Genomic DNA, 72,089 nt, shown 5'->3' with positions numbered 1-72,089 from the left:
TTTGCTGAGGAAAGTGATGTGCTGTACTCTTTCCAGCATTCTCTCTCCCTCTCAATAGACTCTCGCTGTGTGTCTCTCTCTCCCCCTCTTTCATTAGTACTAACTGCCAAACAGGAAGTTTTGAGGCAAGCTATGTTCTGTTAGAAGCTGAATATTTAATGATGGAAATAATAATGAATTAAGCAAATTTCATGGCAAGAAATTCAAAGCTTGGCAGGAATCCCTTCAAGATCAGAGCCACTCCCTGCTGAGTGCTGTATAGAAATATCACAGGGTTTTAGGAATATATTCCTATCTACTGCAGAGAGGTGCAGGGGATGAAACAGTCTACCTGCACCTTCTGGTACTGCCACATCTGTGTGACCTTTCAGCATCAGCAAAAGAGCATTTCTGGAACTGAGTGGTCAGCTCCTCTGAAACAGGATTATTATCCAGTGTGATATTTATTAACGAGCTGGAAAAGGGGCTGAGCAGTGTGATGTGAACATTTGCAGATGACAACAAAGTTATTTAGGTCAGTGAAAATCAGAGCAGACTGAGGAAGTTCAGAGGAACTGAACAAAGTGGGCAGCTGGATGGCAGGCAAAAATCAGTGCTGAAAAAGGCAAAGTAAAGCACACTGCAAGGAATCACTTGACTGTTTCTGACACATTGCTGGGTTCTAACTTAACGCAATCCCTCAGATAAAAAGATCCGCGTGTGCACATTTCAATGGAGCTCTCTGCTCAAAGTGCGGCTTTGATGAAAAACAAAACAAAATGTTGGGATGTAGAAAGAATATAAAGAGTACTACTGAAAATATGATCATGCCATTCACTTCTCACTCTAACAGTGTTATTCAGGAAGTCGGGGGGGGGGGAGGGTTTCCACTTCTGGAATCCTGTGTCCAGTTCCGGTGCCCACAATTCCAGAAGGATATTGATAAAGTGCAGAGGGCTCAGAGAAGAGCCATGAGAAGGAGTAAAGGATTCAAAAACTTGCCTCATCTAGTGATGGACTCAAAGAGCTCAATCTATTTAGCTTAACACAGAGAAGGCTGAGGGGGTGACTTGATTATAGTCACAAGTGCCTGCATCAGGAACACATATTTAATAACGTAAGACAGGTCTAACATCATCCAATGGCTAGGAGCTGAAGCTAGACAAATTCAGACTGGAAATAAGGCATGCTTTTTAATAGTGAGAGCAATTAATCATCGGAACAATTTACCAAAGGCCATGGTGGGTTCTCCATCACTCACAATTTTTACATCAAGCTTGGATGTATTTTGTTTTTGTTTAAATCTGCTCTAGGAATTATTTGGGGGGGAGCTCTATGACCTGTGCTATACAGGAGGTCGGACTCAATGATTACAATGTTCTCTTTTGGCTTTCTAATCTCTTTATCTATTAATACTAAGTTCAGTTCAGTTCTTAATACTATGTTCAGTCATCCCATCTCAAAGACGCAGGGATATAAACAGAAGGGGCCTAGAGATGGGTGATGGATATGGAATGACTTCTCTAAATAAGGAGATATGAAAAAGACTGGAAAGGGGTAATTTAAAAAGATGGCATGGACATAAAAATGACAAATGGTATACAGTCGGGAAATCAGTTAAATCAATTTCATATTCTATGCCACTGAAAGACAGCAACTTAAAACTCACAGACAGAGATACTTCTCTTACATAATTAAAATTAACCTGGGGAACTCATTTCCACAAGACAGTCTCAAAGGCAAGAATTCAAAAAGGTAAACAACCTTTACATGGATAATGAGACCATCCACAGACACACATTAGAGAGGAAATTGAGGTTTCTTTAGCAGAAAAATGAAGCCACAGCATAAACCAACTACTAACTGATGGAAGAAACTTCCCGTCGGGGAAGGGTATTCCATAACTGTCCATGAAGGGGCTTCTTGCACCTTCCTCTAATCTAAAGCAGGGGTTCTCAGACTGGTTTGCTGGATCGCCCTTTGAAAATATTTCAGGCTGTGACGACTCCCCCCCCCCCCCCCAAAAAAAAATGACAACCCGCCCCCATCATACCAACCTTACTTCTGTGCCACCTTCAGAGCTGGGCACCTGGCCTGCAGCCACTGCTCTCCGGCCATCCAGCTCTGAAGGGAGCAGTGAAGAAGTAAGGGTGGCAATACCCTCACTCCCTTTTGGGTCGGGACCCCGAGGTTGGGAAATACTGATCTAAAGCATCTGGTTCTTGCCACATGAAACTAGACTAGAAGGACCTGGGGTCTGAGCCAGCCTGGTAATTCCTACAAACTGAATTACAGAAAAAACAGAACAGGATTTTTACAGGAGTTAGAGATTTGATACCAGGATTTCTTTTTAAAAAGTCCCATTTATTTATACTACGTGTGTGTGTGTGTGTGTGTGTGTGTATAATCCCGATCTGCCCTTTCATCTGAACTGTGTGTATAAGTGATTTAAAATAAGTATGAAATTGCATATCTGGGTTCACAGATGAAAGCTGAAGTCATTTTTCTTTTTTATCGCCTACACCAGTGACCATGTGAATAACTAACCTTCAAAAACAGTCATTCAGAACAGAATGTCAGCAGAGACCCTTCATTATGAGGACCTAAGAGGCATTCTCGGGCTGTACACTAACACTGAAAAGCCTAGATTGCATTTTCAATACACAGTCGGGAAGCTAGAAAAGGTGTATTCAATAGGAAGAAGCATTTTTGAATCTCATTATTGTTTAATCCCATGGAAAGCAAACAATGTTTTCTGCCATATTAGTTCAGAATGGTCTTATAAAGTGATACAAGGAAAGGATAAACATTAATATAACAGAGAGCAAGGAGCAATTCCTCATCAGACCCCCTCCCTACGCAGCCAAAACTCCCACTGGCTTTAATGAGAGATTTATTTGATTGAGCCAGGCATGAGTGAAGACTGCAGGGGCTACAAATATAAGGCAAATTATGGATGGAACAGAGAAGAGCAGAAAGAGCAATAATTATTGAAGTTCAGCTGTTCTCTCTCCCTCGTCTCCCACGCTCTGAGGCTGCAATGGGAGGACGATTTCATTAGATATAAAAGTTCAGTGTCTGCTAAAACGGTAAATCCGGATTCCCTTGAGTTTACATCTCTGTCACTCAGAGCAGAATTTGGCCCCAAATCCCTGGCAACAACAACTGTTCTTTTCCTCTGTGCTGCTCTGCACTCTGTGCTCTCCCTTTTCTACGTAGCCACATGCATTGTGCAGCCATGTGCTTTAGGCATGTTCCCTCTGTTATTTAATTATCACCCCCTATCGATAGACAGGTGAATGAAGAATGATAAAGAAGTGACAGTTCTGTAATGTGCAGGGGGGGTATTCTCTTAAGCCCGCACCTGCTGCCATCTGAGCTGTTTTAATAATGGATTTTTGGTGTTGCTGACAATTCTGGGGGGAAACAAATCAATATTTTGGTGATTTGAAAAATAACCAGAAAAACCTAAAAATGTAAAAAAGTTCAGTTTAAAGTTAAACATTTTGTTTCAATGTTGTTGTTTTTCTTAAAAGTTTTAAAAATAAAATTAAGGTTAATTTCAAACTGCAAAATTATTTTGAACAGAAAAGTCAAAACATCTCAAAACGAAACATTTTGACTTAAAAAAGATTAAGGTTCTTTTCCAACTGAAATCCTTTTTTGACAGAATCAACAGGAATACACAAAATGCTTTGGTCAACCCAAATCTGCATTTTTTAACTGGAAACAAGTTTTGGTGGAAAATGTTGCCCAGGTCCAAGGGTGATATTTCAGAGATCAGAAGGAAAAGGCTCCAAGGCCGAAGCTTAGAAAGCAAATCGTGCCGATCCTCGGCGTCTGTACTGCTGGTGTTACTGGGGAAGTGGGGGGACCAGAGAAAGCACTGCTTTGGATAGCCTCAGGTGCTCACTGCCCTGGGAGGCCATGGGCAACTTCAGCATCTTAGTGCAACCTTGGGCTGCTCTAATTTAGGGCATATACACACTACAAACTTAAGTCGACCTGTGTTAGGTTGACTTACAGCCACTCCTGCAGTGGTTCATGGCCACACTACCCTCCTCCTGTCAATGGTGAGCGTCCTCACCAAGAGAGCTTCCACTGACTAATCTGCAGCTTTTTGATACCCAGACGCTCAGCTCGGCACCAGCTCCCCTCAGGGAGCCCGGCTGCACCAAGGCTCCCAGCTCCCCACTCCATATCAGGAGCTTGGTCACCCCCCTGGGCTCTTGGCTCCCTGCTCACTCCCAGGAGCACGGCTGCCCCTCTGAGGGTCTTGGCTCCGAGCTCCCCGCCAGGAGTCCAGCTGCCCCCCCGCTCTCAGCGAGAAGCTCCGTGCCCAGAGGCTGGGCAGCAGTCTGTCTCAGAGGGGAGAACAGGGAGATCTAGCAGCAGCCCGGCATGGAAGGAGGAGCCAAGAGTCTGGGAGTAGCAGGGGGGAGCCAGGCTCTAGCTGGAGTCCCCCCGGCCCTTCCTCTATTCCCATGACAGCTGAGCTGTGAGCCCGCTTTCTTGTCAATTGCATGGCTCCAGCACCAGACTGATGGCCAACAGCTGACGTAAGTAACTCTAAACAGAAACTGCGTCACCCTAACGGCACCGACATAAGCCCCACGTCTCTCACAGAGGTGGAGTCATGATGTCAGTGTAGCAGGACACTTACATTGGCAGGAGCAAGGCTGCAGTGTGGACACTGGCATCAGGAGATGGAGGTAAGCTGCCCTACATTGACCTAACTGTAGAGCTGACCGGGCTTTACATGAGGTGCTGGGTAGGCCACGAGTCCTGGGGAGTGAAGGAGTGTCCTGAACCCCTTGGTCCCATTCTGACTGCCTCATAGCCAGAGCAGAGTGGCCAACCCCTCGCTGATAGATACAAAGGGATGATGCTGAGAAGGCTTTTTAAATACAAAATGTGATTTAGCTTAAAATTTGGACAGTCTGATCGGTAATTACAATTTGTGGTGTTGGTTTTGTGGAGGTTTTTAAACATACAGCTGTGGGAATAAAAGGAAAAGCAATTGCTACTTTGGTAAATACAAAGCACACTCGTGCACATACCTCACACACACACACACTGGTTTGTGCTCCTCTGCTGGCCTCGTGGCAGCATTCAACGAGCACACTTATTCCCAGCGCTGTTTTGACATTAATCAGTTATGAGGAGACATAAACAAATATGTTTCAGCATGACAAGGTGCTATATAAACTTAGACTGTTAAGTAAAACTGTCATACTCATTTTGGCTTTCTTTAAAACATAGGAGAATAAGATTGTCATTGTTTCAAATATAAAAGAACAAGCACAGTAGGAGAGAAATCTCTTTCAGATGTCTTGTAAACCAAGAGCTGCAATGTCTTCTCAAAAAGAAAAAGGAGGACTTGTGGCACCTTAGAGACTAACAAATTTATTTGAGCATAAGCTTTCGTGAGCTACAGCTCACTTCATCGGATGCATGAATGTAGCTCACGAAAGCTTATGCTCAAATAAATTTGTTAGTCTCTAAGGTGCCACAAGTCCTCCTCTTCTTTTTGCGAATACAGACTAACACGGCTGCTACTCTGAAAAATGTCTTCTCAATATCCTGTTCATTTTTTCTTCTTGAGAAGCCTCAATTCCCTTTTCCGTGTGGCTGGAAGACGTTTAATCTTCCTGTCTATTCTATTCTATTCATGCTGCATGCACAGAAAAAAAGCCACGTCTATCTAATTGCCAGCTCTCCAGTTTATGGTACAATAGCCAGTCAGCAGGGCCACCACCTGCAAGGGTAAGAAATGTTCGCCTGGGGCTACAAGTGTTTTTGCCAAGTGATTTTCAAAGCTATTGCTGCCAATGTGCGTCAAACAGGTTCTTACCAATAATAATGGAAAGGCTACTGGCAGTCCCCTCAGCTGGCATATATTTGTGTATCTGGAGCAATACATGGAGGAAAGCACAGAGCAAAGGTTGTCTGTTGACCCAAGCTACAGCCAGCTGCGCTTGCTTGGAATACTCTCCGACAGGAGACAGTGGATGTCCAGCCATGCCGAGCCTGCTCTGCAGTTCTGTCACCAGTTCCCAGCGGTCACCTGACTCACAACAGACCATGCCCTGTCTACTGCTTGGCATGTTGTCAGAGCAAAAGAGAGCTCCAAGAAGAGTGGATCACCCACTGTGCCTGTGACTGCAGGTTTGGGGTGACAGACCACTCGCTAACGTCCTTACTTCATATTCATTGCTGTTATCCTCAGGTCTAGATGTACTGGAGTGCACTGATGCCAATCCCTTCCTGTAATTACACTCTACTCGGTCTCTTTTTCATTGCTAATGCAGCCACCTCATCTCATTTCTTACTTAATTGTTTGCATCCTTGTCAAGGAAACCCCCTCCCCACCCCCATATTGTGGTGCTTCCTTTGTGCCTGTTGGTTTCTCCCTCCTGTTGAAAGATACATTGTAGCATCACACTGTGTAAGCTTTGCCTAACTTTTATCAATGCCATCCCTTCTTGACGTGGTTTCACTTTCTTATGCTCTTCATTAATATACAAATATCTTCATGTTCCAAGGGTAGATGTTGTCATGTCTTGTGAGCCATCACATTAATCTTATCCTGTGTGTCTCTCCATTATCATTTTGCCCCATGATTGCCTCTGTACCTTTGCTGTTCATTCTGCAATTAGGTCAGTATTCTCAGTTGCTCATAAACACACACAATGTTTCTTATGAATTCTCCAGATGGATATTCCGCTCTGTTTCTCCACAGGGCAGGGATGGTGTCCCGAGCCTTTGTTTGCTAGAAGTTGGGAATGGGCAACAGGGGATGGATCACTTGATGATTACCAGTTCTGTTCATTCCCTCTGGGGCACCTGGCTTTGGACGAAGTCGGTAGACAGGAGACTGGGATAGGTGGACCTTTGGTCTGACCCAGTCTGGCCGTTCTTATGTTCACTCTCCCTATCTCTGTGTGAGGTGCAGGAGAAGACAGTGTAATAATACTTTTACATAATTTACTGTCTCCACCCATTACATCTGGATATCCTAGTCCTGAAAGCTGGTCAACTCATTTTTGACAAAAATGAAATTGTGATGACGTGTCAGGTTGACATGAATTTAAATGTTTTGTTGTGTCAAAGGAAATAGAAATGTTTTGTCCGAGGTCAATTTGACATAATTTTGTGCCTACTTTAGCTGCTGCAGTACCTTATGGGAGTTGTGATTTGGCTGCCTGATGCCCCCATTCTCTCCTATGAGCTGGACAGCCAGCTGGATTACATCTTCCATGATGCACTGCAGTGTCCCCTCTGGCTGAACCAATGCAGTGCATAGTGTGAGTCACATGGCCACAGTCCATCATGGAGGATGGAGTCTGGCTCAAAGAGGAGAATGGAAGCTGTAGGCACTGCGCCCGCTCTGGGGGACATAGGTTGATGTCGAACCAAATCAAAACAAAAAGTTTCTCTTCAGTTTGACAAAGGGAAATGAAATGTTTTGCCATTCGGAACTGAAGTTTTTCAGCTCTTTCTGTTCCACAAAAAGTTGGCATATTTTGACAAAACAAATTTTCAAATACCATATTTTTCCGAGGGACAGGGATTTTGATTTTTACCCACTTTACTAGTCTTGTTCAGGCCTCCAGTTGCTCAGTTTCCTTTGTTGAATATTTCCTCAGTCAAAAAGACATTGAGCTTTTCATGTTACCAGGACAGGAATGAATTAAGTGAAATGATAATTATCATCCTAGTTGTCTGTTTTATCATGGCCCACAGGCTGCTGATGCTCAGCTTCTTCATGCTCTTAAATGTTGCTTCTCCTTAGTGAACATCACGAAGAACACCACACTGCCTTGCATGTTAATATTCACAAAGCGAGAACTGTAGAGATCCCTTCTTTAATGCAGCTCTCGGTTCTGCTCCTCCACGGCTTTTCCATTCACTATAAAACATGTACTTTCAGCCTGGATGATTGTTATTACACATTCAGCCAAATAACAAACAAAGGGCACATGTATGTCTCCGTGAGTGACTGAGCAGAGCTCACCCTGGGGAGAGGAGGAGAGAGAGAATGCACTGCGTGCGACAGGTGCTAGTTAAATCACTTATGCACAACTGGAAGGCACTCAAATACTAGCGTGAGGAGGGCAGCGAAAGAACCTAGATAGCACAGGACAGAATTTTACTTAGTGTGTGAAAGCCACCTTGAAATGATTTACAGCACGCCCCCTTTCTCCCAGCCTTTCCAGATGGCACTGTTTGTGTAAGGCAAGCTGGGATGGGCTCCGCAAATTCTCACTGGTATGGAAACACTAGGTTCATTCCAGTTCTAGAGATGTTACGAGCTCTAGCAATATTCCCCGTTCTACGCATAGGACATGCATGTGAAACTTTACTTTCTCTAAAACTGGAATCCAAGGGCAGGTCTATGCTACAGCCGGGATCGATCCACCGGCGGTCGATTTAGCGGGTCTAGTGGCTCTACCAAATCGATGGCAGATTGCTTGCCAGTCGATCCCTGTGCTCTACCCCCAGCGAGAAGAGTAAGGTAAGTTGACCCCGCGGTAACTCGAACTAAGGTACGTCGACTCCAGCTACATGATTCCCATAGCTGGAGTTTATTCACGTAGCTGGAGTTGCGTAGAGTAGGTTGACTTACCGCGGTAGTGTAGACGTAGCCCAAATGACTAAAACTTGATTTACAAGGTTTTCTAGCATTTGCCCCACACGACTGAGCAAAGCTAGTGCCTCTTTTCTTTATAAAAGTATTCATGAATGCTTTGAAAAAGTGTGAATAATGTAAACACATTTTGCACTTTGGCTCCTCTTTGGATTCATCATCTTAGAAATAATATCTGGACTGCCAAAGGGCATTTATGTTTCTTCGCAAAATGAAAACAGAGCTTGCCATGAGCCAGGGAAAAGCTGACATTGGGAGGAATTAGAAAACACAACCAATGAAAATGAGGCTGATGGATCTCTCTTTGTGGTGATATTCACCACTGCTCAGAGAGCCTGCACACGGCAGAGGGAACATTACTTTTACTACTTACGCCCTACAAATTGGGTCTCACACTAGGATTTTATTAGGAAAACAGTGACATAAGGATGTCACTCTCTCTCTTCTGCTTTCTGCGGGCCAGATCCTGATCTCAGTTATATTTGTATAAAAGTGGCACTACTCCATTGATGGTGGTGGTGGCATCATGGGCAGCTTACCCCAGGGTCACTGAGGTGCTGTCTGGCCCTTTTTGAAGTGAATGACTGGAGTCTATTTACACAGAAATGTTTAAAAGAATGATTGGCAAGTCAAAGAATCAATTGGATGATTTGTTTTAGATATCTACATATGCTTGCTCCCCCCGCCCCCTTAATCTACCTAGATTGCAAATAATGGGAAGCTATGGATCCAATCAGCTCAAAGACAGAACAATCCCCTCACTGTTACAATGACATCCGTGTAAGCTGAGAGGGAACAACATATAGAGGAACTGTAAGAAATTCTACTTATATTTTATCAATAGGATTTAAAGACACATGGGATTATTCAGCTCTGCATATGCAAAACCCATCTGCTAATGTCTCACCAAAACCAACCAGCCATTTCTTTGTTTTTTAATGAGGGTTTTGTTGTTGTTGTTTTTTTAAACTGTGTGTACCCACCAGGAGAAGGCAAAGAGCAGTTTCTGGCAACTTCCAGCTGCCATGAATACAAGAATCCCCCCCCACCCCACTCAGGCCTTTAAAATATGGCAATATAGCATTTTTCCCAACAAAGTACCGAATGCAAAGGTGGTACCATTCCTGCATCAAACGGACACAAAGACATGCTGCAGGGGTTAGTCCATATTATTCATTTTGAAACAGCTGAGTGTTGTTTCCCATTTCCTTTTGAATTGGTCCGAATCCCGGGTTACCCTTGCTGAGACTTGGGGCATGATGAGGTTTACTCTGAACAGATGGAGCCATAACTGATGATGTGTTCCTGCTGTATCCATCCATGCTGTTCATCAGGACTGACCTGGTAACAATAGCCACGGTGCTTTATATCCCCGTCATGATGTTTGAACATGTCACTAATGCCAAGGGTGCACATAAGTGGTATTTTAGGAACAATAATCTCTGACACATGTATATGGTGTCTGCCCAAAAAGGGTTGTGTAAGATCATGAGACGTATAAAGAGGGAAATCTCAAGTAGGAGTAGACAGGTTACTTCAACTCAATATTTGGCACTGGTGCAACCATGGCTGGAATCCTGTGACCAGTGCTGGTGCCCATAATTCAAGAGGGATGTTGACAAATTGGAGAGGATTCAGAGAAGAGCCACAACAATTCTTCATTCAATGAAGAATGATTAAAGGATTAGAAAACCTGCATTGTTGTGACAGACTGAAAGCTCAATATTTTTTAACAAAAAGGTGGTTAAGGGATGACTTGATTAGAGTCTTTAAGTACGTAGTTGCATAGGCACCGACTTCTACTGGCACCGGTGGGTGCTCAACCTCCCTCTGCCCCTGGCCCTGCCCAAACTCCATCTCTGCCCATCCCCTTCCTGTCCCCATTCCAACCTCTTCCCCAAAGTCCCTGCCCCAACTCCATCCCCTCCATGCCCCTATTCCTACTCCTTCCCCAAATTCCCACCCTGGCCCCGCCTCTTCCACACCTCCTCCCTGAGCACGCCATGATCCCGCTCCTCCCCCCAGCACTTGCTACCGCTGTTTGGCAGTGGCAAGCACTGGGGGGCAGGCGGAGGAGGAGGTGAGGTGAGGTGGGGCAGGGCAGGGCGGGGAGCTTGGCTGCCGGTGGGTGCAGAGGACCCACTGATTTTTCTCCTTGGGTGCTCCAGCCCCAGAGCACCCTCAGAGGCAGTGCCTATGCATAGCTGGGGAACAAATATTTAATAAAAGATTCTTCAGTCTAGCAGAGAAAGGTAAAACGTGATCCATTGGCTGGAAGTTGAAGCTAAGCAAATTCAGAATGGAATTAAAGCGTTAATTTTTAACAGTGAGCGTAACTAACCACTTGAACAATTTACCGGGGTCATGGCGGATTCTCCATCACTGACAATTGGAAAATCAAGATTGGATGTTTTTTTCTGAAAGATCTGCTTTCACAACTGTTCCGGGGCAGTCCTCTGGCCTGTGTTATAAAGGAGGTCAGACTAGATGATCACAATGGTCCCTTCTGGCCTTGAAATCTACAAATCTATATTACATAAAAATGTACATTTATTGCAAATTCTGTGGTCTTTTTGCATATTCTGTCAAACGATGCAGCATCTTCCTGTATATTGTAAAAATCTGGGTTGGTATAAGCATGGTGTTTCTGGAAATACAGTGTATGTTTTTATGGACCCACTCCATAATCAGATAAGGGGTTTATTAAGTAACCAGGGTCAGGTACATAATATTGGGTTCCCAGGCACACTGGCTGCTTGGTCCTGCCTATGGTGAGTTATAGCCAAGTAACCCCCATGTCCTTTGTTAAGTCAAGTAATCCAGTACCTCTCTCCTCTACTGAGCATCAAGCAATACATGAGTTTTTCACCCTCAAGGAGACTGCACAAACAATTATTTGTAGGCTGAGAAAAATGTGATGCTTTAAATTAAAGGGGACGGGATAGCCTTGGTAGGAGATTCATTTCCCAGTAGCAACAGTGGGAGGGATTTCCATACAATGAGATAGTCCATAGCATTGGCCAAAATAGGTACCAAGTTATATTTACACATATCCTTTAACTCCCTGGCAATCCATATTCCCAAGTACCTCGTTTTCTCTTTTGAAAGGGAGAATCACAAGAAGGGAGAATGCACCCAGCCCAATTAATAGGCATTCAAATCTTGAATAGTTTATACCCTGAGTCTGATCCAAAGTTATCTTTGATTGCCATGAAACCTGGGACGGAGGTTTCTGGTGGTGCAGTGAAAGCGCTATAGAATACCTGCATAGCTGAACAGGATTTAATAGATATGAATAATGAAAAGTAGTTTTAAAATATTACAATAGAAACAGTGTGCAACATTATCCTTTTATGTGCATTCACAGAAGCCTGCCAGTGGCTGGATCAGGCACAACTGAACACCAGGGGAAAACCAGTCTCCGCATTCCCAATTTGACCAAAATCAGGGTGAAAGGAACAATGGGCCACAAAGACACTTCTCATCAGAGTTTCCAGCAGGATTTTTTTTACCCAAAAGGCTCAATTTAATTTCAAATAAGCAGTGGGAGTTTGGGAATCTTCTCCAAAGTGACTGTCTTGAGGTTCTCCCATAATTAATTATGGGTAGCCTTAAAGCAAAAGAGCCCTACAAAGAACTGTATAGGACATTTCTTTCCTTCTGTATGTGAAATCTATCTACAGTCTCTTCTTAATGAAGTTATATAATCCTGATATATCCCCTTAAGACATGATCTCTTGCTAAGCCCTTCCACACAGATAAGAACAAGTGCAAGGAAAGGAACACCACAAGCATTTAAAATTGTCTGTTTTCCTTTTCTTCTGTTCTGCCCCATTCTCTCTGTTCTCACTGTGTTGTTTTTTGTTTTCTCTTCTACATGTCTCTGGTTTTGTGGATGAATAGTCATACCTCTGTGTATCCTAAAATAACCGTGTGTATAATTCTTACCCTGTGCTACTGAGTGCAGTTTATGGAATAATTGCTACAAACTGGAGTAGAAAATAACCTTAGGAATAGATTTAAAATGGAGAACATGGAATCAATTCCCATGTGTCTGAGAGAGAACTCAGCAGAGGAGAGGAGACCCATGTTGGAAGCAGGGAAGGGAAGGGAAGGGAAGAGAGCGCTGTGTGAAGGTGACTGCTAGTGTTATGTAAGGGGAAGATGTGCAACTGCAGAGACCAGAGCTCATTCTCCCTTCTAGAAGGGCATAAGAATGGCCAGACTGCATCAGACCAAAGGTCCATCCAGCCCAGTATCCTGTCTGCCGACAGTGGCCAATGCCAGGTGCCCCAGGGGGAGTGAACCTAACAGGTAATGATCAAGTGATCTCTCTCCTGCCATCCATCTCCACCCTCTGACAAACAGAGGCTAGGGACACCATTCCTTGCCCATCCTGGCTAATAGCCATTAATGGACTTAAGTCTCCACGCATTTATCCAGTTCTCTTTTAAACCCTGCGTGGCAAAATACCTTGTTCGCCACAGCAGGCTCAGTGCTTTTTAGCCTTGGAGACTCAGGTTTGGGGCAAGGCGAATCCTTATAGGAGGCACAGGGTCCTGCTACTCCTCTCCTCAGTCAGTCCCTTGTACTTGTTTTCCTTCCCTTCTGGGGAGCGAGCGCAGCCTCTCTACTGGGAAGGTCTGGTGTCCTGCTGTAAACAGCCTACCAGCAGCTTCCCTGCTCCTGCTCCTTCCACCCAGGGGAGGGTTTAAAAAGGTCCCAAGTAGTTGGAGTCAGCTAAACCTAATTGGTTCCCTAGCAACCCCTTTTCCAGCTGAACCTTATTGCCCTGTGGCTCTCTCCCCTCAGTGGATAAGGAGGGGCCTTTTAATCCCCTCGGATTAATTATTACCCCCCTTTTATAGCTGTTTGTCCTGCGTTTACCACACCTGTTATAGTCCTAGCCTTCACAACGTCCTCAGGCAAGGAGTTCCACAGGTTGACTGCGCTGTGTGAAGAAGAACTTCCTTTTATTTGTTTTAAACCTGCTGCCCATTAATTTCATTTGGTGGCCCCTAGTTCTTATATTATGGGAACAAATAAATAACTTTTCCTTATTCACTTTCTCCACACCACTTATGATTTTATAGACCTCTATCATCTCCCCCCTTAGTCTCCTCTTTTCCAAGCTGAAAAGTCCTAGCCTCTTTAATCTCTCCTCCTATGGGACCCGTTCCAAACCCCTAATCATTTTAGTTGCCCTTTTCTGAACCTTTTCTAATGCCAGTCTATCTTTTTTGAGATGAGCGGGCCACATCTGTACGCAGTACTCAAGATGTAGGCATACCATGGATTTATATAAGGGCAATAAGATATTCTCCGTTTTATTCTCTATCCCTTTTTTAATGATTCCTAACATCCCGTTTGCTTTTTGACTGCTGCTGCACACTGCGTGGACGTCTTCAGAGAACTATCCACGATGCCTCCAAGATCTTTCTCCTGATCAGTTGTAGCTAAATTAGCCCCCATCACATTGTACGTATTGCATGTTGGGGTTATTTTTTCCAATGTGCATTACTTTACATTTGTCCACATTAAATTTCATTTGCCATTTTGTGGCCCCATCCCTTAGTTTTGTGAGATCTTTTTGAAGTTCTTCACAGTCTGCTTTGGTCTTAACTATCTTGAGCAATTTAGTATCATCTGCAAACTTTGCCACCTCACTTTTTTCCCCTTTCTCCAGATCATTTATGAATAAGTTGAATAGGTCTGGTCCTAGGACTGACCTTTGGGGAACACCACTAGGTACCCCTCTCCATTCTGAAAATTTACCATTTATTCCTACTCTTTGTTCCCTGTCTTTTAACCAGTTCTCAATCCATGAAAGGATCTTCCCTCTTATCCCATGACAACTTTATTTACAGAAGAGCCTTTGGTGAGGGACCTTGTCAAAGGCTTTCTGGAAATCTAAGTACACTATGTCCACTGGATCCCCCTTGTCCACATGTTTGTTGACCCCCACAAAGAATTCTAATAGATCAGTAAGACACAATCTCCCTTTACAGAAACCATGCTGACTTTTGCGCAACAATTTATGTTCCTCTATGTGTCTGAAAATTTTATTCTTTACTATTGTTTCCAACTAATGTGCCCGGTACTGACGTTAGACTTACCAGTCTGTAATTGTTGGGATCACCTCTAGAGCCCTAGATGGGGCTCCAAGCTGCAGGGACAGACCAGGGGGCTCCAGCCGCCAGCGGGAATTTGTTACTGGGTTTGATAAAGCTTGAAGAAATGACCACTGTGATTGTGACCTACAAGCCCTTGTTGCTGTAATGCAAAGAGCAAACCAGTCTCCAGCTATTTGCCAACTATTCAGAAAGAGGCAATCCTGGCCTCCTCCCGCAGGGCTGCAGGAATGGTGCGGCTCCACTGCACAGGCAAAGGGGCCGGTTGCTGCTGCAGGCCTGTGCAGCCCAGAGCTCCCTGCGTGACCAGGTGCAGACGCGAGAGCAGGCGGAGCAGAGGGAGGCTGAGAGAGACAGTGGTGTGGGAGAGCCTGCAGGAGCTACTTCAGCCATTAGGCTGCCTTAGCTTGGGCAGAGCAGCTCCACAGATGATTTCTCAAACACACAGCAGCTGGCCCCCCTCCCTGGGCTGGCGGCTGGCCTCTGCATTTGCCCCTTTGCTCCCTGGTTTTACTGAAATGGGCTGTGAGCCCCAGGGGCTGCTTGCTGCACCTGTTGGAGTTGATCCAAATGTCCCCTTGGATTAACTGGGAGCAGGTTCCAGCCCAGGGGGCGAGTTAACAGGACTGATCCCTGATGCAGGCTGTCCGTCCAGGGATGGTTCCCAGGGGCCCAGCTGTGGTGGGTTAGGTAATTTCCAGCCACAGTAAAAGGGGTAAGCTGGGAGACTGCAGGGCTGGTTGCTATCAGGGTACATTGCTTTCTGTGAGGAAGGTGGAAATGATTAGGGAAAGGCTGTTTTTAGCTTTAGCATGAGATTCAATCCTTGATGGCCTACAGCCAGGCTTTCCTGGTGAAAAGCATTCAGCAGGCAGGCTGGCTACCTTTGTGCCCTGGTTTCCTGGTTGTGGCATCTTTCAGTATGTTTGTTCTGGGCTCTGAGGAGGGCTTTACATCAGCTGAGCTGCCAGACTTGGGAGTTCGAAAAGTTTAGGGTGCCCTATGCCTCGCTATACTGCTCTCACCTTTACAGGCCCACCAAGACTGTAAAAATGTCACTGTACCAGCAAGGGTTGGTTTAAAACATTCTGTGAACTTAAGAGAAAAAGGAGGAAAAGTTGTTTAAAACCTGAAGGATCTTAAGGGGAAAATGTCACATTGACTTTCAGCCAGATTGTCCAAGCCACCCAATCTCCTGGGTATTGAGATTCAGCCAGAGGCAGGAACTGTAATGACAGGCTTGGCACTGAGGCTTCTCAACCTGATAGCGGTTTTTGTTTTTGCAAGCACAAAGGCCAGGCAGAAGAGAGAAGCTGTGAGGATTTTCTGGAGGAAATGACTGCCTTTTATTTCTCTTGTGATAGAGGAAAGAAGCCAATTCTAGCCCCCAAACAACTGTGCAAGAGGGAAGAGCTGATGTGTTCATTTATGTGCATATCCAAGACACAGCATCACTGACCTGTGTATGTCTCTGATTTTAAACACAAGCATGCAAACATACTATGTTAATATGGTCTGTATGCCCAGCCGAGAGTAGCAGGAAGTACTCTGTGATCCTGTTCCTGGAAAGGGATCTGTCCCTGTGAACCCTAACGCCCATGGAGAGTTAGTGAAAATCCTTTGTGCATTTCCATTTACATGATCAGCACACGGTCTCGAGCTGTGTCAAGCAATGGATGCTCTGCTGTCATTCATGTGCAAAGGGGGATAGTTAGGAGAGTCCAGTATCTGCAGAAGTGTGCCTGCCCATTGAGAGGAAAAGTGGGACTGAGCTCACAGAAAAGCCTGTTTCATTTTTTAACAGAAAAAAATCACAATTCTGCACTTCAGCAATATTCTGACTAGAAGTGAATTGCTTGAATCAGAATATGCCATTTTCACAAGAAAATAAAAGTTTTACTCTCGAAAATGTTTCCACCTGAAAATAAACTGGTCGAAACCATGTGAGTTGTAATCTTCACAGCAATGCAGAGGCTGTCGCCACACTTCTTCCATCAATAGGAGCTAAATATCCTACAATGCTTCAACACAATTCTCAAGATGTATTACACAGCACATTCACCAAAGTTATTTCTTCTTCCTTGTTTTGCTAGGCATGAATGTTCTGCTTCTTTTCACACCACCGATGAGTTCTTTTGAATTCATCTGTTGTTCAAGGGTTGACTTGCATAACTTGTTCACGTCATTCAAAATGTAGCCCAGAACCTATTGAGGTGCTCCAAGGGGAAGGGAATGGCTTTCCTGTCCAGGCGGGAAATTTTGAGACATAAAAATCTTTCCCCATCATGAATCAGGAAGAGAAACCAATTTTTTTTCCCCCAAATCAAAAATAAAGTAAAAATGGTTCAGGTCAATTGAAACATTTTGTTGTCATAATTTAAAAACATTTCATTTCAATTTTAACCCATTTTTGTTTTGTTTTCACTATATTTAGCTTAATTTTTTATTATATATCTTGCCATACTGCTTAGGAACCCCAGTCATAGACGGGGCCCCATTGTGCTAGGCACTGTACAAACAGACCAGCAAGGCAGCCTCTGCCCCAAAGAGCTTCCCATCTCAGCAGACAAGAAGGCAACAGAGGAATGTAAACACAGGACAGCACATGAAAAGAATAAGCCAATATTGGTCAGCAAGATCAGCAGTGGTGTCCGTACACCAGCAGCCTAACTGGGAAATCAGAAAAAAAAATCAAAAAAGTTGGTTTCAGGAATTCATTGAAAACAACCTTTTCCTGCGGAAAGTTTGGGTTTCAACAAATTGGCTTTTTTTTTTTTTTTCTGCAATGCTAAGTCTCTGACCTGGTCTCAGTAGCTTCCCATTTGAAGGCTCCAGCAAGTGTTTGCCAACATGCCCATGCAGCTGGTACTGGGGTGGGATACTTCCAAGTGGTCTGTTGATTTTTGTAGAGTTTTTGCAGAAGTAGTTTTGAAATCCATCAGCTGCGGTTCTGTGCTCAGGGTCCTCTCTGATCTGAACATCGTTGCTGGCAGTAGCAGTGTTTGTTTATACTCATTTGCAGCCCTGTTTCAATATTTAATTATCTACAAGCATCAAAAAAGATTGCTTTAATACTGAGCATATCCCAGTTCCATTGTGTTTTACCACATGACATGACTTAACTAAATCCTGGAAGTGCTAACTATAGCTGAAGCCATGTTTTTTTCAAGTGATGCTGTTGTTGATGAATGCTGAACAGTAAATCTGCACAGGAAAGAAAAGCAGAAAAATGAAGGTGCACTTGATGAAGCTTGACTTGAAGACTATTGCAAAGAATTTTACATCTCAGATTGTTTCCTTGATTCATATTTACGGCTACCCAGGATCTGTTTGTTTGTTTGTTTCATTATAAAAGTTCTGACTCTATGCCCTGTCACTGCTATGAAATAGCAAGCAAGTATGCAGCACAATATCATGCGTAGGAAACAATAAAGATAGCCAGGATCAAAGAATATGTCAAATTCTTAACAGCAGATTGGACTGAATCTGTGTGATAAGGTATGCTTCAGACAAGGAAGAATTGATTTGGATGTTATCTACCAATATATCATCATTTGAAGGCACAGTTCTATATTTTGTCTGACACAAAAGAATATGAATTTCAGTATCAGCTTGTGATGATTTTCATATCTATTAGCTGCAAAACCCAGGAAAAGGGGCTATTGTGAACTTGTCCTTTTCAACTTTTGTCAGATCTGGGCTGCTGGAGGGAAGGACGGGGACAGTGTCCAATATTCATTCTTAAACAGATTAGTTTTAAAGATTCTTTTTCAAAACGTTCTCTGGCTTTATCCTCCCCTTAGGAGCACTGGGGGCGCTAGACACCGGAATAAGTATGTAGTAGAAGGGATGCCGGCCCGAAACTGCTTATGGGCCTATCTTCTGCCCTTCTTCCAGAGGGCCATGTCAACATATCTGCCAGGACTACTAATTTCTGATGGCAGATCTCCAGTTGGTGTGGACTGACCAAAAGGAAGCAGACTTAGCCAAATGCATAAAATGTCCATATGCTGCTAGACAGCTCTTGGGCTGCCATAACAGTGTAAGTTACAGACGGGCAGATGGAGAACTGTTTAGACATGTGAGCCAAGCTTTCCCTACTTGGCTGGATACAATTGTCCAGCAAATTTGGCCCTTCAGATACTGAGGGGACTGGGTTAAAAAAACAAGCTCAGGTCCTTGGCTTCCTGCATATTCTCCAGGCCATTTATGTGGGGTGTTGCAGCCTCTAAAAGGGCAACAAAAATTATTAGGGGTATGGAACATCTTCCATGTGAGGAGAGATTAATAAGACTGGGACTTTTCACCTTGGAAAAGAGACGACTATGGGGGGATATGATAGAAGTCTATTAAATCATGACTGGTGTGGAGAAAGTAAATAAGGAAGTGTTATTTACTCCTTCTCATAACACAAGACCTAGGGGTCACCAAATGAAATTAACAGGCAGCAGGTTAAAAACAAACAAAAGGAACCATTTCTTCACACAACTCACCGTCAACCTGTGCAACTCTTTGCCAGAGGATGTTGTGAAGGCCAAGACTATAAGAGGGTTCAAAAAAAGAATTAGATAAATTCATGGAGGATAGGTCCATTAATTAGCCAGGATGGGCAGGGATGGTGTCCCTACCCTGCTTGCCAGAAGCTGGGAATGGGCGACAGGAGATGGATCACTCTGTGATTGCCCGTTCGGCTCATTCCTGCTGGTGCACCTGGCACTGGGCACTGGGGGCAGACAGGAGACTGGGCTGGTTGGACCTTTGGCCTGACCCAGTCTGGCCGTTCTTATTCTTTGACATTCTCCTCCATTAGCACAACCCTATCACAGATTTCTGTCCCAGCCAGGGTGGGGCTGGCAACATCATCTGCTGAAGGGTGGAGCTCCTGCAAGTCCAACAAGCCTGCAGTCCCCCCATGCAGCTTCTACATGGGGGTAGTCTTACGATAGGCCCTGAAACAACTGGTGAACTTTGGCCATAGCGAATGAGAGAACTTGTTCCACATACGGTACTCAGGGGCATTGCTATAGTGGTTTATCTCCCCTTCAAGTATCAGAACAAACATGGAAAAGCTTCAGCTAATGCAATTCCCAGTTGCTATATCAGTCTGTATCTGCTTCCTGGAACTTCAAAATAATACACGTTCAATGTGTGTACCGCACTTGCCAGACCTGCACACAATCATTCCTGAAAAATATAGGGTGAAATCTGGAATAAATCCCGCTGCTCTTGTGTATATCTGACTGCTGTTTTGAAATTACATGCTCTGATATTCCCAGGGACATAGAGATGAGCTCCTAATCCTGTTTTCCACACAGTCAGAAAACACTTCACTAATCTCTGAGAGGGGAGAACTACCTGTGATGCATATATATTTATCCTATATCATTCCCAAAGTAAAGCTGAATTCACATGGGTACAATATGGTTTTTACTTCAGCTAAGGATAAAATTGTCCCAGGCATCTCTGTTGTTTAGGAGTTACAGGGAATCACAGTGGCTACTGTCCTTTATTTTAATTTAATGAGATCACCCTGACAATCTCATTTTCTTGGTGGCCACCAAATTTGAAATCTGAGCTGCCCGTGCATTTAGGTACCAAAACTCCGCTCTTCCTCTTTGCCCTTTTCACCCCAGTCTGAGTCAGAATGGGGTAAGTGAGAGGAGAATCAGGTCCCAGAGAGTTGAATTTGAAAATTGCTCTGAAGTTGAAATACATCAATGGGGAATGAACAGAGTGTATGCAATGCATAATCACATGTTCTAATGACTGAAACCATGCAGGAAAACGGGATCCAGTGGTGCTCATGAGTACCCGTGGAAGAAGAAAAGATGCCAGCTACAAAGTGGACTAGAAGCCTAGGTCTCAGACGTGGGGCCCCAATCTCAGTGCCCAAACTCCTGGGGCTCAGGAGCACAGGGTGAGCTGAAGATAACGGTGCAATGATATCGACACAGTTTCCTCTTGGTAAAATATGAGTCGTGTAACAAAAGTTGCCCGTTTTTGCTCTGTAAAGACCCAGCGACACATCTGTCAAGGGACTGTGGTTCTTTTTTTACATACTCCAGTTTTACACCAATGTAACTCCACTGACTTCTGTGGAGTTACTCCTGATTTACACCAATATACGAGAGAGGAGAATCACGCCATATACCTTGGGCTTGTCAGTCTAAGGATTAATCTTACGGACGTTCTTGCTCCATGTGTGCTATGTCCCAACTCCCCTAGCCAGGCTCAGCTCTGTCAATTTGGTCAGTTATAATGCAGAGGAACTAACTATTGTTATATTTTTCTTTCTCTTTTGTTGTCAAACATCTGTCACATCGTTACATCTGTTACGTTGTTCCTCTCTCATGCATGCTGATTGATGAAGGCCCATAAATGAGTTTTCACGTCTGTTAACAGACAAAACCCTCCCACCAATCAACCTCATATAAAGAAGCAGAGTCCAAAGACAAGCTCCTGCAGCTTACATCCTGTTTGTATCGATTACAAATACGATTGCTAGAATTAAAAATTTTCTTCAACGCTCCTACAGGGCAATAGGTAATTCTTCTCGACTGGTTGCAAAAATCCTCAGCAAAAGACAGATAAAACCACAATAGATTTAATTTTGAGGAAAATAACAGTATTAAATATCCCTGAGTCATAGGTGCCTGACTATATCTCTAATCGAGTGGAAGAAACAGATTTCCCATCCACCTCTTATGCGAAGGAAGGTTCAGTCATTTGACCTTATACTTGGACTAAACACTGATCTACTGGATGGGGAAGCCATGGGTTGTTTAGTCAAATATTGAAAAAAACCCAAAGTCCTATTTTCTAACTCTGTAACCCTTTGACCACCAGGTTCAGTGCACACTCGGAACGCCACCTTGCTTCTCAGAGCATCCACTGCATTGTGCAGCATTTCGTTTCAGGGAATGGTAAACATGACCAGAGCAGCGCTGTGGGAAGCCCTTCAGTTTAGCCACTTCATTGCTTCACAAAGCAATGACTCGACACCACGTTCGGTGTGCAGTGGCTTCTTTATGGCCCGGTGGACATGCAGCTGGAGCCCAGAGGTTACACTGGCTGCTCCATTGTATTAGACCAGCGGTTCTCAGCCTACGGCCCACGGGCCGCATGCGGCCCGATTAGCACAGAGCTGCGGCCCGGCTGTGTGCTAAAAATGGTATTCGGCATTTACTGCGCTGGTCTGGCAGGGCAGGGCTGGCTGCGGGGGAGAGAGAGCGAATCAGGCAGCCTGCAGGAGCGCTGCTGCCGGCGGGGGGCTGGTGAGTGGCGCAGGGGGTGGGAGAGGGTGCGTCTGTGGGTAGGTTTGGGGGGCGTGGCTCTGGGCAGGGAGGGGGTGCTGCAGCACCCCCAGGTTTTAGGTGGGGCTCAGCTCCAGGGGTCGGATCCAGCTGCGGGGGGGGGAGGGTGCTCCAGGTCCAGCTGCGGGCAGCCTGGCCTTGCATGGGGGGTCCTGGGGCCTGGCCGTCCAGCCCCTGGCAGCGGTGGGGTCCAACTGCCTGGGCCCATGCAGGGATCGGGTCTCGGCTGCCCGGCCCAGCGCCCAGGGCTCTGCTCCTGGCCTGCCTCTGGGCGGGGGTGCTGGACATAAGGGATTGTGAAGGGGCTTAAGGGGCGGCGCAGTGGTTCTCAGCCTGCGGGCCACAGTGGTAAACAGGTTGAGACCCACCCTAGTAGGCTGTACGACGCATCCCTAAGGCACAGTATGTGCTCTTGGCCAGGTAAATCTACTGTCCTGCTGGGCAGGAGCAAAGCAGAACATGTACTTGACTAAAGCCCGTCTTCCAGAAAGGCATCCAGTCTGGGTCTGAGACAACAAGAGATGCAGAATCCACCACTTCCGTTGGGAGTGGTCAGTCACCCTCACTGTTAAACATGTCGCCTTATTTCTTCTTGGAGTTCATCTGGCTTCAGCTTCCAGACACCAGTTCTTTTTCTGCCGTTTTTTGCTCGATTGAAGAGCCCTTTAGTACCTCATATTTTCTCCCTGTGAACGTCCTTACACCTCTCACACTTCCTTTTCATAAAATAGATTAAATTCTGTATGCCTCTCATTGCAAAAGCATCGTTCCCACCCCTCAAATCATTGTCTGGTTCTTTTCTGTACCCTCTCCAATTTCGCAACTCTGTTGTTAAAATGTGGTGCCAGAACTATACACGGTAGTTGTCTCGTTAATGCCATGTCCAGACATAAAATCACCTCCCTGTTCTTACTCATGACACCCCTGTTTATACATCCCCGGATCACTTAGCCATCGTTACTACAGCATCACACCGAGAGCTCGTGTTTAATTGTTTGTCCTCTATGAGTCAAAAATCCTTTCCAGAATCTCTGCTTTCCAGGATGCAATTTGGGAGGTTTGGCCTGCATTATGCTTTCCAGAACTTTGCATGTGTCTGTATTAAAATGCATTTTGCTTGAATGGGCCCAGCAATCCATATCACTCCATACAACTTTCGTGGCCTCCTCATTAGTTACCACTCTGCCAACCTTTGTGTCATATTTCATCAGCAGTGCTGATATATTTATTTTCAGATGGTTGATAAAATGGTGAATGACATCAGTCATGGAACTGATCCCTGTGAACCTCACTAGAAACCCTCCCCCCATTCAATGATGATTCCCCACTGACAAGTGTTTTCTGAGGTCCGCCAGCTAGATCTTAATCCATTTCACATGTCCAACGCCTGACAAAATTTGAATCATATTACACCTACCCAGTTACAGTCATCAACCAAATGTGTCACTTCATGAACAAGTGAAATCAGGTGGTTTGACAAGACCTATTTCCCATAAAACCAGGTTGACTGGCATTAATTATATGCCTATCCTTTAATTTGTTGTCAGTTGTATCTGTATCAGCTTTTCCTTTATTTTTCCAGTTATCCACTTGCCCTTTCTGAATATTGGCACAATATTAGCCCTCTTCCAGTCTTCTGGATTTTCCCCAGTATTCCAGGACTTATTAAAAATGAACATCAGCAGGTCGAAGAGCACCTCAGCCCATTCTAGGAATCTTGAGCCTGGTTATCCTTCATAGATATTCTACTTAGTTTTCTCCTTGGTCACAAAAGGGCTTGAAAATACTTCATCCCCCTCATGTGATAGGTGTATATCACCCTGTTTTGTCCCAAATATGGAACAGAAATATTTAGTGAACATTTTTGCCTTTTCTGCATCATTATTAACAATGTTACCTTCTCCATCCAGTCATGGGCCTGTGCTCATTGCTAGGATTTCTTGTGTTCCTAATAAACTTAAAATACGTCTTTTTGTCACATAGACCGTCGTCACAGGTGGTCACGCAGAATACCCCAGCTCAGACTCTTCTACCTTCGTCATCAGTTAAGACTTAAATATATTGTCTTAGACCAGACTGGGGAAAGCACCAGGTGAACAGCAGTGTGGATTAAGACCTCCTTCGACAGCAGGCTCCCGTCTTGTAACATACTCCCCTTGGTAATGCTGGTTCAAGACTGGGACTCACTGTCCGTGTGAGTCTGATCTTTTAGTGTGTTGTTTTTCTGTTCGTGACCAAGACCTTGCATCACAGCAACTACTGCCTCTACATAATTCTTGCCCTGTGAGCATAGTATTCATAGGCCTATAAATCATCCAAGAATTGAAGTAAGGGGCGTCAAGTAAGACAGGAAAATGAAAGCAAAAAATAAATGTAGTAAGATTTCTGGCTTAGAATACTGGTGAAGTTTTATGGAATATGTTTTGTGGCGGTAATAATCCATTCCCAAGGGCCACGGATTGTTAGCTTTGAAGGCTGGAAAAGAGAATAAGTTTAAGGCCCACTGAGCATACAGGGCTAGGGATAATGTAGCAGCAGCCAGTTTGAAAAGCAGATCACGTGCTGTTTAAGGAGCTTTCGAAACCTTTGGTCAAGCTAGAGTAAGACTTTCCATAGCTTGCATTCAGTGCAGAGCATTTGATACAACGATGTACGTTCATACAACATATCTGTTTCTCATGTAACATGGAGATTAAACATATCTGCTCATTTTGAAAAATTGGTCAGTGCCGGAGGGGATGCTCTTTTCTTAGTCTGAGGAATGGATGGAACAAAAGACTATAAAAACCTGTAAAAAACAAAAGAAATTTTATTTCTTGATTCACCTTATACAAGTACTGTAGTGAAATCTCTTTATCATGAAAGTTGAACTTACAAATGTAGAATTATGTACAAAAAAACTGCATTCAAAAATAAAACAATGTAAAACTTTAGAGCCTACAAGTCCACTCAGTCCTACTTCTTGTTCAGCCAATTGCTCAGACAAACAGGTGTGTTTACCTTTGCAGGAGATAATGCTTCCTGCTTCTTGTTCACAATGTCACCTGAAAGGGAGAATAGGTGGTCGCATGGCACTGTTGTAGCCGGGGTCACAAGATATCTACGTGCCAGATGCACTAAAGATTCATATGTCCCTTCATGCTTCAACCACCATTCCAGGGGACATGTGTCCATGCTGATGATGGATTCTGCTCAATAATGATCCAAAGCAGTGCAAATCGATGTATGTTCACTTTCATCATCTGAGTCTGATGCCACCAGCAGAAGGTTGATTTCTTTTTTGGTGGTTTGAGTTCTGTAGATTCCACATCAGAGTGTTGCTCTTTTAAGACTTCTGAAAGCATGCTCCACACCTCATCCCTCTCAGATTTTGGAAGGAACTTCAGATCCTTACACCTTGGGTCGAGTGGTGTAGCTATCTTTAGAAATCTCACATTGGTACCTTCTTTGTGTTTTGTCAACTCTGCAGTGAAAGTGTTCTTAAAACAAACAACATGTGCTGGGTATCATCCAAGACTGCTAGAACATGAAATATAGGCAGAATGTTGGTAAAACAGAGCAGGGGACATACAATTCTCCCCCAAGGAGTTTAGTCACAAATTTAATTAACATATTATTTTTTTTATGAGCATCATCAGCGTCGAATCATGTCCTCTGGAATGGTGACTGAAGCATGAAACATACCTGGCACGTAACTATCTTCCAATGCCAGCTACAAACGGGTCACGTGAATGTCTGTGTTCACATGTAGGTGCCCTTGTAAATAAGAAGCAGGCAGCATTTTCTCCCATAAATGTAAACAAACGAGTGGCTGAACAAGAAGTAGGACTGAGTGGACTTGGAGGCTCTAAAGTTTTACATTGTTTTATTTTTGATTGAAGTTATGTAATGAAAAAATCTACCTTTGTCAGTTGCACTTTCATGGTAAAGGGATTGCACGACAGTACTTGTATGCGGTGATATCGCTTTTGTTGACCATTTTACAGTGCAAATATTTGTAATAAAAATAATATCAAGCGAGCACTGTGCACTTTGTGTTCCGTGTTGTAATTGAAATCGATATATTTGAAAATGTAGAAAAACATCCAAAAATATTTCATTCATTTCCATTGGAATTCAATTGTTCAACACTGCGATTAAAACTGCCATGAATCACAATTTATTTTTTAATCACGAACAATTTTTTTGAGATATTCCTGTGATTTAACTGCGGTTAATCAACAGCCCTACAATAAATTGTAATGCGCACATTTAAGATTCATCATTTTCATCCAGTCTGAATATGAAAGTTAACAGTAACAAAGAATGCAAATAAAAAAGTGTCTTTTCAGCACTTCTGAAATGTGAACTGTGAGCCAAGTAAAAAGCATGGACCCTTTGTGCCTGGCTGGAGCTGAAGGGCACAGCCAGAGCTTCGGGACATCATTGTATGTGAGAACAAAGGACTCGTCCCTGTTGCTTTCATTTTGCAATAGATATTGAGTTACAAATGAGGAACTCTCCCATCTCATTTCTGGGAGATATGACAGATTGAATCTCCAGCACGCATATTTTTTACTCAGGTAAAGATCTGTTTATCTTCTGATTAATTGCAGAGTTGTAAAACAAAGCAAAACAAACTACACTTCTGTTTTGCAACAAATAAAAAAAATTTCCTCTTCCCTTGAGCTCTGAAAGCTAATTATGTCGCATGGCACACTTAAATAGTTAGCTGCACTCCAGGTGCTACTCCAGTGACAACTCAAAGCAGAGTCCAGGTCAACTCCAGTGACTCTGTAAAGTGTCTATATCAGCTATGATTCCCTATCGGAAGCCTGCATCCCAAGAAAGGGGGGGAAATTCATAGGCAGGAGTTGTAGACCAAGCTGGATGAGCAAGCATCTCAGAGAGGTGATTAAGAAAAAGCAGAAAGCATACAGGGAGTGGAAGATGGGAGGGATCAGCAAGGAAAGCTACCTTATTGAGGTCAGAACATGTAGGAATAAACTGAGAAAGGCTAAAAGTCAAGTAGAGTTGGACCTTGCAAAGGGAATTAAAACAAATAGTAAAAGATTCTATATCTATATAAATAAGAAGAAAACAAAGAAAGAAGAAGTGGGACTGCTAAACACTGAGGATGGAGTGGAGGTTAAGGATAATCAAGGCATGGCCCAGTATCTAAACAAATACTTTGCCTCAGTCTTTAATGAGGCTAATGAGGATCTTGGGGATAATGGTAGTATGACAAATGGGAATGAGAATATGGCGGTAGATATTACCATATCTGAGGTAGAAGCGAAACTCAAACAGCTTAATGGGACTAAATCGGGGGGCCCAGATAATCTTCATCCAAGAATATTAAAGGAATTGGCACATGAAATTGCAAGCCTATTAGCAAGAATTTTTAATGAATCTGTAAACTCAGGGGTTGTACCGTATGACTGGAGAATTGCTAACATAGTTCCTATTTTTAAGAAAGGGGGAAAAAAAGTGATCCGGCTAACTACAGGCCTGTTAGTTTGACATCTGTAGTATGCAAGGTCTTGGAAAAAATTTTGAAGGAGAAAGTAGTTAAGGACATTAAGGTCAATGGTAAATGGGACAAAATACGACATGGTTTTACAAAAGGTAGATCGTGCCAAACCAACCTGATTTCCTTCTTTGATAAAGTAACAGATTTTTTGGATAAAGGAAACGCAGTGGATCTAATTAGCCTAGATTTCAGTAAGGCGTTTGATACGGTGCCACATGGGGAATTATTAGTTAAATTGGAAAAGATGGGGATCAATATGAAAATTGAAAGGTGGATAAGGAATTGGTTAAAGGGGAGACTACAACGGGTCCTACTGAAAGGTGAACTGTCAGGCTGGAGGGAGGTTACCAGTGGAGTTCCTCAGGGATCGGTTTTGGGACTAATCTTATTTAATCTTTTTAGTGCTGACCTCAGCACAAAAAGTGGGAGTGTGCTAATAAAGTTTGTGGATGATACAAAGCGGGGAGGTATTGCCAATTTAGAGAAGGACCAGGATATCATACAGGAGGATCTGGATGACCTTGTAAACTGGAGTAATAGTAATAGGATGAAATTTAATAGTGAGAAGTGTAAGGTCATGCATTTAGGGATTAATAACAAGAATTTTAGTTATAAACTGGGGACGCATCAATTAGAAGTAACGGAGGAGGAGAAGGACCTTGGAGTATTGGTTGATCATAGGATGACTATGAGCCGCCAATGTGATATGGCCATGAAAAAAGCTAATGCAGTCTTGGGATGCATCAGGCGAGGTATTTCCAGTGGAGATAAGGAGGTTTTAGTACCGTTATACAAGGCACTGGTGAGACCTCACCTGGAATACTGTGTGCCGTTCTGGTCTCCCATGTTTAAGAAGGATGAATTCAAACTGGAACAGGTACAGAGCAGGGCTACTAGGATGATCCAAGGAATGGAAAACCTGTCTTATGAAAGAAGACTGAAGGAGCTTGGCTTGTTTAGCCTAACCAAAAGAAGGCTGAGGGGAGATATGATTGCTCTCTATAAATACATCAGAGGGATAAATACCGGAGAGGGAGAGGAATTATTTAAGCTCAGTACCAATGTGGACACAAGAACAAATGGATATAAACTGGCCATCGGGAAGTTTAGACTTGAAATTAGATGAAGGTTTTTAACCATCAGAGGAGTGAAGTGCTGGAACAGCCTTCCAAGGAAAACAGTGCGGGCAAAAGACCTATCTGGCTTCAAGATTAAACTCGATAAGTTTATGGAGGAGATGATATGATGGGATAACATGATTTTGACAATTAATTGATCTTTAACTATTCATGGTAAATAGGACCAATGGCCTGTGATGGGATGTTAGATGGGGTGGGATCTGGGTTACTACAGCGAATTCTTTCCTGGGTACCTGGCTGGTGAGCCTTGGCCACATGCTCAGGGTTCAGCTGATCGCTATATTTCAGGTCGGGAAGGAATTTTCCTCCAGGGCAGATTGGAAGAGGCCCTGGGGTTTTTTCGCCTTCCTCTGTAGCATAGGGCATGGGTCACTTGCTGGAGGATTCTCTGCACCTTGAAGTCTTTAAACCATGATTTGAGGACTTCAATAGCTCAGACATAGGTAAGAAGTTTATTGCAGGAGTGGGTGGGTGAGATTCTGTGGCCTGCATTGTGCAGGAGGTCAGACTAGATGATCATAATGGTCCCTTCTGACCTTAACATCTATGAGTCTATGAATGTGTGCTGCAAAGGTTATTGCTTCCATTCTTGGGCTAACACATAGAGTAAGAGTGAACAAAATTGTTCTTCCCAGTCTTGGACCCAGGACTCTAGGATCTTCACTTCCTGATCTGTTATTGACAGCTGACATATCAGAAAGATCATTAATGAGTTGCTCAGATTGACTTGATTGTCCCTCAACTGCAAAGAAGTGTTCTTAAAGAACAGCAACAGGCTGATCTTCATGATTAAGAGGTTGCTGTGAGTGGTGAGAACAATTAGTGTATTTGCTACCCTTTGGGATTTCCTATTTTAAGTCCTAGCCAATTAGGCTAAGAGATTCTGTATTAGGAATAGACTGAAAGAACAGCATTGCAGTCTGTTCCCCGAAAGGGTTCGCTGGATTATTAGAGCCACCAAGCTGTCACTCTAAGAAAAGCGGTTCCATACCACTGTATACACTGGCAATCTGCGAGTCACTTACACTATTTTAAATGCAGCTCTGGTGTGCTTAAATAGACAGAATAGTTAATAAAGCAAAGGACATGTAAAAACGTCAAGGCTGAGAAGGAGGGAAGTTTGCCTTGTGACTAATGGCCTGGAGCATGAGATATGAGTGGGGGGCTCTGCAATTGCTTCTGCTGGGCACGTGCTCTGTGAGCTTGGAAGACCATCACTTTGCAGCAAGGGAAACTGAAGCTCAGAGAGGTTTAATGATGGGCCACAGATCAGTGTGAGACCCGCTATGTTCCCAGTACACACACATGGAGTTAGACTGTTGCAGCATAAGACTACCCCTCGGAATCCTGGATTCTAACACAAGACAACCAAATGCAGAGAGAAGTGAGAGCAGGCTGCTCCCTCAGGCCCAACTGGACTCACATTACTCTCAGCTTGCTCTGTGCAGACTGACTGCAGAAGATCCACACTGCACGCTTCCCTACAGAGGCTTCTAGCCTGCCGGCAGGACCAGGAAACCCCTTAGGATTTAAGGTGATAGCATGACATTTGTATGCAGTTTTCAATACAAACAGCCTTGGAGCTCAGGCTCATTCGCAGCCTCCGGACCACGGCCTGTCCCAGGTGAGTTATGTAGGGCTGGGTTGTGGCTGTTAAAGTCATGTAGGGCTGGGTTGTGGCTGTGCGGGAGTCAGGGTGCCCCTGGAGCACCTCTGGAGAGACTCTGCCTCAGGTGAGCAGGACCTTTGCTCGTCCATAGGACAGAGCAGATTCCCCTCCCTGTGGCCAACTGGAGCACAGTGGGCAGGGCCTGGCCACACCACCTGCTTTTGGGGCAAGTTCCCTGCAGAGCACAGAGGGTGCTATTGTGAGTGACCCTGGCACACTCGTGTAAGAAGGAGGGGGAAGCTTTCTGCCTGTATGGTCCACTCTAAGAGCGGGCCTCATGCTTTCTGGGCCATCCGTGCAACGGTGACAATGCTCTTTACCCTCTGACTCACATTGTAACGAGCTCCCACAGGGGAAGTGCCAAGGGTGATCGACACCAGATGCTGGCCCTAGGACTCAGGACTCCCAGCCCTACTCTTAGCCCCCTGAGCCAAGTGACTTTCCAGAGGTGGGGAACAGGGGCCAGAGCCTAGGGACAACAGCAGCTCCCGGTGGCTTTCAGGCTTTCATGTCGCTTTGTGTTTTCCCAGCATCATTTCCCCCAAAGGCTGTACATGTCATACGTTATAGATTGCAAGGCTGGAAGGGACCATCATGACCATCTAGTCTGACCTGCTGCACAACACAGGCCAGAGACTTGCCCCCAAATAATTCCTACAGCAAGGCTTTTAGCAAAGTGTCCAGTCTTGATTTAAAAAATGATCAGTGATGGAGAATCCACCGTGACCCTGAGTCAATTGTTTCAGTGGTTAATTACCCTCACTGTTAAAAATGTACCTTACTTGCAATCTGAATTTACCTTATCAACATCCAGAGGCTTGTGAAATTGCACAAAATGAACCAGTGAGAAATCATGCATGGACTTTCGTAAAAAATAATAATAAAAAACCTGCTCCCCACCCCGCTGCCCAGTCCTAGCTGTGGCATCAGGAAGTTAGGGTCAGATCCAGAGCCCACGCATGTCAATAGGAGCCCTTCCCCTGAGTTCAGTGGGCTGTGAACAGGAACACTCAGGAATGGGAAGAGTCCTCACATAGCTCACCTGCACGTTAAATGATGCTCGAGAGCTTCCGCGTGCCAGCTGGACCACAGTCTGCTTCGTGGCTGCACCTGATGCTCCTAAGAGGGAGCTAACTGGGTGCCAGGCTTTGCATATGAGATTGTAAAGTGTTGGCATTCAGGATGCTCCTCTAAAGCAATGGGGCTATGAAAGGGTTCACTTAGCTTGGTGGTACATTCTGGCAGTGAAATGATTTTAAGAAATCTTTACAAAAATAATTTCCCCTCTCAAATTTAACTATTTTATTTTTAATTCTGTAAATGCTAAACATGTTCCATACAGCTTTGGCCAAGGGGGTGTGTTCTATTTCTTTAAAAATCAAAATACTTATTTTAAAAGGAAATCTTAGATTTCCTTAATCCATAATGTGGCAATGGCTTATTTAAAAAATAAAAATAATGGCAAACGGAACATGTTCTGACCTAGGCTATGGAAAGGGCATGTTCAGTAAGTTTCATTTATCATCTTTCAGTGTCTTTTCTGTGATAAATACATGACTGTAATCAGTGCTTGTGAAAAAAGACCTACATTCACTTATTTCCTTTAAAGAGAAAAGGGGGTTTAAAGATACTTTTGTGTGTATGCACACACAAACACACACCCACCCCGGAGCTACATTGAGCCCTTCTCAGCTAGAACTGAGCACACACACACATACACACACGAGCTACATTGAGCCCATCTCAGCTAGACCTGAGCATGAGGCGAAGTGAAAGCACATGGATTTCCATTCCTTGTCCAGGCAAGCGTTTCAGCCTAAGCAATGAAGAAACCCAACTTCAGATCAAGGTGATCCAATAAGGATCAAAATGTGAAAACTGGGGAACAGGAAGTAAACAGGAAACTCAGGGAGAAGTGATTCACACAGAGGAACATGGGCTGAGTTTCCAGTGAAAGTGACTGAAGCAAAGAGCAAAAGTGATTTCTACAGATTTATTTCTGGTAAGGCAGAGAATTGGAGCACATGATCAAAAATCAGGAATGTAGAGGGAAAATACATTAATAAAGGCAAGGCGTTCTGGGCCAGATGGCTGGATCCTGTTCCAAAAAGCATCTTATGATGCAGATTTGGTGACGCAGAACCATGCTGTGTATTCGTGTCAGTTTTGCTGATTTGTTTAGTTTAAAAAAATCTAAAGAACTGAAACATTTTGTTCTGACATTTCTAAAACAAAACATTTTTATTTTTTGGTTCTAAATGATTTTTCACTTTAAAATTTCCTTTCATTTATTAAAAATGATACAAAACCTTTTAAAATGGTCAAAATTGAAACAAAACATTCTGTTCAACCTGAAATGAAATGTTTTGTCTTACCCATAACAACATTTCCCCCCACCCCCGCATTTTGTGATTCACCAAAATTTCTGAAAAAATTCATTTGAAGGTTAACAAGAATTTGTTTTTCAATTCTGTTCAGATTTGCCAGCTAATTAAAAAAAAAAAAAACCACACACACACACATTATTTACACAGCTCTAGCCTCCTTTTCACTCAGACAATTTTTTGGGAGTGGGGGGTGAGGGGAAACGGATAGAAGAAACTAATATAAAGTAAATATTAAACCACCTGGAATTCTTACATTGCTGTTTGCTGAGGACTTCAGACGAGTGGTTGAACTAAGAAAAGTGACCCATTAGTTGTTGTGTCAATATTCTCCTCTAAGTTCAACGGGTATTGCCAGGAACTCTCACTCTCAATCTTTCCCCTGTATATAGAGGTTATTGTTGTATGATTTGGTTTGATTTTTCTTCAAGGAGCATTTTCATGACCCTCACAATGTGACACTTTACCACTGCACAACCATATCCTGAATACTGCTCACTGCAAGCCAGTTCACATTTGCTTGGGATCCATAAATCCCCCTGCACACTGGGTTAAACTTTTTTCCCCACTTTCTAAGATCTTTATGAACCCCTATTCATTTCCCCAGTTGTACATAACATCTGTGGATGCCGTACGTGCAGAAGTGTTGCATGCTAAATGTACAGCTGCTTGCCTGTATGCTCGTCAATTCCTGTATCTCCTAGTACCACAAAAAGACGGTTTCATCCCCTAGCTAAAAGTGTGTCATTTCATGTTTGATCCATGAGGAAGTGGATTCTTCTAGCTGATGGGGACCCTGATGTACCTCCTCCACGCAACATCTTGTAAACAAACACAACAGAGAATTACAAAGGGGTTTGGGTTTTTATGCAGATCTTATCCGTCATAAGATGCTTTGCAGAGGCAGAACCGAGAGAAAACACTTTATGGACCAGGGTGCAGCAGCTTCCTACAGGAAGGAAAGCCCAGCCTATGAAGACATGTGGCAGAATGAAAGACGCCAACACTTAAAAGCAGTAGAGATGCAAATGTGTACCCCAGAAGACTTGTCACTGCTCACCCTGCTAAGGCCTATGGAAATGTCTGCATGGGTCCATCATGGCTTGCATCTTCCACATGGTTAGGGAAGAGTGGGAAGGAAAACAGAGCAAGGATTGTGCCTCCCGAAGCACATTCAGACTCAGAGCTACCCCTGGGGCAGTGCAGTTCCACCCTGCCCTTAGTACCGGGCTGTCTCACTGGGTACAACCCCACCCTTCATGCCAGTCATTGGTGCACTGAAGAATTAAAAATGAGAGAGTGCTAAATCTGGGATGTATTAAATTGGGGAGGGGGTTATCCTGAGGGGGCAATGGAAAGATGCACCAATGAAAGGAAGGGAAAAGAGGATGGTGTTAACATCTAAACTTTATTGCAAAATAACTGCAGGACAAAGCAGACACAACAGTCCGGGAATGTGAGGCAGTGAAAGAAAACGTTCCAGTCAGACCGGGCAGCGGCGCCAAGGGACTGAGGGCTGGGGAGAAGGAATGTGCAGGATTCCATGAATCTTTGGAGAGGTTTGAAACCACGTGGGATGGGTCGGAAGATGGTGACAGCGAGATGGACTGGGTTGGCATGAGCCTGTTGTTGGACCAGGGAGAGCAGTATTACTCCACCACTCTACATCCTCTAAAGGTTCGAGGTTAGGCACTGGCAGGCTGTTGTGTCTGGAACTGCTCTCGGTGAGTCAGGAAGAGAGGAGGGCAGGAATCAGCACAAATAATGTAAAATAAAATTCAAATAATAAAACATAAAGTAATATAAAAATAATAAAACCAAAATTAATAATCTGACAATGAAAAAGTTCTGAACATTTTTTTCCTGAAATGTCAGAATCCCCACAGAATGGAAATTCACAATTTTGACCAGCTCTACTTATGAACCCCCAGGGATAGGAGCTAATGCTATACACTGCTGGACACTGGGAGCCCCCACTTTCCAAAGATGTATAGAGCATTTTTTGAGCCTTAAGAGTTGACAAGATATCTGATCCCATGTGCACATTATTCAGACAATGTTGTTGTTGTTCTTCAACCTCTTCAATTCTCTTTCTTGAACATTATCTGAAAAGCTGTTCGAGTTTGCACCAATCTGTGATCCCTCATGACACACAATGCTAGCTTTCAAATGGTATCAAGCATTAAAATATCCGACTCTGAGTGTCTATGTGACAAGGGGTTGCTAAAATAATAAAGAGCTGGCAAAAAAAGAAATTTCAGGAAGTTATAACTGTCCAGTGAAGTTAAAAGCAAAGAAATGTTTGGGGTTAGGGAAAAATATATATAAACACAAATGCACAATGACCAGTCAAAATGCTAACTGCCCCGCACACAAAAATTCTAATAACTGATTTTTTTTTCAAAATCTTTTCATGAAATGTTTTCATTTTTTCAATTCAGTTTTTGGATTTTTTTTTTAATTTAAAAATGGTTTCATATTGGTGGAGGGAAAATCCCACACATTTTTCTCCTTTTCTCCACTAGAAAAGGTGTAGGGGAGGTGGTTAAAAAATGGGAGAATATTTTCTTTCCCCCATTTAAAAAAAGTGAAATGTTTTTATCATTTTTGAAATTTGTTTTTTTTAAATTACTTGGTAAAAAAAATGTCAATACAATTTTTTCACAGAATGGTTTGTTTTGATTGAAAAGTCATTTTTCATCCCCTCCCAAAAAGTTTCATGCAGCTCTCATAGATCCTTGCTTTGTGTGTCCTGATTGGTATTGTGACCGGGGTCCTAGTGGGGGCCAGCTGTGGTCACTCAATTAAGGTGAACTGCAAAGAATTGGGCAGACAATCCCCACAAAACTGGTGGATATTCCAATACTTAGATTCACCAAGCCAGCATAAAACAGCTTCTTATCATATACAAGAACAGGTTCTACCAATCCCATTACCTCCCAGGTTATTGAATATTCCAGATCTTGCCCAAATACATGCTGCAGCCAATTCTTATTATTAACTAAACTAAAATTTATTACAAAATAAAAAAGAGAGAGAATATGGTTAAAAGATCAATATACATACAGACATGAGTTCTGTCCATTGAGGTTCAGATTCATAGCAGAGACGGTGAGCTTTGTAGTTGCACAGAGTTCTTTCAGAAATGGTCCCTAGGTTCTAGTCCAATGTTTACATTTCAGGGCGATCCAGTTCGAACGAGGATCTCAGTCCTTATGGCTCAAGCTTCCCCTGTATGAAGCCTCAAGCAGATCTGAGATGACAAAATCAGGACCCAATGGTCTTTAAACAGTGTTCTAGCATCCACATGACCACACAGTCTTGGGTAAACAATATGCTTTTGATGTAACCTTCTGCATCCTAAACACCACCAGGAATTAGTTACACAAATTAACATAGGACAATGTATCCATTAGGCAGTCCATCACAAACTTCAAAGAGCATATAGACAATGACATTATTTTATCAAAGATTCATCTAAATGTTAATATTCCCTTTTGATCTCTGAATCAATAGTTGTAGTGACAGACAGGAACTGTCTGTTTACATGGCTAGAATTAAAGATACACACAACTAGTATCACTTCTAACAATAGAGAACTTTGCATTTCAAAGTTCTAGGCTTTTTAGCATGAATGGCCCTAATTTCCATTCCCACACTTTTGTAGCATGTCTTTAAAGGTCGCTTTGAGTTAGTTAGCCTGCAAGCTGTTTAACCCCTTCTGGCCATGGTTATATTTTGTATATTTTGAGTTATATTTTGTATAACAGTCATTGCAAGTATATAACAGTGGTAGTAATAATTGCTTGCATGGTTATATTTTAATTAGACAATGTCACAGGTAGCATCTGTGTATATTATAAACTGCCCTAGGAAAGGATCAGGCCTGCCTCTGTGTCCCACACAGCTCCAACTAACTAGCCAGCACTTAGCAAAAATAGTAATACAACTTAATGGTTGTTTTTTCATGATTTTCTAGGAAAAGAGATGAACGTTTCCAAAAGCTACAAGGGTGTGGAAAAAGGGGTTTGTACTGGAGACTGTTTTGGTGCATTAGCTATGGTACACAGTCCAGCTCACCGCTACCGACTAACTCAGATAAATTAAGGAGGATCTGGTTCACTGTTGCATTATGACAGGTTTCAGAGTAGCAGCCGTGTTAGTCTGTATTCGCAAAAAGAAAAGGAGGACTTGTGGCACCTTAGAGACTAACCAATTTATTTGAGCATAAGCTTTCGTGAGCTACAGCTCACTTCATCGGATGCATTTACTGTGGAAAATACAGAAGATGTTCTTATACATACAAACCATGAAAAAATGGGTGTTTACCACTACAAAAGGTTTTCTCTCCCCCCCCCCCCCCGCCCCACTCTCCTGCTGGTAATAGCTTATCTAAAGTGATCACTCTCCTTACAATGTACAATGTAAAGCTTATGCTCTAATAAATGGGTTAGTCTCTAAGGTGCCACAAGTACTCCTTTTCTTTTTGTTGCATTATAGAGTTAGAGATTTTTAAGGTCAGAAGGGACCATCATGATCATCTAGTCTGACCTCCTGCATGTTGCAGGCCACAGAACCTCACCTGCCCAGGCCTGTAATAGATCCCTAACCTCTGGCTGAGTTACTGAAGTCCTCCAATCTTGATTTAAAGACTTCAGATAACAAAAAATCCACCATTTAGTCTAGTTTAAACCAGCAAGTGACCTGTAACCCATGCTGTAGAGGAAGGGAAACCCCTGTCGTTGTGTCGTTCTCCCCTGCCCCCCCCCCCACCAGTCTCTGCCAGTCTGACCTGGGGAAAAACTTCCTTCCCATCCCCAAATATTGATCAGTTAGACTCTGAGTATGTGGGCGAGACCCACCCAGACAGACACCTGGGAAAGAATTCTCTGTAGTAACTCAGAGCCCTCTCCATCTAGTATCCCATCACAGGCCATTGGGCATATTTGCAAATAATAGTTGCAGATGGGCCATATTTCATTGCAGGCAATCCCATCATAGGTTTTTTTGCCCCCACTGCTCCCCTTGGAAGGCTGTTCCAGAACTTCACTCCTCTGATGGTTAGAAACTTTCATTTAATTTCAAGCCTAAATTTACTGATGGCCAATTGATATCCATTTGTTCCAGGGCCAGCATCAGCTCTTAACTTAAATAACTGCTCTCCCTCCCTGCTGTTTATTCCTTAGATGTATTTATAGAGAGCAATCATAGTTCCCCTCAGCCTTCATTTGGTTAGGCTGAACAAGCCAAGTCTCTTCATGAGTCTCTTCATGTAAGGTAGGTTCTCCATCCTTTGATCAGCCTAGGACCCCTCTCTGCACCTCTTCTGCTTTGAATTCATCTTTCTTTAACATGGGAGGCCAGAATTCCACTCAGTATTCCAGATGAGGTCTCACTGGTATAATGATACTAACACTTCCCTGTTTTTACTGGAAATACCTTGGCTGATGCATCGTAGGACTGCATTAGCCTTTTTCATGGCCACATCACATTGCCAACTCATCATATCCATCCTGTGGTTGACCAATATACCCAGGGTTTTCCCACCTCTCTCATTTCCAACTGATAAATCGCCCGTTTACAGCAACATTTCTTGTTGTTAGTCCCTAAATCCATGACTTTGCACTATTAAATTTCATCCCATTTCTATTACCCCAATTTTCAAGGTCATCCAGATCTTCTTGTATGATATTCTGGTCCTCCTCCATATTGACAATACCCCCCAACTTTGTGTCATCTACAAATTTTATTATCACACTTCCACTTTTTGTTCCAAGGATGTTAATGAAAATGTTAAATAAGGTTGGTCCCAAGACTAATCCTGAGTAACTCCATTAGTAACCTCCCTCCAACCTCCTTTTTTTAATCCTAACATTTATCTTATCTCATTTTTCTATAAATAATCTGAACAGAAGGTGAATTAGTCATTGGAAAAGACAAGCAATTTTTTTCTCAACTCAAGGTGTCATCATCATTTTTAAAAAATGACTTTTATTATAAGTCACAGCTCATTAAGCCTTATCAATGTTGTCATAAATATAAAGGGAAGGGTAAACACCTTTAAAATCCCTCCTGGCCAGAGGAAAAACCCTTTCACCTGTAAAGGGTTAAGAAGCTAGGATAACCTCACTGGCACTTGACCAAAATGATCAATGAGGAGACAAGATACTTTCAAAAGCTGGAAGAGGGGAGACACAAAGCCTCTTTCTCTCTGTCTGTGTGATGCTTTTGCCGGGGACAGAACAGGAATGGAGTCTTAGAATTTAGTAAGTAATCTAGCTAGAGAGGCATTAGATTCTGTTTGTTTAAAGGGCTGAGAAAATAAACTGTGCTGAATGGAATGGATATTCCTGTTTTTGTGTCTTTTTGTAACTTAAGGTTTTGCCTAGAGGGATTCTCTATGTTTTGAATCTGATTACCCTGTAAGGTATTTACCACCCTGATTTTACAGAGGTGATTCTTTTACTTTTTCTTCAATTAAAATTCTTCTTTTAAGATCCTGATTGCTTTTTCACTGTTCTTGAGATCGAAGGGTTTGGGTCTGTGTTCACCTATGCAAATTGGTGAGGATTTTTATCAAGCCTTCCCCAGGAAAGGGGGTGTAGGGCTAGGGGAGGATTTTGGGGGGAAAGACGTTTCCAAGCGGGCTCTTTCCCGGTTATATATCTGTTAGATGCTTGGTGGTGGCAGCAATAAAGTCCAAGGGAAAAAGAAAAATAGTTTGTACCTTGGGGAAGCTTTAACCTAAGCTGGTAAGAATAAGCTTAGGGGGTCTTTCATGCAGGTCCCCACATCTGTACCCTAGAGTTCAGAGTGGGGAAGGAACCTTGACAAATGCTCTGATTAAGCATTGTTTGGGAATATAGATTTATTCTTTATGACAAAAGTAACACCAAACTTTTTTCTATATTGCAAATGATCTATATAAAAACTACTGCTGAGACTTCTGTGATTTTGCTTCTGTAATGCTAATTAGCAGAACAGATATTTTTAGAACCTTATGGCATACTTTAAAATGCTCACCCTAGCTCGCTGGGCTAAAAGCTATGCTCTCTCATAAAACCAGTGTTGTTATTTTATTGCAGGGGCAACAGAGCTGCATAGGTGAGGGCTCTGGGCTGGCAGTCAGGGCAGCTGGGTTCTAGCCCTGTCCCTGCACTTTACCTGGTGGGGTGATGTTTTCGTGCACAGTGTTGCTGATGCTGTTAGTGTTGCTGTTCTTGGAGGTCTGATGTCAGCTGCGCCAGCAGACAGGGCAGCCTGTTCATTCAGCAGACCTCAGTGTTAGTCATTAGAAAGACCACAGGCTCGGTTGGGTGGTGAAGGCACCAGAAAAATACGGTTCTAGTGCACTGTAGGAGCTGGAGGTACACTAGTGCACGTGCGTGCAGGACAATGGTGCCAGCTCACTCAGCACACCAGGATCCTGTCCCCATGACCAGCGCACAGAGGCCCCTCCTAGGACTTCTCCTTTTATATGACGATACAAAGGAATTACGTATCACACTCCAGATGTGGTTAGTTACCACCCTTATCCTTGTACCTGCTAGTTCAAACAAAACATCCTCATCCGTTATCCTGTCATCCCCTCCTTATCTTACGAGGGGTCCGTGTGTTCCTGTGCCATCTCTTAGGAATCCATTTACGCAGTTACTTGAGAGATCTGTGTATTCTTGAACCATTCTCTCCGGTCAGGATTGCTTACTTGGTTAGCTGACACCTTATGTGTTACTCTTTTGCTAAGGACAGGCTTACTCTTGCTTACTTACTGGTTAACAACCGTTGGTTTACACTCTTAATTATGGTTAGGGCTCCAGCAAGGCCTACCCATGACCTTGGGCAAGATACTTCCCCTGTCTGTGCCTCTGTTTGCCCTCTATCTCTGTCTGTGTTGTTGATTTAGGTGTCGGCTTTTCAGGACAGGGACTGTGTCTTGTTTTGTGTCTCTATAGCCCCTGGCACTAGAGGGCTTTGGTCTCATTTATACAAACCATAGCCGAGACACTGAAAAGGGCAGGCCCCTTATGCTGTTGCAGCCTAACCTAGACAGAAAGAAACACAGAACAGAAAAGAAAGTTGTGCCGTGGTTAGCCCGTTGGCTGATAATTCAGACTGAAAATGGGTTACACTTTAGCTGTACTCAGCTGCGTATGAGAGCTGCTGGCACTGGTGCGGGGCAGTGGCCTAGCAGTGGCAGGCTAGAAGAAAGAAGAGAGACAGTGAAGCCTTTTATTCTAGACCCTGATCCAATGCCAAAGTCGAGGGGAGGCTGCATTCATTTCACTGGGCTTTGGATCATGTTGTTGGCACTGTTCCTTAATGTCAGAAGTGAAGGGGACATTGTAATACCCTGCTGCGACTACCCAGAACTGCGAGCCCCGTATTACCTCTCTGTCTCAGCAAGAGCGAGCTTTGCTGGAGATCAGACTGGGTCAGCTCCCTGCCACACCAGCCTGTCTCCCTCACCAGCGAACTCCTCCAGGTTCTCCCTAGCAGATAATAAGCGGTGAACTCCAGGCCCCCAGCTCCCCAGAGATGTTCCTCCGCAATGCACAGTCACTACCACTGTACATGCCAGAGATGATATTTAGTTTGCTGCTCTTTTAAAGAGTCACTACATTGAAGCCGTTCAATGTAACTCGGGTAAACACACCTTTCCCTTCAAATACAGCACTGTCTTGGTGTACAGTAGAAATAATAAAGTTTAATAACAAAAAAAAACCCATATGTTAAGTGATAGCAAGTAGAAGGAATAAAGGCAGAAATGGTTACACACACACACATACACTTTCTAATGGCTAAGACCTAACTTAGCAAGCTACAGTCTTTCTTCAAGATAGTTTTCTCACCAAACTTCCTTTTCCAGCAATGGCTGATTGACTCTTAGCCAGATCCCTACAGACGCTGTGTCCTCAGGTGAAGGACAATCCAAAGTCTTTCTCTGTGTCCTTATCTCTCAAAGTCTGCCTTTTTTCAAGGGTCAAGTTGATTCCCTAGGGTTCAGTCTCCTTTCTCCTCTGGAGGGGAGCAGTGGGGCTAATCCATCTTCTTTACGGTGTCCCCTGGTATGTTCCAGTACAAAGCTTCCTGCTGCAGTTGCACAAGGTAAATGTTCTCCTTCTGCAGCCTCCCATACAAAAGAACAACCTATTGAAACTGAGAAATTCCTTGCCTTTGTCTTGAGAAAACCTGTTTATATATTCCCCAGTCAAGCCTGCTTTAAACACCTTTTAGTCTAAGCCTTTAAAGCCTGCTATCAGTGAGTATCCATAATTCCACACACGGCATTGCCACCTGCATTCCACAGTGATGTTATTAATCAGTGTGTCATTAGCTTTAATTGCTGCCTCGCTAGATACATTCTGTACACTTCTCATTGAGTCAGGCGCAGGGTGTGAACACAGCAGTCCCCCAGTGCCACAGAAAGGCAAAGAAACTATTGAGCCCAAATGGACAGGGTATTTTTATGTGTTTGTTTATTTAGTTGAGGGGAAAGAGTCAAAAGAAACACTTCTTCCTTCACCCTGCCCTCAGGCACCTCTCCCCTCGTACGTGCATGGCTACGGATGGGGTCTGCACTTGTGCTTGACCTGACACAAAATAACTGAGGCCCAATATTTAAAGTAGGTCTGTTCCTGGAAAGTGTACATTACCATGGTGAAGAAAGCCCCCATAAGATGCCAAATTGGAGGATTGGGCCAAACGAAATCTGATGAGGTTCAACAAGGACAAGTGCAGAGTCCTGCACTTAGGATGGAAGAATCCCATGCACCGCTACAGACTAGGGACCAACTGGCTAAGCAGCAAGTCTGCAGAAAAGGACCTGGGGATTGCAGCGGATAAGAAGCTGGATATGAGTCAGCAGTGTTGCCTAGAAGGCTAATGGCATATTCGGCTGCATTAGCAGAAGCATTGCCTGCAGATCGAGGGAAGTGATTATTCCCCTCTTTTCAGCACTGGTGAGGCCACATCTGGAGTATTGTGTCCAGTTTTGGTCCCCCCACTACAGAAGGGATGTGGAAAAATTGGAGAGAGTCCAGCTGGAGGGCAACAAAAATGATTAGGGGGCTGGGGCACATGACTTATGAGGAGAGGCTGAGGGAACTGGGATTATTTAGTCTGCAGAAGAGAAAAGTGAGGGGGGATTTGATAGCAGCCTTCAACTCCCTGAAGGGGGGTTCCAAAGACTATGGAGCTAGATTGTTCTCAGTGGTGGCAGATGACAGAACAAGGAGCAATGGTCTCAAGTTGCAGTGGGGGAGGTCTAGGTTGGATATTAGGAAACACTATTTCACTAGGAGAGTGGTGAAGCACTGGAATGGGTGCCCTAGGGAGGTGGTGGAATCTCCTTCCTTAGAAGTTTTTAAAGTCAGGCTTGACAAAGCCCTGGCTGGGATGATTTAGTTGGGGATTGGTCCTGCTTTGAGCAGGGGGTTGGACTAGATGACCTCCTGAGGTCCCTTCCAACCCTGATATTCTATGATTCTGTGCCAGCTAGTCTCAATTTAAGTTGTACATTAAGATAAAACTCTGGGATTTAGCCACTAGCCCACATGGGCATAATGGGTCCCTTAGCAACCCAGCTCATTGGGGGAGCATTAACACCCACACCCACACCCCACACTCAGTCGCCTCTCAGGGCCACTGCCACAAGCCCTGTATCTTCCTGATGCCCCCTCACCCTCCGTGAGTGATTGGTGCCTCAGGGGGCTCAAAGAAGGATCAGGCTGCTTGAATCCTTCTTTCTGCCTTGTATTCACAAAGGGCAGGTGCCCCCTGGTTCTAGTCTCAAGTGGTTCAGAGGATGGGGCGAGAGTTTGCTCTGGGCTGAGGCTCCCTCCCCCTGCCCCTCCCCCCAGACAACCAGGGGTGGTCCAGCTTTTCAGTGCCCACCAGTCCCCCATGAGATTAACCATTTCCACCAGGAACTGGTCAGGTCTTTCCGTCCTTGACAAACACTACAATGCTGCTACTCCAGTGCTAGGAGCCAGACTCAGTGAAGTCGAGCAAATGCTATTATCGCGCATATGCATCTGTGCGATGTTCCCTTTCAGGATGTATTGGCTATGCTATGAATGCACATAGGTCAATACGTTCCTCTGACAATGAGGCGGGTGCAGGTGGGATGCATGTATTTGTGTGGACGTTTATGAAATCCCCCCAGCTGCCGAGCAGAGGTAGTGCTTTGTGTCCCGATGTCCGATTTGATGGGCTGGTTGTAAAGAGCTGGTACTGTGCTGACAGAAAGTCTGACCATTTCTCTTTTCTTATGTTCTTCCTAGATTATTACTGTCTATGATTTTTTTGTCTCCCTGTAGTTTATTGTTGGTTAGATTAGAATCCGCAGCAATTTCCTCTTTATTATGGAGTCTGTTTGCTGAAGCTGTGGCTCCCATTACAGATCAGTCCCTTTGTCAGGTGGTATTATTAACTGTTCTCTTGTCTGCTCACTTGGAGTTTACTAAGTGTTGCCTAGAAGCGATTCCTTCACCACCTGGAAGTCTCCATCCCTTTGTCAGAGAGGCCTGTGGCAAGGTGACAGACCCACAAGGACACTTGAGCAGTGCTTGCATACCAGTGAGGTGTAGGGCAGGGGGTCTGGCAGTCCTGGGGGCAGCCAAAGGTCACTCTGGTCTTTGCACAACTTCAAGCTGCTCCTGGGCTGCTCTAACTCATTCCAGTTTGCAATGGCCCCCTATGCAATACACTCCAGCCCCAGTTCATCCTGTCCTGGCATGCCCTGTTGCTGCCAGGAAAGAGTTCCCCTTATGCAAGGGGAATTCCCAGCTGGGCTGTGAGGGTAGCTTTTTCTGCCTTGTATGTGCCAGGAGAAGGCCAGACTCTAACCGTTTTGCACTACGGAACATGGTCTGGATGTAATCAGCCATTTATGCTGTATGCACAACAACTTCGTGTGTGCTGGTTGTTGAATACCGGACCATCGTCAATAAATAGAAAAGGAGCTTATTGTTTTACTGATGCTCCTTCACTGAGAAAGCATTGGTGGTTTCTAAAGGTGGAATCAAATGTGTGCAGCAATGCATCTATTACTCCAGCAAATCCCCCTCCTCATTACGGATTTTTCCCCTTTCTCGATCTTTGCTGGCTGGATCCCAAAGTGTTAGTTTTATTCATTGTCTCCTGAGGCCATTCAAAAGCAAGACCTCAGGAAAGAAACGTGACAAAAATATGACACTGATTTATACATTTTCTGGCCTATGTGGCACTGAATATGTATCTAGTATCTATTTAATATGCACCCCCCCGAACACTATTAGTGCAGCATTCCGGCTTGGCCCTTCTCTTCACTCGTCTGTGAGCAGTGCATGAGCAAATTCGTTCACTAGGAGAACCTGGGTGAAATTCCTCCTTGTGCAGAGGTCTAGCACGGGGCCTTTGCACCGCCCACAGCTCACTATTTGTGGGAGTAAGGGGAGCATTTCCCCCACTATGCACACCCTGTACTAGACACTGCTGCCCTTTAAAAGTCAGTCTAAATGTATGGACTATTTTACCTAAATGCATGATATGCTTTATACATACAGCTGTAGTACTGTCATAAATCATAGAATATCAGGGTTGGAAGGGACCTCAGGGCGCCATCTAGTCCAAACCCCTGCTCAAAGCCGGACCAATCCCCAATTAAATCATCCCAGCCAGGGCTTTGTCAAGCCTGACCTTAAAAACTTCTAAGGAAGGAGATTCTACCACCTCCCTAGGTAACACATTCCAGTGTTTCACCACCCTCTTGGTGAAAAAGTTTTTCCTAATATCCAACCTAAACCTCCCCCACTGCAACTTGAGACCATTACTCCTTGTCCTGTCCTCCTCTACCACTGAGAATAGTCTAGAACCATCCTCTCTGGAACCACCTCTCAGGTAGTTGAAAGCAGCTATCAAATCCCCCCTCATTCTTCTCTTCTGCAGACTAAACAATCCCAGTTCCCTCAGCCTCTCCTCATAAGTCATGTGTTCCAGACCCCTAATCATTTTTGTTGCCCTTCGTTGGACTCTCTCCAATTTATCCACATCCTTCTTGTAGTGTGGGGCCCAAAAGTGGACACAGTACTCCAGATGAGGCCTCACCAATGTCGAATAGAGGGGAACGATCACGTCCCTCGATCTGCTCGCTATGCCCCTACTTATACATCCCAAAATGCCATTGGCCTTCTTGGCAACAATAGAGAGTATGTAAAGATAAATATGGCTTAATTAGTAAAAAAAAAAAAAAACAGAACTAAAACATGTATTTCTTTCTCTTATAATATATCTCATTTCATATCATATATATTTTGGTGAGAAATTGTGCTATTTTATTTAATTCACATTTATATTTCTCTACTGTTCACTATGGGTTAAATTCCAGCTTCAGTCAGGATTTTGTCATTTACTTCAGTGAACCCATGTATAGCCAGGGCATAAAAGATACACGAATCCTTCAGAAAGAGGGTGAATGGCTGAGTATTATCATTCCACAGCACCAGTATGCAGGTGCTAAGATATTCCTAACACCTTTTTACATGTTCTAGCGGAAAAGTGGCTTAGTTCCACTAATTACATTTTGGAATCAGATAAGAAATCTATGTTTGGAAAAGGTAAAAATTGAGACATATTCTCATTCATATAATTACCCCAAATTTAAAAAAAAACATATCTGTTGTCAGCTTGGCTCCTAACGACATTATAAATTAATATGAATTTTCTTCTTTAGAGATAACCCCCCCTCCTAACAACAGCCATACTTTGAGTTTTTGCAATGATGAACGAAACAAGTTCATGCAATTGTACCACAATCAGTAAGATTGGTTTCAGAGTAGCAGCCGTGTTAGTCTGTATCCGCAAAAAGAACAGGAGGACTTGTGGCACTGTAGAGACTAACAAATTTATTTGAGCATAAGCTTTCGTGGGCTACAGCTCACTTCATCGGATGCATGCAGTGGAAAATACAGTGGGGAGATTTATATACACAGAGAACATGAAACAATGGGTGTTACCATACATACTGTAACCAGAGTGATCAGGTAAGGTGAGCTATTACCAGCAGGAGAGAAAAAAGAAAAACAAAACAAAAAACCCCTTTGTAGTGATAATCAATGTGGGCCATTTCCAGCAGTTGACAAGAATGTGTGAGGAACAGTCTTTATAAAGATTGGGAGTGGATGTGAGAATTACACAAAGTAAAACTATTTCCCCATGTTTATTTCCCCCTCTACTGTTCCTCACACATTCTTGTCAACTGCTGGAAATGGCCCACCTTGATTATCACTACAAAAAGGTTTCCCCCCCCTCCCACCCTGCTCTCCTGCCGGTAATAGCTCACCTTACCTGATCACTCTCCTTACAGTGTGTATGGTAACACACATTGTTTCATGTTCTCTGTGTATATAAATCTCCCCACTGTATTTTCCACTGCATGCATCCGATGAAGTGAGCTGTAGCTCACAAAAGCTTATGCTCAAATAAATTTATTAGTCTCTAAGGTGCCACAAGTCCTCCTGTTCTTTTTAATAGGAAAGATTGTCTCAGTATTTGCACCATAAGCCCTTTATTCAGTGATGAGCTGCCAAAAGCTGAAGAACCGGGTCCTTCAGTTGCTCCGGGTCTTCGGTGGCACTTCAAAGGACCCGCCGCCAAAGTGCCGCCGAAGACCCGGAGCGCTGCTGGGGAGTTTGCCCACCCCTTTAACAACCGGTTCTAAACCAACTTCAAAATTTAACAACCGGTTCACGTGAACCAGTGCGAACCGGCTCCAGCTCACCACTGCCTTTATGACTTCAGAACGTACTGTGGAATGGGGGGATCTGAATTGGTATTGTTTATAAATGTATTTATTTTACCTATCAAAGAGAGAGTGAAAAAAGAAAGAGAGAGAGACACTACATCCTGTATAACTACAGTCTGATCAGTGGACGCAGTACAGGACACCATGATCATATCTCTCCTGGTGCTGGGCTAACTTCCCTCCCCCAGCACCTTGCAAGAGAGACCTCGCTCTGATTTCTTTTATCGCATGGTGGGTGAACTTGCTTTGCTCATTGGCTTTAATGACTCTAAAACTACTGAGCTGGTCCTTCCGGGAAATCATGCAGTACTCTGGCAGACCATGGATGCTCTAAAGCCAGAGGCTCCGGCCAGTGGAGGAGTCTCAGTCTGAAGGGCAACCCTACAGCCACTGGGGATTCGTAGGCCATTTCCCTACCCAGGCCCAGCATACGAGGCATAGTTAGCAAAAGGCAGGTGTGGTCAGGCTGTTGGTGCATCTCTGGACATCAGGTGGCTGTTGGTCTTGAGGCTGCTCTGTCTATTCTGGGGACTCGGCTGATTGGTCCCACGACCTGGTGGGCACAAGGATCCCTCCCCTCAAACCTCAGCTGCACCTAGTGGTCATAGGTAGGGCCCTATCAAATTCTCAGCCATGAAAAATGCATCATGGACCATGAAATCCAGTCTCCCCCTGTGAAATCTGCTCTTTTGTGTGCTTTGATCTATACTATGCAGATTTCACAGGGGGAAACCAGCTTTGATCAAACTGGGGGGCCTGATCCCAAAGGGAGTTGCAGGGGGCTTGCAAGGTCATGGGGGGGTATTGCCCCCCTTACTTCTGCACCGCCTCCACGGCTGGGCGGCCGGAGAGCGGTGGCTGTGGGCCAGGTGCCCAGCTCTGAAAGTGGCGCCCCACCAGCAGCGGCACAGATGAAGGGGGGCACTACCCTGCCATGCCACCCCGACTTCTGTGCTTCTCCCTTCGGAGCTGGGCGGCCGCAGAGCGGCGGCTGCTGACCAAGGGCCCAGCTCACAGGCAGCAGCGCAGAAGGGTGGCGATACCAGACCAGGCCATCCTTACTTCTGTGCTGCTGCCGGCCTGGCCGTGGCTCTGCCTTCAGAGCCGGGCTCCCGTCCAGCAGCCGCTCGCCAGCCGCCCAGCTCTGAAGGCAGCACCGCCACCCGCAGCAGCGCGGAAGTAAGAGTCGCAGTACCACCCCCCCGCCCCCCCCCCCCACACAACTCTTTTACGGGTCAGGACCCCTACAATTATAACACAGTGAAATTTCAAATAGCTGAAATAATGAAAATTTATGATTTTTTAAATCTTATGACCAGGAAATTGACCAAAATGGACCGTGAATTTGGTAGGACCTAAGTAATAGGGCAGAGCGGGACTTGGCCCCCAAATGACGGAATTGTGTTAAGAGCAATAGGCCTGTTTGCCGCTTCCCACAGTAACACCTGCCTGGGGCTTCCCCCAAGACTCGCTTGAACACTCTTCCAGGTGTTGGTCCAGAGGGATGGTCAATACGGATTTATTTCAGGCTTTCCAGCCTAAACTCCTCATTTTAGGGGCTCTTTATTTATCAGCTGACTGAAATCTCAACTGACTAAACCATGGTATAAAAGATGCAAGATTCCCAGAGCAACAGGGTGAATAGCTGAAGATTATCACGTCCCAGCACCGGCATGCAGGCGCTAAAATATTCCTAACACCTTTTTACACATTCTAACTGAAAAGTGGCTTAGTTGCACTCATTACATTTTGCAAATGATTAAGTCATTTGAATTTGAAAAAGCTAAGGTACTTAACAGTAAAATACAGCCCTATTTTCCATGATATATTTCCTTTGCTGTCTGCAATGTGGGATGAAAGGAGGAGAGATATTACTGAGGTCTGACCGGGACAATGGCAGAGGATCTGCCTCTCATCATTCAACAGAAATTTGATTTTTATTTTTTTTTTTGTCCTCTGGGGAGGGTAGATGAATATTTGTGTTGTTTCTTAACCATTAGCATACTGTCAGCCTCAGTGCAAATTAATAAGAAACACATGCAAAACCCCAGAGACATTAATTTTGAAGTTGCTTATTCATTGTTTGAAAAATGCTATAGCTCCTTTATTGAGGTGGCAGAGCATCTACAGCGTGAGCCCTCATCATGAATAGATGGAGTGGATTGAACACTGCCTCTTTGCAGCTCTCGGGGGAAGGACGATATCCATGGGTGTTCCATTGCGATTGAACAATAGACTCTTCCCTTTCATTGATATAACAGCCCCTGAAAATTCCCCTGGACATATTAAGCACTCTAAAGAATCCCTAAGGAAGGTGAGTCACCAGTTTGAGTGTGTTTCACATGAAGTCCATGTCCACAGGACTTCCATAGTAATACCAATTATACCTTTGTCAAAACACTCAGGTACAATCTTTTAGGATGGGGAAGTTGATATAGTTTATGCCTTTTGAACACTTTTGCTATACTCCTGGTGTTAAGCAATAGAGCAAGGAACAGAGGATTTTGTCAGACAACTTTTACTGTAACAGCTTGATAAAGGCAATTTGCCCACAGCATCTATTCTCTCTCTGAATGGAGATGTGGATTTGGCATCAAATTCACCCTGGTGCTGAAAACCAGGAGGCCTCTGCGCCACTTATGTCTTATGTAAGCCCAAAGGGTGAATTTCCTCCTGAGAACTTCTCTGCATGGGGGATTTATATTGGTATAAGCTACGGTATGAATTTAAACCACTCCAGTTTTAATGGTATAGCCCCCACGTGGGCACTCTTAGTCCAGAATAAGAGTGGGGTGTTATTTTAGCTTATGAATATTGGAAGGGGTTTAAACTAAACTAAAAAAAGCCAATTTTATTCCACATTCAGAGCGTCCATGTGTAGGGTGACCATATGGACTGTTTTGGCCGGGATAGTGCCTTTTTTAAGCCCTGTGCCAACTGTCCCAACTTTTTTGGCAGAACGGGATTTGTCCCATTTCCTCTTGCCAGCTGATCATCACTTGGCAAGAGCAAACTGGACAAATGCCCAGTTTTGCCAAAAACATGGTGTGCAACCCCTACCGGGATGTGGAGGAACATGAGGGGGGAGGGCAAGCGGCAATGCCAGCCCCCCCACAGGCAGGTGGCAGCGGGGGCTCAGGCCAGCCCTGTGCCTGGGGAAGAGAGGACGGCCTCAGGCTGTCCCCGTGCAGGCAGGTGGCAGGGGCGCTCGGGCCAGCCCTGCACATACGGGGAGAGGGAGGCCTTGGACCAGCCCTGTGGGGTGTCCCATTTTCTCTTTGGGAAAATACGATCACCCTATCCCCGGGGTGTTCTAGCAGGATAACTAGAGCAGTTTCACTGTACCAGGTGTAAACGGTAACACTTTCCTGTTAGGACAAGCCCCTAGTGAGCGCAGTGGGACATTTTCCTTTCTATGAGCGCGAGCAGTGAACAGCTTGCTGGAAATATTGGCCAATGTGCTATTGTTTGGCCGAAGTTACGGGGGCCAGAAGCAACCAGGCTCCAGGCCCGGCTGGTGAAATTCATCCCAGAGGTGAAAGGTCATCACAGTGTAATCAGCCTGTAACGTTCCTTTACGGCCTGTGTTAAGGACAAAAATATCCAGGATGAAATTCACTAGTGTGCAGGGGGGCCATGCTGAAAACAGGCCGTACCCAGGCCCTAAGTGTCCCTAGGCCTTGTTCTGGCCCCCTGCACAGGAGTGGCTTTCACCCCAACTGAATAATAAGTAACTACAGGGCAGGCTAACACCTGTGCAATACCAAAGCCAGTCATCAGAGAGAGAGGTTTTCCTTCCTCCAGGGCTGCCTGGACCTCCTAAAATGCTCATCACTTTTACTCCTAGACCCACCGCATATGGCGTGTCCTTGTTAGAGCCTGGCATAGATCCTAGCGAGCGCCCCTCCTGGCTACCACTAGGAAGGCTGTGAGGGGAGTCCAAGCACCTGGGCTCTGGTTCTCCCAGGGGTGTGCTCAGGTTCAAGAGCCTTGGCTGGCTGCAGTTCTGAGTCCTCCCTGGGCCCCTCTGGCCTACTTCCTGGGCACTGACTCTCAGGCTGGAAATGGAGTTCCTCTGCCCCCTTGTCTAGGCCCCCGGGCTGGCGCTGACCCCCAAGGTAGCCAAGTTATGTCAGCACAGCCTCTCCCAGAACTCCACCCCTGGGCGCCAGGCTTCTGGTGACAGTGCAGCTTTCCCGGGGGCGCACAGCAGTTGTGGAGTGGTTAACCTGCAGAGAGATACTTCACTCAGAGTCTAACGAGGAAGCGCTCTTGTACTTTAAACAATCACCGCCTTCTTCTGTGCGTGAGGGATGGAGAATGCTTTGGAAATCCTGGCACAGCCACTTCCAAAGTGCCTAACTCCCACCCACCTTCCCACTGGACATTTTTCATTAGGAATTGCTTGCATCACGGAGCACCAGAGCACAGAGCCCCAGCATAGCAATACCACAAACGAATCCGTTATTTGCTTTACTAATCTCCTAACTTAATCTAAAGTTTAAAGCAGCATGGTCCACAGCACCGGGGACCACGGGATCAAAGTCATCTCCTGGTACAACTCCACTGATTTCAGCAGGGTTACACTAGGGATGAATGTGGTTCATTATCTTTGCACACTCACTCTTGGGACAGAGAGCACAACAGCTGTTGAAGTTAGTGCAGCCTGGGGCCTGCAGTGAGGATTCCATGGTCCACCACGAACCGCTGCAAGTCATCGCTTTCCCGGGCCATTTGCACAGGCTGTTCCCTCACGCTGAATGCAAGGTACAGGATTCAGCTCTAAGAGACAATTACCCCAACCCTGACGAGCTACACAAATTGTATAGTGACGGAGGCTCAATGAATTCTTCTAATGAAGATGGCTCCAAACTTATGTACCAATTAATGATTCAGATGTGGTCTAATCTACAGTATAATTGTAGGACAACTGCATTTCTGTAAGACACCCACCAGCAGAGTGTGTCAGGGATGAGATTTTTGCTGAAGGGCTGATTGAAGGGGAATGTTGCAGCAACAATGAGTAGAAAAGTCTGATTGGGAACATGTCAGTCTTATCCGGGCTACAAGGGGAATTTTTGAACATGTCCCATGTGGCCCTGTTAAATGGTGCATCCTACGCTGTGAGTAGGCTCACTTATGTGTGTTACATGTAGTCGCCTACCAGAGAGTCTCAATTTCCTGGTCTTCATCTTAATTTACTGTAAGAAATTAGGGATCAGATGCAGATGATTGAAATGGAGTAACACTCATTTACACCAGTGGATGATCTTCACCTGTATCCTCATGTACAGGAGTTGTGTGTGTGTGGGGGGAGGGGCAGAGACTTCAGGGCACCATACTCTAACCCTCTAATTTTGTTGTGGATGGGGGGGGGGTTGTAACCTAGTAACCAAATGGTCCATCTGTTTGAAATAAGGACTTGCTGCTGATTTAACATCTCTAAAAATGATGTCAAGTTCAGAAAAATTCATTCCAACAATTTGAATGGGCTGAGTTTTTAATAACCAGAATTATTTCCTGAGGTTTGAGTCATCCCTCATTTTATTTCAATGGGGGTGTTCACCACTGATAAAGGGGGAGAAGAGAAGATTTACATTTGCAAAGTTACCCTAGGAGATTAGTTTAAATATTGAAGAGATTTCCTAGAAAGCTTTGAAATTAAATCTATTTGTCATCTTGGAAGCAAGTAAAAAGCCAAGAAAAAGTTTTATTTTATTAGTCACAACATTTCCCCCCATATACATAGAATCATAGAACCATAGGGTTAGAAGGAACCACAAGGGTCATCTAGTCTAGCCCCCTGCCAAGATGTAGGATTTGTTGTGTCTAAACCAGCAGTTCTCAAACTGTGGGTCATGACCACAAAGTGGGTCGCGACTTTGTTTTAATTGGGTCGCCAGGGCTAGCACTAGACTTGCTGGGGCCTGGGTCCAAAGCCTGAGCCCCACCGCCTGGCACTGACGCTGAAGCCTGAGCCCTGCTGTCCAGGATGGCAGGGCTCAGATTACAGTCCGCCCACCCAGAGGTGAATCTCTTGAACTTTGGCTCCCCTGCCCAGGGCAGCGGGGCTCAGGTGGGCTCAGACTTCGGTTCCCCTCCTGGGGACATGTAATCATTTTTGTTGTCATATGGGGATCGTGGTGCAGTCCAGTTTGAGAACCACTGGTCTAAACCATGCAAGACAGACGGCTCTCCAGCCTCCTTTGGAAAACCTCCAGTGAAGGAGCTTCCACAACCTCCTGAGGCAGTCTGTTCCACTGGCCTGCTGCGCTTACAGTTAGGAAGTTTCTCCTAAAATTTACTATAAATCTGCTCTGCTGTAGTTCGAACCTTTTGCCTCTTGTCCTGCCTTCTGTGGCAAAAGAGAACAATTTTTCTCCATCTTTTTAATGGCTGCCTTTCAAGTATTTGATGACTGCTATCATGTCCTCTTTTCCAAACTAAACATACCCAGTTCCTGCAGTCTCTGCTTGTACGGTTTGATCATCTTTGTCACTTGCCTCTGGATCTTTCCAGTTTCTCTACATCCTTTCTACACATTGGTACCAAAATTGGACACAATCCACCAGCTGAGGCGTAACCAGTGCTGAGGAGAGTGGTGCTATCACCTCCCCTGAATTGCATGCTACGTCTCAGTTAAAGAATTGCATTTTCTTTTTTTGCAACAGAATCACATTGTTGATTCATGTTGAGGTTGTGATCCTCCAAAGTGCTTGCAACCTCTCCCAGCTTGGCGTCATCTACACATCTGATAAGTGTACTCTACACTCCATCATCCAGGTCAGTAATGATAATACTGAATAGTTCCGGACCCAGGACTGACCCCTGTGGACCCCACTAGATATGCCTTCCCAGTATGATAGCAAACCATTGATAACTACTCTTGGAGTACAGTCTTTCAACTAATTGTGCACCCATCTTAGAGTAGTTTTCAGAGTAACAGCCATGTTAGTCTATATCTGCAAAAAGAAAAGGAGGACTTGTGGCACCTTAGAGACTAACACATTTATTTGAGCATGAGCTTTCGTGAGCTACAGCTCACTTCATCGGATACATTCAGTGGAAAATACAGTGAGGAGATTTATATACACAGAGAACATGAAACAATGGGTGTTACCATACACACTGTAATGAGAAAAGGAGTACTTGTGGCACCTTAGAGACTAACCAATTTATTTGAGCATAAGCTTTCGTGAGCTACAGCTCACTTCATGCTGTAGCTCACGAAAGCTTATGCTCAAATAAATTGGTTAGTCTCTAAGGTGCCACAAGTCCTCCTGTTCTTTTTGCGAATACAGACTAACACGGCTGTTACTCTGAAAACTGTAATGAGAGTGATCAGGTAAGGTGAGCTATTACCAGCAGGAGAGCAGGGGGGGGCGGAAACCTTTTTGTAGTGATAATCAAGGTGGGCCATTTCCAGCAGTTGACAAGAATGTATGAGGAACAGTAGGGGGGAAATAAACATGGGGAAATAGTTTTACTTTGTGTAATGACCCATCCACTCCCAGTCTCTATTCAAGCCTCAGTTAATTGTATCCAGTTTGCAAATTAATTCCAATTCAGCAGTCTCTCGTTGGAGTCTGTTTTTGAAGTTTTTTTGTTGAAGAATTGCCACTTTTAGGTCTGCAATCGAGTGACCAAAGAGACTGAAGTGTTCTCCAATTGGTTTTTGAATGTTATAATTCTTGATGTCTGATTTGTGTCCATTTATTCGTTTATGTAGAGACTGTCCAGTTTGGCCAATGTACATAGCAGAGGGGCATTGCTGGCAAATGATGGCAAATATCATATTGGTAAATGTGCAGGTGAACGAGCCTCTGATGGTGTGGCTGATGTGATTAGGCCTTATGATGGTATCCCCTGAATAGATATGTGGACACAGTTGGCAACGGGCTTTGTTGCAAGGATAGGTTCCTGGGTTAGTGGTTCTGTTGTGTGGTGTGTGGTTGCTGGTGAGTATTTGCTTCAGGTTGGGGGGCTGTCTGTAAGCAAGGACTGGCCTGACTCCCAAGATCTGTGAGAGTGATGGGTCATCCTTCAGGATAGGTAGAGTAATTTCATTTAAGGCACATTTCCCTAGTTTGCCTATGAGAATCTCATGTGGGACCATGTCAAAAGCCATAGTAAAAATCAAGCTATATCATGTCTACTGCTTCCCCCCTATCCATTAGGCCAGTAACTCTGTCATATATGGAGATTAAGTTGGGTTGGCATGATTTGTTCTTGACAAATCTATGCTAGTTATTCATTATAACCCTATTATCCATTAGGTGCTTACAACTTGATTTAATAATTTGTGCCAGTATGTTTACAGGTATTAAAAATTAGGCTGACTGATTTATAATTCCTTGGGTCCTTTTTGTTCCCTCTTTTAAAGATAAGTATGTTTGCCCTTCTCCAGTCTTCTGGGACTTCAGCCATTCTCCATGAGTTCTGAAAGGTAACTGCTAATGGTTCTGAGATTGAATCACCTAATTAAGTCCCTAGGATGAATTTTATCAGGCCATGCCATCTTGAATGAATTTAATGTATCTAAATATTCTTTAATCTGTTCTTTCCTTATTTTGTCTTGTGTTCCCTTCTCCCATGTTGTTAATATTAATTGTGTTGAGTATCTGGTTGACATTAATCTTTTTAGTGATGACTGAAGCAAAATAAGAATTAAACCACCCGGCCTTCTTGATTTCATGCATTATTAGCTCTCCTTCCCTGCTAACTGGAGGACCTATGCATTCTTTTGTCTTCCTATTGCTCCCAAAATATTTTGAAAACCTCTTCGTACTGCTTTATGTCTCTTGCTGAGTGTAGCTCATTCTGTGCCTTAACCTTTCTGATTTTGGCCCAACAGGCTTTTGTTATAGCTAGTACTCCTCCTTAGCCATTCATCCATGTTTCCACTTTTTGGAGATTTTTTTTTTTATTTTCAGGTCATTAAACAGCTCCTGATGGAGCCATATTGCCCTCTGACTATTCTTTCTATTCTTCTTTCACATTAGGACATTTCATAGAATCATGGAATCATAGAATATTAGGGTATATAATGATCATCAAGATATATCATGTCCACCACTTTCCCCATATCCACAGAGCCAGTTATCTCATCATAGAAGGCAATCAGGTTGGTCAGGCATGACTTGCCCTTGGTGAATCCATGTTGACTGTTCCTGGTTACCTTCCTCTCCTCCAAGCACTTCAAAATGGATTCCTTGAGGACCTGCTCCATGATTTTGCCGGGAACTGAAGTGAGGCTGACTGGTCTGTAGTTCCCCACGTTCTTTCTTCCCTTGCTTTAACACTGTCTCTTTGAGAAACTGGCATCTCTGATTAAATCCATTACCCCTTAGATTTTATGCTCATGGTACGTTACCTATCAATTCTCTACATTTTTAAAGTCTGCTTTTTTGAAGTTCATTGTCTTTTAATTTGCTGCTCTCGCTCCTTCCTTTCCCTAGAATCATGAAATCTCTCATTTCATGACCACTTTCATCCAAATTGCCTTCCATCCTCAGATTCACACCCAATTCCTCCCTGTTAGAATCAAGCTGGAAATGGCTGTCCCACTGATTACTTCCTCCACCCTCTGGAATAAGCTGTTGCCCCCACCACATTCCAAGAACTTATTGGGCATTTTGTTTTTTCCATGTTACTTCTCCAACAGATGTCTAAGTAGTATTGTATTGTATTTTTGATATTTCTGTTATTTGTCCTAGAAATGCCTCATTCAACTCCGTTTCCTGACTTGGTGGTCTGTAATAGATGCCTACCCTGACATGACCCATATTTTCTCCCCTTTTAACTTTATCCAGAAACTTTCAGCTAGTGTGTGTCTCACCTCCTTTTGGACCTCAGAATAAGTATAACTGTTCCTCCCTTTTTTGCCTCTCTGTCCTTCCTGAAAAAGTTATATCCTTCTATACCAATACTCCAGTCATGTTTTATCTCACCAAGTCTCCCTGGTGCCAATTAAGTGATATTACACTATGACTGAACAGGAGAAGGAATAACAAAGAAGCTAATTTTGCTTCTATGGGGCGAATTATTTAGCCAAACATCATTCCGAAAGTGTATTAATTGTATTGAACCTCCATCCTATATATATATATATATATATATAATACACACACACACACACACACACCCTGAAGATTACCACCATTTTGAATACAATCAAGCCCATTAATTGTTGAGTTCGCCAATAGACTATGTGAAGAGTATTTTAATAGCTGCTAATTTATCACAACACTATAGCTTTGATAGGAGAGTGATTGAAGAATAAATTCTCATTGCTATTAAAACAAAGGAATAGACAGTTTTGTCTTGTATTGCTCTTTAGTTACCTTTTGTCTTGAAAAGCTGTTCTTCCTGCGTAAATATGTGAAAATTTCTATCTTGTTCCATTTTTTCCCCAAAGAGAGAGGCATTTGTATATGAAAGTTCACAAAATATGTTTACATGTAAAATATATTAAGAAAAAACTGATCATTTGCTCAACTATTTGTGATGCAAAAGACTCCCACAAATGTGTGTATAGAATTGCCAGTGCAACTAGCAGGGTGCAACATTCTTGTGTTTCTTCACATGGTCGTCTATAATTTGAACACACATTCATGGCTGCCTATCGTGACACCAGCAGCAATACAATCTCTCATCACCATGAGGTTTCTGCCCCTTTCCTGAGGGAATGGTTGGTAGAGGAACCAGGACCCTCCCTCTCCGCCAGCCCCTGGCCCAGGACCCTATGAGGGGCAGCAATAACAACCACCCAGAGTACTCCAGGACTGCCTTCTTGGGCCTCTTGCTACACTTACTTTCCCAGTCCAGGGCGTGACCAAGAGCAAATGATCCAGCAGGAGTTAGAGCGAAGGATTCCCTAGTCAGAGGGAAAGGCTAGTTCCTCTTCTGCTTGCTGGGGTAGCTGCTGCTTGCTGAGTTGTTCCCTGCAGCCAGGACTGCAGCTTTGTCCTTACTCAGGAGCTCCCAAAACAGGTCTTTCCTCCTCCTGTCTGCTCCTCTTCTGCCTGGCTCTCTTTTAGGCTCATCCTTCAGCTCTGCAGGTAGAACCCCTGGGCCCAGAACGGCTTCTTAACCCCTTCTGTTCTAGTGTGGGGCTTATACACCCCCATCACATCCTACAAATTATCACCCCACTGAGTTTCTGTGACAACTGCAGCTTTTCCAACCCAAAAGGTGGAGTTTGAGGCCTACAAACAGGTGCGTCTGCAAAGGTTACATTTATAGAGACCCCCTACATATCTGACCCAAGAGAGGTCTCCTGTTAAGGAGATCTCTCATGCTTCTCTCTACTGTCCCCCCTGTTCATAGCTAAAGGGATTCTCTGTTCCCATCATCCCAGCATTAGATATTTACCGGGATGAGAGTCAGGAAACCGACCTACAGGCTCCGTGTCAGTGGAGGCTGGGAGAACAAGGTCCACCCCCTCATGGTGGGAGCTGTAGTCAATAGATCTGCCTGTGGGGAGAGGCCAGGTTCAGTGTCCTCTTCACTGTGCTGTTACTATCCAAATGCTCAGAACCAGCACGCCAGGGCCGGCCTCAGCAGGACACGGGGGGGGGGGGGGGGGGTGCCAGGGCCACCTGAGCACCTGCTACAAGGGGCCCTACACAGCAGGGAGAATTTCACTCACCCCTGGGACATTTTATCTGCAGCTCACATAGGGCTCGATCCTGCAAAGTGCTGAGCACTCTCAGCTGCTTCTGACATCTAGAGGGCTTTTTTTTCCCCTCCTTGATAAGCTAAATAACCAATGGAACAGCAACGTAGAAGCAATTCCAACATCTATATAAACTATCATTTGTTCATCGTTCATTTCAGGGCATGGTATGAAAGCTGCCTTGTCCAAATTAGACCTCTTGGATGTCTCATAGACCACAAGTTGACACAAGTCTTGTTTTCACCCCCATCTGGGACAGCACTCCCAGCCACACTTCCAATTTACACCCTACTTAGGTAACTGTCTGCTCTTCATTCCCTTTTTTGATTTGGTCTGACTGGCTGCAGCCAGTGTGGGACAGGAGGCTGTTTTCACGGACAAAAGCCTAGGCACGGAAAAGAACGCTCTAGGTGCTGGAAAAATTAACAAAACGCACAGAGAACCAAAATTCACTCTATCAGTGGATGTTCTACTTCCAAAGAAAAATAGGACTGCCAAATCACCTGTTTATATTTTTGCACTGTAATATCTGCTTGTAGCGAGTACCTGTACACACTTGCCATTTACTGTGTTTAGGGTATTTATAGTATTCCCTATATACATATTGAGCATTATTGGTAATAATCAGTAATCATTGAAACAGTTAAAGATGGTAACGGCAGGAGTTTAAAAGTCTGATACAAAAGCCATTGAAGTCAACGGAAAGCCTTATTTTGACTTCAGTGTCTTTGTCCTTCCCCTTACGCCTGCCCAGTGAGAACCTGCTTCCTACTCATTAAGAATTGGAGATTTTAATCTTCTTTTAAAGTGATTGTTGACATTGGTGAGTCATAGAAACATGGGAATGGCCAGATTGGATCAGATCCAAGTTCCATCTAATTCAGTATCCTGTCTTTGAGAATAGCCAGTATCAGACGTTCCGGTAATGAGTCATCCAGGCAACACTTCTGTTCTTTAAGAGGGGGTGACCCACATATGGTGAAGTCCAGTTAACTTTAGCCCTGTCTTGGATTCTATAGTACACAGTGGGAAAATATTTGTGGAATTAGGGGAACATTCTCTTTAAACTTGAACAAAATCTATGAGAATTCTACATCTCATCTCCCAAAGTAACCCTTTCCTCTCAATGCTGTGGAAATACCATCAATATCTGCTAGTGATGTGGGACCCAAGCTACTTCAGGCTTTTTCTGATAGTACAGGCTTCACTAATTGAAAAGGACTTCAGTGATGATGCTGTCACTTTAATAACGCTGCCCTTATCAACACATATGCCATGCGATTTCTGTACTACCCACAGTGAACATTTGTGTAGCTCCTTGAGCTTTGTTACATGTCATGATTAGCCTTTAGTTGTATTTATTTTTAAAGAAATTAAGCTGTAAAGATCTCAAAATCCTTTGGAAGAGTAATTCAATAAATAAAAAAAACTTTGTGAAAAGAACATCCAGTGGGCACAGTGATCCAGCTCCAAGTCCAAGCTAAGGCTGATCAATACGTCTCCAGTAGATGCAGGGTGTAACAAGTTCATTTTGCTGGTGGAACCGGAGCATGCTTTTGCACCCCTTGGCTCACGCATCTCAGTACTTAAACCTGTGTGCAGGGCCAAGGGACTCACCTGAGAGCAGCTGCAGAGTGAGGCCCAAAGGAAGAATCTGCCATGTTGCACCGTTCTCTGCCCTGTGGGCACCACTGTGATTTTTCAGGCATTATCCCTAACCGGACACTTGCCATTGTTTTATATTGAAAATAGCTTGTTGTGGCCAAATAACAAAATAACACTTTCCTGCCTGTAAAAAAAAAATCCTTTCCTTTAGAACAGAATTTGAGGCAAAAATGACAAATGTTCATTTTTCATAAACCCACCATAGAGTGATCTGGTAGTTTTGACACCAGCAAGACTCAGACAGAAACGTCAAGCCACAAATAACATCCTTTGACCTTACTGGAAAGCAAGCCTTGACGTTAGTCAGCTAGCAGTGCCATGCTCCTCTCTGTCTCAGTGAATTTATGGGCTCTCTTATGAGTCATTTGAATTGAACCTGGCATGAGAAAAGCAAGAGCACCATCTGGCCTGCCCATTATCAGCTGTAGGTGATGTCTCAGGTGACTGAGAGCTGCCCAAATCAAAGCATATTTTGCAGAATCAGGTAGAACATGAGTGGTTGTAACGAGGCGTGACTCACTCCTGCAGCGCCTCCTGCTGGCTGTCTGGGAATTAGCTCGTTTTCCAGCTCCGGAGCGCCCTCTGCAGGCCGGTGTCGTCGCCACCGCTGGCCCCCATGTCCCTTCCAGACCCCGGTGCCCCTTTGTCTGGGGGTTCTGCCCCAGCAGTATCCCCTCAGTCTCTGGGTCTCCTATCCCCAGGGAACCCCCAACCCCCTAATCCCACCTTGCCTCAGTGCCCACTGCCAGTCATCATTTAGCCCCTGCTCACTGGGGCTGACTGCAGCCCGTAATGGCCACTCATCATTGGCAAGGGGGGTAGGACCTGCTGCCTCTGCCTAGTCCCAGGCTGCCCCTTTGCAGCCTCAGCACCTGGTTTGGGGCCTGCACAAGGCCCTGCAGCCTGGGGGGTTGTCAGGCTGGAGGTCCCCAGCCCCTCTTGCCTTTCCCCCAGCGCTGCCCTACCTCAGGTCCCTGCTCAACTCCCAGGCAGCCAGGTCCTTCCCTCTCAAACGCTAGAGAGAGAGTCTTAAGCTCCTAGCTCACTGGCCTTTTACAGGGCCAGCTCCAACCTGATTGAGGTGTGGCCCCAGCTGTGGCTGCCTTCCCCATCAGCCTAGCCACTTCTGGCAGCCCCAGCCCTCTCCCAGAGCTAGCTTTAACCCTTTCCAGGGGTGCAGCAGGTAACCACCCCACTACAGTGGCATGTACGCTTCTCTGCGCAGGGGCCAGCTTGAATCGAAACTGCCAAAGTTCTGTTCTGGAATTCACTTTTTCTTTTGAAAAGTAACAAGTGTGAAATTCTGGGTGTTCTTCCCTTTTGAAAATCCGGTCACTTATTTAAATGCCTAAATATGGCTTTAAGAGCCTAACTTTAGTTTCCTATTTTTGAAAATCTTGGTTTGGGTTGTCCCAAATTCCGGGTCAGGATGTGGGAGGGCTGACATGACATTCTCATACACTATAAAAGAAGTGGGGGATGCTACCTTCCAGGAGAAGGTTAAAGTGCCACAAATTCTCACAATGAGTTCAATATCATAATAGCATAAAGTTTGTCCTTTTCCTTTAGTCTCTGAGACAGCTAGTGTGAGTGCAATACAATAACTGGCTCCTTTTTAATGTAAGCCACTGTAGGTGAAATTTGTCCAGTATTTACCATAATGGAGTGGATTTCTATTGCATCTGTGCAATACGTTTTTTAAGGAAAATCTATATGAACTGCAAATGACAATTGGTTATAATCACTCTTTCCTAATAGTTTGTATTAAAAACGTATGAGATTATCTGGAAATTATATTTTCTTTAAGATAAGAAGTATTATGTAATAAGCATGGTGATTGCATGTTTTACAGTCTGACTTGTTTTATCTTCCAAGATAATATTGTGCTAAAGTCTTCCCTTATATAGCTTCTATTTCAAATGTAACAGAACAGTTCTAATCTGTTTCTTCACTTATATTAATGACTAGAAGATCAGTCAGGTACCACAGGAGTGAAAGAGCTAGAAGAGTGGACCTCTTCTTGCTGGAAACTATTAACATATTACCTTGGAGGAACTAGGATGCTGGAAAGTTATTTTTTAAAAAAAGCTCAAACCTAACCAAGATCAGCTCCTCTGGTTAAATCCAGTGTGTTTCTTATGTTAAAATCACATCCACGAGGGACGGTGCATTGTTGTCTGCCCACTGTTGCTGGGATATATTGCAGTTAACCTTTTCCCCTCAGCCTAGTTATCTTGTGTGAATGAGTTTCCCTAACAGGGATCAGGACCTAGCACTGAAAGAACAACTGGATGTTTTCGTGCTATAGCCTTATATGAAGGTGCCTCATTATTTTTAGCCACTCGTTGGTGCTGTCACCCAGCATCTCCAGTCTATAACAACTACTCCTAGCAGTCTGGTTGATATCTCAGACCACCATTGTACTTCACATGGTTTGGGGCTGCTCACAACCAGCCTTGATTCCCTTGATCTGCTAGTTGCTTGGGAGGAGGATGCCGAGTCAGGAGCACCGTCAATGCAGTAACTGGTGGTGGTGAAAGGAAGATGCTCCTAGATACTTTAGTGCCCTGTTGACCTCCCTCCTCATTAAGGCTGCAGAGGGCTCCTCAATTTCCACTTTTAGTCTCTTCCATGTTGGTGCATGGCTGCTGTCCCGGGTCATAGCTCTGGCCAGTCCATCAGGACCTCTGAGAAGCCGTAGAGCTTGGGCTGTGCAGGATTTGATCTACTTTGGACACTCCAGCCTCCCAGAGAGAAGGAAAGATCCTGCCACAGACATCTGTGCCCCTGCTCCACGGTTCCTGCTCCAGCCCCACAGCAATGTATTTCCCTCCACTGGCTTAAAGTCTGTCAGGGCCAAAGTCATTTTCAGACTTGGATTCCCTTTTTAATCGTTTGCATATGAATGAGTCATAAAATGCTTAACGGATTAGAAACCGCTGATCCTGCTCCCTTCTTGCAGGTTCTCCATCTTCTATCAGTAGCACTAGTGCGATTGCAAAATACATACCAGGATGCGGAGCGCAGCCCCTCGTCAGTGACTGGCCGGGTACCTTTCAGAACATATTGAGTCTTGAATGAAAAGCTGAGGTGAGATCTGCATCAACTGTGTGAGCACTGAAGAGCACGTGGGTGTATATTGGAGTAAACCATTGTCTGACTCCCTCACCAGAATTACTTTACCAGTCATTCAAGTATCACACTCAACAAGGAGATTGGAGGGAAGAACGGTCTGTCCATAGACCATAGCTAGAGTTTTGGATTAGGGTACTTTTTCTGATTCGGTGTTTATTTCTAGGCAAACAACACTTGATTTCTTTTAGGAAACTTTTATTTTTTAGCTTTGTTCAGTGGTTTTCATTCAATTATATAAAAAATTCCAGCCCCACTCTCAGTAGCTTTTTCTTCTCAGGATGAGCCGTGAGCATGCAGGAAGACCTCCTCTGGTTGTAGATGTCTCCTTGTGTTGAAGGTGCACACACACAATTGATCCATTCAGTCTGTCATTCTGCAGTGATTCTGGATTCCATGCTGATGCTAAACAGCATCTGGGATTAGTGCTTTGTACCATCCCTGGTTGGTTTAGGAGACCCCATCCAATCCTGGTGATGCCGACCTGGCCTTGCTTATACACACTTTTGTTACCTGTTTGCTGCTCTGGACTGGAGCAACGCAACACACCTGGGCATGATGCCATCAGCTCTTAGGAAACGCCAGCTAAGACTGCAGCGCATCTCCTCAGTAGCACAAACTACAGTGAGCATGTCACTCCTGCCCCCCACTCTCTATGCCGGCTCCCATAGAATAGTGAGTGAACTTTATCTTCAAGGTGTGTAAGGGCCTGGGCACAGTGCATCTAAAGAACCTACCACTCTAGGACGAAGACCTAAAGCTCCGATAGCTTTGTTCCTCTGGCCCAATGGAACACTCCACAAGAAGGGTAAAGCTCATCTGGACAGGAGAACTTCCTCGGGGATTGGCCTGAGGCCAGGCACCTTCACAAACCTCACTACCTTCTGCTCAAAGTGCAAGGCACATTTCTTTCACTTGCCTTGGCTAATACAGATACAAAACAACGTGCATAGAACAAGATGTACATATTCATTTAATAAAGAACCCTCACAAAACAAAACACTCTACCGCACCTCCAGTTATACCCCTGGGGAGCGACTGATGGAAAGAATGAACCACACATGAGAGACATTAGTCACATCCCAGAATGCACTGCGGGAAGGTGATCAGACAGTGTGCTGATGAGGGTGGTATAAGAACCCCAATAGAAGGGAACAGTATAAGCCCCTCAGGAGCGATCGTCCATGTGATACAAACTTCATATTTGGGGCCATTTGATCTTACCTGTGTAGAGCTTGGTGAGCGTGGCTGGCTTACCGTGCAATGTGTGCTACAAAAACTAATAAGGGGTGATATTACCTGCCATCTGCTAATACTGGGATACCATCGTTATACGAGCTTTGTTCTCTTGTTATGAGAAAACATTTACACTGAGCCTGTGTTTCTGTTAAGAGCTGAACACAGCACATTCCTCTTGTAGAGCCATTCAGATACGAAACAGAGTTGTTGTTGTTCTAAAAAAACCACCTCCACACGGGATGGCCCTAAATGACTCTTCACAGGTATTTGGATTTACTGCCTGTTTACCCTTGTGTCAAGGTTCCTCCCCCACTCTGAACTCTAGGGTACAGATGTGGGGACCTGCATGAAAAACCTCCTAAGCTTATCTTTACCAGCTTAGGTCAAAACTTCCCCAAGGTACAAAATATTCCACCCTTTTGTCCTTGGATTGGCCGCTACCACCACCAAACAAATACTGGTTACTGGGGAAGAGCTGTTTGGACACGTCTTTCCCCCCAAAATACTTCCCAAAACCTTGCACCCCACTTCCTGGACAAGGTTTGGTAAAAAGCCTCACCAATTTGCCTAGGTGACTACAGACCCAGACCCTTGGATCTTAAGAACAATGAACAATCCTCCCAACACTTGCACCCCCCCTTTCCAGGGAAATGTTGGATAAAAAGCCTCACCAATTTGCATAGGTGACCACAGACCCAAACCCTTCGATCTGAGAACAATGAAAAAGCATTCAGTTTTCTTACAAAAAGACTTTTAATAGAAATAGAAGTAAATAGAAATAAAAAAAAAATCCCCCCTGTAAAGTCAGGATGGTAGATACCTTACAGGGTAATTAGATTCAAAACATAGAGAACCCCTCTAGGCAAAAACCTTAAGTTACAAAAAAGATACACAGACAGAAATAGTTATTCTATTCAGCACAATTCTTTTCTCAGCCATTTAAAGAAATCATAATCTAACACGTACCTAGCTAGATTACTTACTAAAAGTTCTAAGGCTTCATTCCTGGTCTATCCCCGGCAAAGACAGAATATAGACAGACACACATACCCTTTGTTTCTCTCCCTCCTCCCAGCTTTTGAAAGTATCTTGTCTCCTCATTGGTCATTTTGGTCAGGTGCCAGCGAGGTTACCTTTAGCTTCTTAACCCTTTACAGGTGAGAGGAGATTTCCTCTGGCCAGGAGGGATTTTAAAGGGGTTTACCCTTCCCTTTATATTTATGACACGCCCCCCAAATCTCAGCTAGGGTGAAACACTGGCTGGGATTTCTTCCTGGAGCTCTAGGAAAAACAGAGTTAATAAGACACATGCATCTCTAAATATACTACCAAGTACATAAAGACTAACAATATTTTCTACCTCTCAAGGACGATTTTAACCAGTTGATTCTGGGAAACTTTCACGTGAGAGTGCATCAGCCACTTTGTTAGAAGCTCCTGAGATGTGTTGGATGTCGAAATCAAAATCTTGGAGAGCTAAACTCCACCGAAGAAGTTTTTTGTTAGTTTCTTTGACGGTGTGAAGCCACTTCAGTGCAGCATGGTCGGTTTGCAGGTGGAAACACCGTCCCCAAACATATGGGCGTAGCTTTTCCAGAGCGTAGACAATGGCGTAGCATTCTTTTTCAGTGATTGACCAGTGGCTTTCCCTCTCAGACAGTTTTTTGCTGAGGAACACTACAGGGTGGAATTCTTGATCAGGTCCTTTCTGCATTAAAACTGCTCCCACACCATGCTCGGACGCATCTGTGGTTACTAGGAACGGTTTGTCAAAGTCTGGGGCCCTTAGTACAGGGTCAGACATGAGTGTCGCTTTAAGCTTGTTAAAGGCCTTCTGACACTCTTCAGTCCGCTGAACGGCATTTGGCTGTTTCTTTTTGGTTAGGTCTGTCAATGGGGCGGCGATTTGGCTGTAGTGCGGTACAAATCGTCTGTAATAACCGGCCAAGCCTAAGAAGGATTGAACCTGTTTCTTTGACTTGGGGACAGGCCACTTTTGGATAGCATCCACTTTGGCCTGTAGGGGGCTGATAGTTCCTTGACCCACCTGGTGTCCAAGGTAAGTCACTCTGTTTAGGCCTATTTGACACTTCTTAGCCTTAACAGTTAGTCCTGCCTCCCTTATGCGCTCAAGGACTTTTTGTAGATGTTCCAGGTGGTCTGCCCAGGAATCCGAAAATATGGCCACATCGTCAAGGTAGGCGACTGCATATTCTCCTAATCCCGCTAGGAGACCATCTACAAGTCTTTGGAAGGTGGCGGGTGCATTTCGCAGCCCGAAAGGGAGTACATTAAATTCATACAGCCCGAGATGTGTGGTGAAGGCTGACCTTTCCTTGGCAGATTCATCTAGCGGTACCTGCCAGTACCCCTTGGTTAAGTCCAAGGTAGAGATGAACTGGGCCCATCCCAGTTTCTCTAATAGTTCATCTGTGCGTGGCATTGGATAGTTGTCTGGGAGAGTTATAGCATTTAGCTTACGGTAGTCCACCAAAAATGTATTTCCCCATCTGGTTTGGGAACTAGAACCACTGGAGATGCCCATGCACTTTCAGAGGGGCGGATTACACCCATCTGTAACATATCCCGGATCTCCCGTTCTATAGCAGTTTTAGCTTGAGGAGACACTCGGTAAGGTTGGACTCTAATTGGGCGAGCATTACCTGTGTCAATGGAGTGGTATGCCCGTTCAGTCAGTCCTGGGGTGGCTGAGAACGTTGGCGCGTAGCTAGTGCACAGCTCCTGGATCTGCTGTCGCTGCATACGCCCAAGGGTCATGGAGAGGTTCACCTCTTCCACACCACCAGCACATTTCCCTTCGTAGTAGACACCTTCAGGCCACTCAGCGTCGTCTTCTCCCTAGGCTGTAAACTGACAAACCTTTAAGTCTCTGGAATAAAAGGGCTTTAGAGAATTAATATGGTACACCTTAGGCTTTCGGTTGGAGGTGGGGAATGCTATGAGATAATTAACAGCTCCCAGGCGCTCCTGGACCGTGAATGGCCCTTCCCATGATGCTTCCATTTTATGGGCCTGGAGCGCCTTTAAGACCATGACCTGGTCCCCTACTTTGAAGGAACGCTCTCTGGCATGTTTATCATACCAGGCTTTTTGCTCTTTTTGAGCATCCTGTAAGTTTTCTTTAGCAAGGGCTAAAGAGGTTCGGAGGGTGTTTTGTAGGTTGGTTACAAAGTCCAGAATGTTAGTTCCTGGAGAAGGTGTAAATCCATCCCATTGCTGCTTCATCAACTGCAGTGGCCCCTTAACCTCACGGCCATATACAAGTTCAAATGGGGAAAACCCTAAACTGGGGTGTGGTACAGCTCTGTAGGCAAAGAGCAACTGCTGCAACACTAGGTCCCAATCATTGGAGTGCTCATTTACGAATTTACGTATCATGGCACCCAAAGTTCCATTAAACTTCTCCACCATGTCATTTGTTTGATGGTGGTAAGGAGTGGCAACCAAGTGATTTACCCCATGAGCTTCCCAAAGGTTTTTCATAGTTCCTGCCAGGAAATTAGTCCCTGCATCTGTGAGGATGTCGGAGGGCCAACCTACCCTGGCAAAAATGTCTGCTAGTGCCTGGCACACACTTTTAGCCCTGGTGTTGCTTAGAGCTACTGCTTCCGGCCATCGGGTGGCAAAATCCATGACAGTCAGTATGTACTGCTTTCCTCTGGGTGTCTTTTTCGGAAAAGGACCCAGAATATATACAGCTACTCGCTGAAATGGAACTTCAATGATGGGGAGTGGCTGGAGAGGGGCTTTGACCTGGTCTTGGGGCTTTCCCACTCTTTGGCACACCTCACAAGACTGGACATAGGTAGAAACATCCTTGCCCATCCCCTCCCAGTGGAATGACCCCCCCAAACGGTCTTTGGTCCTGTTCACCCCAGCATGGCCACTAGGGTGATCATGGGCTAAGCTCAAGAGCTTGGCCCGGTATTTAGTTGGAACTACCAACTGTCTCTGAGGATGCCAGTCTTCCTGGTGTCCACCAGAAAGAGTTTCCTTGTATAAAAGTCCTCTTTCTACAACAAACCTGGATCGATTAGAAGAGCTGAGAGGCGGTGGGTTGCTCCATGCCGCCGTCCAAGCTCTCTGGAGGCTTTCATCTGCTTCCTGTTCGGTCTGGAACTGTTCCCTTGATGCTGGAGACATCAGTTCCTCACTGGATTGTGGACCTAGGCTTGGTCCCTCTGGAAGCGATATAGGGGATGGAGCTGTTTCTGTTGACTGTGAACCGCTCTCCGCTGGTGCACTATGTTGGGATTCAGGCTCCGGCTGAGCCTCTTGTGTAGGGTTATCGGTTGCTGCCAGTTCAGGGTCGGTGGGGCCCTCTGGTGTTGAGGTTGCAAGTACTGGATTCAGTGCTGACAATGGGTCTGGTGTTGGTTGCTCAGCTGGTTCCGGTTCTGGGACTGGTTCCGTCTGGGTCTCTGGGACTGGATCCACTACTGCTGTTGCAGACATTGGCCTGGGGTCCGGGTCCATCACCTCTGACCGGGTCCTGATAGAAGTTTTTGGAACAGAGCTAGGCCTCACGGCTTGTTTAGCCTGGCTGCGGGTGACCGTTCCCACCCTCTTGGCCTGCTTCACATGATTGGCCAAGTCTTCCCCCAACAGCATGGGGATGGGATAATCATCATAGACTGCAAAAGTCCACATTCCTGACCAGCCCTTGTACTGGACAGGTAACTTGGCTGTAGGCAAATCGAAAGAGTTGGACTTGAAGGGTTGAATCGTAACTTGGATCTCTGGGTTGATTAAATTGGGGTCCACTAAGGAAGCATGGATAGCTGACACTTGTGCTCCGGTGTCCCTCCACGCGGTGACCTTCTTCCTGCCCACACTCACAGTTTCCCTCCGCTCCAAGGGTATCTGGGAGATATCTGGGCCTGTGGACCTCTGGTGTGATTCCGGTGCAATGAACTGTAATCTGTTGGGGTTCTTGGGGCAGTTGGCCTTTACATGCCCCAGCTCATTACATTTAAAACATCGTCCAGCTGACGGGTAACTGGGGCGAGGAGGGTTGCTGGAGAACGGGGTGGTGGGACGATAAGGGGTCTGGAGGGTTCTTTGGGAGGTAGGTGGGGCTTTGGGCAGCCCCCGGTAATAGGGTGTGGTCTGGGGTTTTCCCTTCTGGTCTCCGCTCCAACTGCGACCAGTTTTCTTCTTCTCTGCCACTTCCACCCATCTGGCTCCAATCTCTCCTGCCTCGATTACAGTTTTGGGCTTCCCATCTAGGATGTATCTATGTATCTTTCTCAGGAACACCCTCTAAGAATTGTCCCATTTGCATTAGGAAGGGCAAATTTACTGGAGACTCACCACTTGCTCCTGATATCCAGGCATCCCAATGTTTCACAATGTGGTAGGCATGTCGGGTAAATGACACGTCTGGTTTCCACCTTAGGGCTCTGAACCTCCGACGAGACTGCTCGGGTGTTATCCCCATTCTGACTCTCGCCTTGGATTTAAACAGTTCATACTTGTTCATGTGTTCTTTAGGCATTTCAGCTGCCACCTCAGCTAAGGGTCCACTGAGCTGCGGCCTCAGCTCTACCATGTATTGGTCGGTAGAGATGCTGTACCCAAGGCAGGCCCTTTCGAAGTTTTCTAAGAAGGCCTCAGTATCATCACCTGCCTTGTAGGTGGGGAACTTTGTGGGATGGGAAGTGGTACCTGGAGAAGGATTGCTAGGGTTTGTTGGTATATTCTGCTGAGCCTTTATCTTCTCCACCTCCTCCACATGCTTCCTCTCTTTTTCCTTCTCCTCCTCCACATGCTTCCTCTCTTGTTCCTTCTCCTCCTTCTTCAGCCGCATGAGTTCTATCTGTCTTTCATGTTCCCTTTGTCTTTCCTCAGCCTGAAATCTGGCTAATTCCAGCTGTAGTCGAGCCGCGGATTTTGTCATTCTAACCTCTCTGTTTTTAACTAACTTTACACCCGAAGTTTAGAAATAAACAAACAAAACTTGGCTGTAAAATTTTGCTGTGCTGGAATAGAATACCTATTCTCTGATAGTGATTGTCAGCCTACAGAAAAAGACAATTCCCTTGTCTCTGCTCTGGGCCCAAATCAAAGCAAAAAACTTCCAACTACTTGGAAACCTGTTTACCCAGCCCAAAGAAAAAACAAGTTTCCTTTTTAAACTTGTGCTCCTTGTAAAAAATCAAAATCCAAAAAAAAAAAAAAAACCCTGCCACTTTTGTCTCCAGGCAAATGGGTAGAACACCCCCCCCTTCTATTTACTTTTAGGGAAAAAAAAAACCTCGGGGTTGGAAGACTGTGAATTTCCCTGCAGGAGTTAAGTACCCTGCCTCCAGGCAAAGAAAACCTGCAATTCACAAAGATAATCCCCTTTTGTCTCTGCTTGGCCACAAAGCAGAGAAAAACAAGCTGCTTTCTGGACTTCCTTTCCAAAGGAAAAAAAAAATCTCCTTTTTTAAAATCTGTATTTCTAGTTCAAAAAATCTCAACTGGATCTCAAAATGATTTCAGGTTAATCCCACCGCTATGCCACCATGTCAAGGTTCCTCCCCCACTCTGAACTCTAGGGTACAGATGTGGGGACCTGCATGAAAAACCTCCTAAGCTTATCTTTACCAGCTTAGGTCAAAACTTCCCCAAGGTACAAAATATTCCACCCTTTTGTCCTTGGATTGGCCGCTACCACCACCAAACAAATACTGGTTACTGGGGAAGAGCTGTTTGGACACGTCTTTCCCCCCAAAATACTTCCCAAAACCTTGCACCCCACTTCCTGGACAAGGTTTGGTAAAAAGCCTCACCAATTTGCCTAGGTGACTAC

The sequence above is a fragment of the Natator depressus genome, chromosome 6 (genome assembly GCF_965152275.1).
Source record: "Natator depressus isolate rNatDep1 chromosome 6, rNatDep2.hap1, whole genome shotgun sequence".
NCBI lineage: Eukaryota > Metazoa > Chordata > Testudines > Cheloniidae > Natator > Natator depressus.
This window is presented reverse-complemented; position numbering follows the sequence as displayed.